This window comes from Uranotaenia lowii, chromosome 3, assembly GCF_029784155.1.
Source record: "Uranotaenia lowii strain MFRU-FL chromosome 3, ASM2978415v1, whole genome shotgun sequence".
In the NCBI taxonomy this organism is placed as follows: domain Eukaryota; kingdom Metazoa; phylum Arthropoda; class Insecta; order Diptera; family Culicidae; genus Uranotaenia; species Uranotaenia lowii.
This window is the reverse complement of record NC_073693.1, coordinates 208,173,651-208,245,739: the sequence shown is the minus strand read 5'-3', so window position 1 is coordinate 208,245,739 and position 72,089 is coordinate 208,173,651. Positions and strand designations below refer to the sequence as shown.

General features: G+C 37.4%; 1 protein-coding gene and 2 long non-coding RNA genes across 3 annotated transcripts; 1 reads left to right on the top strand and 2 right to left on the bottom strand.

The window, feature by feature from the left end:
- Window positions 1-40,481: 40,481 nt before the first annotated feature.
- LOC129758578 (uncharacterized) lies at window positions 40,482-41,760 on the bottom strand. The gene is made up of 3 exons (XR_008740016.1): window positions 41,122-41,760; window positions 40,979-41,056; window positions 40,482-40,916 (listed from the first exon to the last, which is right to left on the bottom strand). It is a non-coding gene; the product is annotated as an uncharacterized LOC129758578 (long non-coding RNA).
- Window positions 41,761-43,163: 1,403 nt separating this feature from the next.
- On the bottom strand, window positions 43,164-43,744 carry LOC129757181 (uncharacterized). Its single transcript, XR_008739638.1, has 3 exons — window positions 43,509-43,744; window positions 43,301-43,414; window positions 43,164-43,207 (listed from the first exon to the last, which is right to left on the bottom strand). It is a non-coding gene; the product is annotated as an uncharacterized LOC129757181 (long non-coding RNA).
- An 8,689-nt stretch (window positions 43,745-52,433) lies between these two features.
- Window positions 52,434-59,397, top strand: LOC129755567 (uncharacterized). The gene is made up of 3 exons (XM_055752123.1): window positions 52,434-52,626; window positions 58,024-58,153; window positions 59,212-59,397. The coding sequence occupies exons 1-3, from the start codon at window positions 52,495-52,497 to the stop codon at window positions 59,256-59,258; spliced, it is 309 nt and encodes a 102-aa protein (XP_055608098.1). The 5' UTR covers window positions 52,434-52,494; the 3' UTR covers window positions 59,259-59,397.
- The last annotated feature ends 12,692 nt before the right edge of the window (window positions 59,398-72,089 follow it).

The following is a 72,089-nucleotide window of genomic DNA, read 5'->3' as shown; positions in this document are numbered from 1 at the left end:
TTTTTGTGCTCAACGACAATTGCTTCGGCCAAAAAAGTAAACTCATGCTTGATTTATCCGTTGATCAATCCAAAACTAATTTTGATGATTTTCAATCATTCATATTGTACAAGCAAAACACATAGTGGTAATATTCTTGATTCGCTCACTGTATAACCTTGATTAGAGATGCAGCACTTACGAATAAAAACGGGAAAATATCCTCAAATTTATAGTATTATTTGTTTTAGGTCATTTTTGGCAAAATCGTTGGATGTATGTGATAAATATTTTGGTAGATTACCCTATAGCTTTTATCAGATTGTTCTAAGTCGCTAAGTTGTTAAGTAGTAACATATTAGTACTTCTGGTAAGATATTGCAAATAAGAAACGCTCAACATTTTTAAGGTTCTCTTTCCCATCAATAAGTCGTGAGTTGGTAAAAGTACCTATTTATCAGTATGGAACATAGATAACTTTTTAGAATATAGATGTAGCTAGAATTTTGCGCCTATTAAAAAATTATATTTACGTTTATTTTTGTTATCCGCTCCGGGATTACCAACTACAAAACACAGGTCAACAAAATTCACATTTTCCGAGGTGCAAAGAATTTAAGAGCTGATTTTGAATACAAACATGCATTTTTTTCAATAAGGTCTTGCTTTCGAAATAACTTTTGAAAATTGAATTGAAATGTTAAAATTCATCAAAAAACAATTTAAGCACATTTGGGAAGAACTTTAGACAAGGATTCTGAAAAAAATCAATGGTTAACTTTTACTAAGACCGTGAATAATTTCGAATTCTGAAGAAAAAGTTAAAGGTTCCCAATTCTGCATGATACGGTCATTATGGGCAAAATATTAAAGAAAATTTAATCAAAATGGAATCTTTGATATTTTCTTAGGCATTATTCCAATTGTTTTGCAGTCTTTTATAAAGTTGTTGATTGAGTTGAAATTCTCAATACATATTTAACACTCAAATAGTTTCTCGAACGATGCACGAAAAAGTTGTAATCTTATCTATTAAAATGTCAAACTTTTGAAGAATTGTGCTTCTGAAACTTGAGTATACCAGCGAGATCTGAATCCTGGATTGAATGAGAATAATGAAAATTTTTCATGTAGGTCAATAGATTATCAGTTATCAAGGTTCGATTTCACTCATAACTGTTTATTTCTAAAACTTCCACACGTCAGATCACCAAAAAAAATGGGTGATAAACAAAATCTGACGAAGGATTTGAATTCAAGGCCAACATCTTCCATTAATCATTCATAAAAAAAACATAGGCACCAAAAATGCTGTTCCTTTGTGAAATTTATGTGATTGGAATTATTCTCAAACTATTAAGCATTTTACCCTTTGAGACTGAAAACGAATTTGAAAAAAATGAGATTGTAGTTCAATGAACAAGATTTAAATAAATCGTTGTAGCATAAAAAAATCGCTTTGTTTCAAAACAAGGAATTGAATGATCTTAGTTGAAAAAAAATATTACAATTACTGTCCGAAAAAACTTTTTAACGTTACATTACTAAACTGTTAGTTTTATAGACGGCGTAAGCTTAGTATTTATGAAATACAAACCGGAAAACTTTTGAGTCGTTCTTCAGAAATTTCTCCAAGGATTGGAAAATCTCAAAATTGATTAACATTTTTGTAGAAAGATTCCAACAATGGGTTTAGGACGATCATAATAAGTACAAGAATAAAACAAGCACAAGAGCATGTCATAGTATTTTCGATGTTGAAGAATGTTAACGGAGATCTGCCAAAAACCTAGAAGTTGTTTCGTGTAAAATTTAACGAATGCTGTCTTCTAGCTGTTAGAAAACAAATTATGGCCACGATCAAAATTGCAAAACAAATTTAAAAGTGGCTGCAGAGAGCATTTTTAAAATATAATATATCATTTGTCGTCTTTTCGGGTTGTGATTTTTTTTTTCAAATAAACATCACAGAGATATTGTATCGATTGCGCTTTCGAAGGAACATATCTCTACATGGAGAAAAGAAATTAAAAAACAAATCTTCGAAAACTACCAATAGGAAGCTAGGCAAAGTCATAAAAAGTTTTTGAACGATCACACATTTCAGGTTATCGAAAAAACATTGTGCCGAATTTTGTTTTCTTAAAATTTCTACAATAACAGATTTATTTGATTTCGCCAATGCTATCAAGTGTTGCTTTTTACTTAGATTATCGTTTATTCCAGATGTTCTGAAAATATCCGGGGTTGCCAAGAAATTAAATAAAGAATTTCAGATAAATCAAATCTGGTCAGTATGCCGAAATATTGGCAAAATCTTTAAGAATTTTACCCAGGTTGTGTCATTGCATTTTTTTGTCGAATTAAATAAAACAAAACTCAAATTACTCTTCAACAAGTTTTTCAAGGATAGTTTAAAAATGTACATTTTTGTAATCATTGCATATCATTGCAAATGTGCTTCGTAGAATTCAAAATTTCAAATGTCCCTGACTTCACTGGAACCCATGCTCTTTTTTGATAAACGCTGCGACTATTCATCTGATGCCTTTCAGTTATTGGTAGTGTAGAAGTTTAAAAATCATCCGACCATTGAGTCGCTTAGTTTGTGAAATGAAATTAAACTCTTGAAATCTTGGAGAAACGACAGACTACTTGATTGAAGAAGATCTTATGCATTATAAAGTCTGTTTCACATAGAATCTGGTCGCATGTTTTCATTTACTGCAGCGCCCCTAGTTGTCACATCGCGAATCTATTGACAGTGTTTTGATCCGGATGGTTTGTTTACTTAGTAATGAAAATTTCATCAAGATTGAATCAGTCAGTCAAAAGTTATCGACGATGGAACGCGAAAGGCGAAAGATAATTCTGCACACTCGCGTAGAAAAACCGACGTGGTCAGGGGTAAAGATCGCGAAATTCCTTAAATGTCCAAAATCGACTGTAAATTCGGTGCTGCAACATTGCCGGGAGACCCTTACGGTGGATCGAGCAAAACAAACCAGGCTTAAAAGAGGAACATATGACCGGACGCTGCGAGCAAAGGTAATTCGATCAGTTCACAATAATCTTGGAATCTCCTTGCGTGATTTGGCGAAAAAGTTCAAGACGAACCGCAGTACAGCTCGACGAATTTGTTTGCGAGAAGGCTTGCGGTCGTATCATGCAAGCAAACACCCCAACAGGAAGCTGAAACAAAACCTGGTTGCCAAAACCAGGGCAAGGAAGTTGTACGAGAAAGTGTTGACCAAGTACAACGGATGCATTTTGATGGACGACGAAACTTACGTCAAAATGGATTTTGGACAAATACCCGGTAACAAATTTTACCTTGCGAAGCGTAAAGGGAATGTTGCGGGTAGATTCAAGTTTGTTTTTGCAGATAAATTTGCTCGTAAGTTGATGATTTGGCAAGGGATCTGTAGTTGTGGGAAGAAGACAAAGATTTTCATCACTGCCCAAGCAACCAAAAGTCTCATATCTACTTAAACTCGTTCCTCCAAAGTTCGAATTTCGCTGAATAAAGGTTCCAAAGGGAATTGGTACCGAATTTTCTCGAATGTGAGCATGAAAATTACAAAAGTTTCCTCAAATAGCCTTCTATGGACTTGAAGTTCCAAAAAGTTCCTCAAATAGCTTTTTTGTGACATGTCAATCGCATCTACACAGTATAAAAGTTACAAATTAGGTCTCAAATAGCCTTCTGTGGACTTCAAGTTCCAAGAAGTTTCTCAATTACCCTATTTTGTGACATGTCAATCGCATCCACACAGTATAAAAGTTACAAATTAGGTCTCAAAAAGCCTTCTGCGAACTTCAAGTTCTAAAAAGTTCCTCAAATAGCCTTCTGTGAACTTCAAGTTCCAAGAAGTTCCACAAATAGCCTTTTCTGTGACATGCCAATCGCATCATTCAGAATAAAAGTTACAAATTGGGTCTCAAATAGCTGGAGAGGGTGGACTGTATGCTTACTGTGAGCGCTTGGCAAAACTACCACTGGTGTGGCAAATTTGTCCGCCCCCCTCGTGGGATTGGACCTCAAAGGGACAACCACGCATGGTTGTCCCACCAGTGGAGACAGGTTGTCACAACGCTGCCTGGGGGCCAAGGCTCGGGGGGATCTCGGTCGCCTAGTTGACCGAGATCCAAACTCTTTCGAACGTGGGCTCTGAAAAGAGCCGATTGATTGTGGAATCAGAGCAAGAGCAGGAGCGAAGCAAAAGAGAACTAATTTACTGCTGTTCCATTGTTTATTTTCTCTTGGTAGCTATTCACACTAATTCACACTATTATTATTGTTGTTGTATGCGACGAGCAACGCTGACTTCTGCTTCCTTCTGGTGGCCTTGATGCAGCCCACTGCTGGCTGGCTCTCTTTCTGAGCCGCTCTCGGCTCTCTCGGGACGATGTTGCTCGCGCGACGGTCGGATCAAAACTCACCTCGCGGGGACGCGACCGCTTGCTTTTATAGCTCTCGCTACTCGGGCGTCGCGCATTCGGTTTTCTCGTTTCTCGCTGTTTCTCCGGTTCTTCAGTCCGCTTGGTGGACTGAACAAATAGCCTTCTATGGACTCGAAGTTCCAAAAAGTTCCTCAAATAGCCTTTTTTGAGACATGTCCGCCATTTCATGAATATGTAATGTGAACGAACATCACAAAAGGGCATATAATAATTGAATCATTTTTTGGAGCTTGGAAATTGTTGAAATGTATAATTTATATTGAAACTTCAACTCAGAACAAAAAAAATGATTGTTTTTTAAAAGAGTAAATTCTTTGACTTTATAAAATTTCGTCTAACTGTATTTACTTATCACGAATTTATCACACATTGAAAGTTAGTTGAAGCAATTCATTGATTAAATATCAAGATAAAATCAGAAATTTGTATAATTTTATGCTTAACAGTTATAAACTTGGAATTTCATTTTTTTTAAACCGATATTATTTTAACGGATGATTGATTTATACGCCTTTTCGTAATGTTTCTTAGCAATAATCAACATGCGTCTTTGCTGTTGGCCGCTGGCTGCCCTTGCGGGTATTCTAGGAAGCTTATAACCACTTCGAATTCTAGCTGCCAGTAAGGCAACATCTAGGCGTGGCGTCGTGGCAGCGTGTTCGGCTATCATCTCAGAGGATGGGGTTCAAATCTGGTACCAGGACTAATTTTTTCCATTAGGTTGTTTGATTGCTTGAGTAAGCGAATCGAATAATTGTGTAGCAGAACTGACGTGCGTGCTGGCATGTTTCGAACAAAGTTAAAAACAAAACAATTAAGTAAGATCAATTGAGAGAGGTGATGGGAGGTATAAAGATGGATGCCGAGAAACTAGCAGCACCAAAGTAAGAGAGGAGAGGAAAATTATTTTTTTGTTTTCGCTGATTAAACGTTTACTTTTGGGCTGAATAGAAGGCAGTTCAAATCTGTAATGGAACTTTAAAGTTTCAATAAGAACTTAAATTTTGGGCTGAATAAAAGGAACTTCAGCACATTGATTATGCTGATTAAGCTATGTTCGACCTTTTTAACGAGACTTTTGGTTGCTTGGGTGGGGACACAATAAATGGAAATGTTTACAAAGAAGAATGTCTCCAGAAGAGGGTTTTGCCATTCATTCGGTCCCACAAAGGTCCGGTGAAGTTCTGGCCGGACCTGGAAAGCTGCCACTACAGCCGGGATGTCGTTAAGTGGTATTTATAAGGAGAACAAGATCGATTTTGTTGAAAAATGTATCAATCCACCAAACTGTCCGGATTTTCGTCCTATCGAGAAATATTGGGCATAGTTAATGGCAAACTGAAGAAATGTGGGAGAACCATGAAAAAACCCACTCAATGGAAAAGTGGTGGAACAAGATGGCGAATGAGGTTATTAGCAGTACTGTGCAGAAAATGATGGGTTGTATCACAAAAAAGTTCGAAAATTCATCCGAAAAGCTAACGAATGATTTTTTATGTATTTTTTTCCTTAAAGTGCAATAAAAACCCTACAAAATGACATTTTTACTTTTGTTGCATGTTATTTCTTTACGGAGAAATGTTCTATTTTATCCGACCAGATTCTATGTGAAACAGACTTTATACGTTCCCTTTTTGAGATCCACTACACTCCCCCAGATCACTACATTTTTGCTCACGACTTAAAAGCATATTTTCGATGGGTTTATGATATGTCAACCATAAAATTTTTATGTATGTTTCTTTTTAAATGTTGGTATAAAATTAAAAGAAAAAAGCAATAACTAGCTTATTGATGTGGTTAGGATGTCCGTTCATCCTCTAATTCTTCGAAAATATCGCAAAGCAAAGTTTTTACCAGAAAAATACCTCGAGAATCTTGCACAGTGGAGTCAAGACATACCAAACACAATTTCCAGACCTGCGTCTCATACAAAATCGTTGCCCTTCATGGGCCAGAAATGGCCTCACAAATATCATTTGAGCATCGAAATGTTGACCATTTTAAATACTTTCTTTTTTTCTAATTTTGATCAAGTCATTGTTCTGGACCTCCGAATACCGTTTCGGATAATTTTTCATTTCATAATTTCTTTGAATGAAGCAGAAAATAGAAGGAAAAAAAGAAAAAAAAGGAGAAGGAAGAAGGAAGAAGGAAGAAGGAAGAAGGAAGAAGGAAGAAGGAAGAAGGAAGAAGGAAGAAGGAAGAAGGAAGGAGGAAGAAGGAAGAAGGAAGAAGGAAGAAGGAAGAAGGAAGAAGGAAGAAGGAAGAAGGAAGAAGGAAGAAGGAAGAAGGAAGAAAGAAGAAAAAACATAACGTTATAAGAAAATATATCAAATGGAGAAAAAAGTTTAGAACTTTTCAAGAGCAGAAGCACATTCGATTAGCTGCCAACCTTTTTTCATCGATTTAAGAGACCCCGTATTAAGTTTTCCTCTTTAGAAGCGCCATCAGGTGGAAAACTCTGATTCAACAACGTTAGCTCATGGGATGGGTAGAAGCTATATTTCTTCGCACATTTAAGTAAATCTTGACTCAGCTTCTCGGCAGACTTTTCCCAGCAGACAGCATCTAAGCACAAACACATCTATTCACCGCATCGCCCCTACAGAGCGCCCAAAACGAAAAACTATATAGTCTAAACTCGGGAAAACATTTGCTACAACTTCACTCGGAAAACCGACGATGATAATAAATTTTGCACAAATTTCGACTTAATGTTACAGTTTTGTTCCCAAGAATGATTTCATGCTTCACGTAGCGTGTTAGATTAACAACTTATAACTTTACGAATGTGCTGCAGCAACCCCCCTCTTGAAATATGTCGCCAGAACTGATCCGTTTTTACTCCCTCCTTGAGAGTTTGCCGAAGGTTTGCTAAAAAGGTAAAAGGCTCCAATTGTTGGCGGCAGACCCCACAACAAGTCTGTTTAGAAGGCTTTAGTTCTTGACTTTGTTGTTTTGTTTCGCAGCGCGCTTCAGGAACTCCAGCATCCCAGCATCCCTGACCCCGGATCTTCTCATCTTCTCCCTCCTGCGAAGACGGTTATTGTTATACCTTGTCGAGAATAAGGAACGAATGAATGTTCCGAAAGTTTTCGAATGCGACAACAAGGACGGCTGACGGTGAGCTACACAATTCAATATGGAATAAGCATTGAGAAAGTTCTGCTATAGCCAGGAAAATTTCGCCCATATTTGTTGCCCCGGCTCGATGCTTCCCGGAACCATTTCTCCGTCTTCCGGGGCAACTATACAAAAACACGGCCACATTCTTGCCTAGGAAGGGGATTCCGCTTTCCAACTAGCAAAGGTTTTCCGGCAGCGATTGTTTGGCGGAAGTACGATTTTGTGAACAGTTGTAATCAGAAATAAGTTTAGGTCCCCAAATGAATCTGGCCGGGATATCTTTGGAGCTCATTGCGGGACAACTATTTCATTCGGAAATCCATTCTGAGCTAAGTATTCAAATAAACGTTCTTGTGACCCGATTATGTGTTTGAGGTGGGGTTCTTGTTTTGCTAGTTTTTTTTTTTTTGTAATTTTCATTGTACCAACCGAAAAACCAATTAGGGGACATGAGGGCATAACGAGCACCCAGGGCATAATGAGCACTCCTTTTTTCTACATAAGTACGTATTTTCTTAAACAAATTTTCATAAGGACTTGTTTCGTACTACACATAGTATTAATTTTTCACCATAAAAGAAATGTCCTTTTCATCTTCACAGAAATATTTAATAATAACCAGCTAGGTTCTCAAGTGACGAAAATATTATAATTTTTAAGCACCACCAAATAAGCTTTTATGACCTTTAAATCATCTTGATCTGAAATGTACGCACTGCAACATGATCTACACATGGTTTCTCAATTTTCAACATCATATTTTTTTTTATTTTTCACTTTAATCAATTTTAAAACGCTTTTTTACTTTAATTTGTTCACTAGAGGCGAACAGAGCACTATCAATGAAGGCATAATGAGCATTTTCTGCCAGGGAATCTAGCACCAAATTCAACTCGATGAAGTCAACTGAATAATAGAGCTACAGCTTGGCTGGTTTCGTCTGTCGATTTGGCCTATTAGTAAGGTGTCGGAGAGGTAATCAGTAGACTCGAGTTCGATTCCTGTTCGAGGGGATTTTTTTTGCACATACCATTCATGACTGATTTTTTTTATTGTTACATTATACGGCTAATAGCATTAAAGCATCATCCGTCAAACAATAACGAACAATAACAAAGACGATACAAGTCAAGCTGTAGCTCTATTACACAGTTGCCTTCATCGAGTCGAATTTGCTGCTAGAATCCCCGGCAGAAAACGCTCATTATGCCTTCATTAATAGTGCTCATACTGCCTCGGGGGGTTTCTCATCATGCCTCTACAGTGACTGGTTTTCAGCTTTCGGCAAACATTTTTAAAATGCATTTTTAAACGTTTTTATCTATTTTTTCAAGTTTCATCCAATTAGGCAATAGACAATTTGAGTGTCTGAACACGAAACAATGATGTAATTCACATATTACTGCTGTTCTCTATGGTTAAATAAGCGTTTTCCTTAAGGTGGCCATTATGCCCCCATCTCCTCTAATATTTGTATTCAAAGAAACAAATATTCGTAAATAAAGAATAGGCGATCACACATATTAGAAAGCAACGTAGTTGATGCGTGTTTCTTTAAAGAAAATTCACGGAATAAAACATTTCCAAAAAATGATCAAAAGAATTTTACCAAGACGCTCCCGGACAAAACGCAGAAACCCCATTTCGGTCATAAAAAATAATGGGGCATCATCATCTGGAACAGTGTACCTAGTAGGAACCTAAAGCGAATTTATTCGACAGAAAGATCAAAAGGCGTGAACCGTTTATTCTTTCCCTGCAGCAGATGATTGTTTTGATGCTCCTTAACCGATAATGGAAAATTGACTTGAAGCGGTATCGAGTTATGGTAGATCCCATTACCGAAACCAATCAGAAGCTGTTATTGTGTGCAAAGTTGCCAAAAAAATCTGTACCTATTTGCGGGAAAAATATTTTGACTTTCTGTTATGCTATTCCAATTATTTTCATTGAAAAGTCATGAAACGAGTTATAGCTTTGCTTAGATTGATTGACTCATTACTCACAGATTACTCACATCCTCCTGCAAAAAAATATCAGATTTAGGTATTTAAGCTAAGTAGGGAAAAACGTTCCTAAATTGGTCTATCGGGTTGAATGCGCTTACCACCGTTTGACGAAATGGCTAGGGATGAATCATCCGCACAGGATGAAAATCCCAGAAAAAGAAAAAGAAGAAGAATGGCTCAAATTTAGGCTCCAATAAACATCTTAAGAGAGAATTGAAGATCTCAAAACAGATTTGATAAAGTTTTTCGTATGGATGAACTGCCTCCATAAAATGGCAACCCTATCTTTTGTTTTGTTCTATAAAATAATAAAAGAAACCGATTCTTATAAAACTTCAGTTTTTTCGTATGAAAGTTATTTCAGCAATTTTGACAACAGTTATAATAAAATCGATTTCTTAAAATTCTCTAGAAGATTTTATCAAGGATTAATCACTGTAATTTATGTTTCTTACTTTTAATTTATCGGCCTTATCTATGAAAAGTGATGTCATTTTTAGTAGGGACATCTAAGGATACATTACGGTGATTAAGAAGACTATACATCGATAGCTTCTGAGTTAAAAGGAGCTTATCTGAGCGATCACATATCATCTAGTCGTATTCTTAGTCAAAGATTCAAGACCAATACTCTCGGCAACTCATCACACTAAACTCTTCACAAAATGTGATGAGTTGACCGAGTATTCTGCTTATCTCCAGATGACTCTTTAGGCCGCTTCAAGGGAAAGAGGTGTTATTCCCAACACTGTCTGTAAACGAATGACTGGTTGGCGAAACTACGTCTGCTTTTATACCTTTTTATGCTTTTTATGCTCGGATTTTACTTTTTTGACGCTCGGTGTAAACGATGCCCAACCGATTATACACCCAAAAAAATTAAAGTTTGTATAATTTACCATTCAGTTTTTTTTTAGATTTTTTTCTTCGTGAACTTAACTTTTCTGAATTTTACAATTTATCTTATTTTATTATCCATACTACAGGACGAACCGCGCTTGGCCTACTAAACTCTATCTGTATCTACCGCTTCATAGTATTATGCCCGTGAGAAACAAAAATTTGATATGTGATGATATGCTTCTAAATAAATTCTACCCGCTCATTTTCAACATCTTTCATTTCATCTAACCTTCTATCCACCTATATAAAAAAAATTATAATTTTTAGATGTCCCTACTTAAAAGGACATCACTTTTCACCGCTAGGCCGATAAATTAAATCTACAGTTATAAATTAAAATGATGGGATAATTGCTTAAAATTGAAAATATTTGTGGTATCCATTATAGAAGAAGGAGAAAACCAGACTAAATGTATTCATAAATGTGTGCTTTTTGCGCTTTTCTGCTTTTAACATTTTCTAGTTTAGAATTATCATCTTTTTTAAAAGTACAACTCTATTTCTGCCAGGCAATATAGCTCATGTCTAGCAAATCTTAAGAGTCTCGAAGTTCAGTGAGAATTTCCTATGATAAAGGAGTTAGTTCATCTTGAATATTTGAAGATCTACCATTTATGAAGGGTCGAGAGCTGTGGTGTTGCGTAAGGCACGTTTTTCGAAGAATAATTCCTCCTTGGTCGAGGTTTCTTTGAATATCACTTTAATTGATACGAAGGGGATCCATTTTAATTATGTTAGAACTAATCTACAAGCAAAATTCAATCTGGTTTTCAAGAAGGTTAGTACCATGGTTATTAGATCACAAGGTTCTCTCACTTTATCAGTAAGTAGGCGAGGAGAGCGCGGTGAGGTTCAGTGAGTTTGTTTGTAAACATCGTAAATCATTTTTTTTTATTTATTTAAAATTAAAAAAAAATAAGAAGCGTTTGTCAAATGTTCTCCTAAATGTGAAAAAAGTTAAATTGAAAAACAATGATTCAGAATTGAAATATAATTTTCCAGACACAGAATCAATTTGGAATAAGATGAGATTGATAATATTGAAATATTTATGTTTTTTCGTGTTTCGCTTAATAACATTTTTAATTGAACTATGAGAGCGTTTTTTTTGATAATGATAATTTGAGAATTGTCATTTTAAGAATGATATGCTGAATTCAGGATATTTCCTTTAGGGCTGTCCCAACGGTAGATGCAAAACACGATTTTCGACCACGCTAAAATAGTCCGGCTGGCACCGGTGGCGTAAATTGCTGTTTTAGCACAGTTATCGATTTCAAAATTCCCAACAGTTATACGCCTTTGTTCCAAATTCATGCAAATTTGGAACAGGATTTCAAAATATACGACGTATACGACAGACCGATTTAGACGTTTGGGGTTCACGGTGAGAAAATTTTAGCCAATGATGATTACTTTCACACATGTTTGGGTAGCATTGGGTGTAATAATTGTTTCTTTTTGAGAAATTATTTGAATGTTTTTTCCCGCCAAAACCTGTCAATACGTAACACAAATTGAGAAAACATGTTAACAAAAAACCATATCAAGTATAAAAAAATTATGTCACACTATTCTTGACTTTATATTTAAATAATTAGCTTTTGGTCTCGACGAATTAGTGAGCCCAGTCAGCGTTTCTCGAGTTCAAACATTATAAGAATAAGAAAAGGAAAATAACAGAAGCATCCTAATGAAATTAACGCAAAACAACAATAAACTCTAAACAATTTTTAAAAATTTGAATATCAGTGTGATGACCGATTTTTGTCAAAAGTTGTTAACAATATTTATAATCTACACGAACAAATATCATATTTTTAACATAAAAACCGTGAAATATGATATATTGTTCGATAACATTGACTAAACTGACATGATTCTTAGAAAAGAATTCAAGTTGAAACTAGTCAAAACCGATCCAGCTCGACAGGGGGTTTCGTTACGGCCTGGAAGAAATCGGTCGAAGTCAATTGGAAAAAGAAAGGTATTTAATCGTCAATCCATTTCAACTTGTTTCGAACAAACTTCATTTAAAAAGACTTTAAGGTTATGAAATCCTGGTAGAATAATGACGGTGTAAAACTCAAAACTTAGCAATTTTTCAATTAAAATGAGTTTTTTCTTCTCAATTATTGAGCGTCTGCAATAACAGTGTACCCGTTTTAAATTTGCTATCACACCGGTGGGGACCGCGTGTTTTAGCTGATTCCAAAATTTCAAATTTTGCTTAAACTGGTATACCTAAAACCAATATTTAGACCTGAACCGTTGCAGGTGCTCTTAATAGAGGATAGTTTAAAAAAATGTCCATCAAATCCAAAAGTATGAAGAATGGGCTTAATCAGTTTGGAAAGTTTCAAATGAAGTTTCAAATCTTAGATCCATATTGGAATAAAAATTCAATAAACTATAGTTAAATTTTTTCAAGAATAAATTGGGTGTATACGTATAGTGTACAAATCAACGCATATTTCAATAATGATCGAAAAACCAGGATAAATTTTTCATTATTCATACTCATACTTATGCTTACAAAGTGGGCATTCCAGATTTCCTGGTTTAATTAATTTTATTCCCAACAAAGCCCGAGAAAATTAACGATTTAAAAGGATTTTGAATGTTTTTTTTCACATTTTTAAATTTCTGCATTTTTTTAAACGAAAACTGATGATTGCTGTTTCTTTTTTAATTTTGACAAACCATAGAAAAAGTAAATCTATAATAAAAGTCGTTACAATTTTTTTCAATGTGGAGAAATAAGTACCTCATAATAAAATAAAGCTTTATTCGCGGCAATACTCTGATTTTTTTTTTGTTTCGATTATAGTCGTTTTACCATTTTTATGGCATTCACGACTTTATCAACGTTGCAGTTGGCGGATCGCCATTGAAAAACTAATCCGGTACAACTGTGTTCGATGTTTACTCTTGGGCTCGAACTCGCGGACATCGGCTCAGGAGACAACAGACTTGCCACCTGAGCTATATCACAAGCCCAGCTCTGAAATATTTTCTATCTAATATATAAAGATGAGTTGGACTATATATGTTTGTTTGTTTGTATGCACCTTATACAAATCCACACCGCTTAACCGATCAGCCTGAAATTTGGCACAGAGATGTAGTTGAACCAGGGTAAGGTTTTAGTAATAGTTCTGAGCCCCTCCCACTTAATAAAAGGGACCCTCCCATACAACCTTCGGTTTTATTGACACGAATCAAAAGTCATGGCACCCATTTTGTCATCCGATTTTTTTTCCTTTGGCGGGGTTATTTTCACCATCACCATGGGCCGGGCATTAGAAACGACCATCCAGAGTTCACGTGTACTGAAAGCAAATCAAAGCTTGCTAAGCATTAAATACTTGAATGGGGAAATTTTGGCGGGTGTTTTTATTCTTTCTTCTGTTCAAATCACGTGGTACTGGTAGGTACGAGATATTCGGATGCAATAATCAGCCAACATTTTGGATTGAAAAATACAACTTGCCTGTTACTAATATTTTGACAAGAATTGTAGAACTATTCAAAGTGCTCCGTACCGCCCTGGGGGCAGCTTTGAGAGTCTTCAATCATATATAGTGAACAGTGAATTTACTTTTTTAGCTGAATAACTATTTGGACTGAGTTCTGAAAACTAATCAAACGATTTTCATAAATTCTAGCTTTTTAGAACCAACCATTTTGATATTCCTGGAGTTTCCATAGAAAAAGAAAAGTTACGTTTTTAGATTTAGAGATATAAGGCTACGATTTCAACGCATTGATAACCATCTGGGAAATCAATCGGGAGATTAGTAAATTTATTAGATAACTAAATCAGAGGGTTTTTAGTTTTTTACAATTCAAATTCATTGGCCAATCTATAACATTTGAGTTATTATTCGTCATCAATGTGTTCAATTCTACCATCCAATTCTAATAATTTCACCTTTCCCTCTCCCCCCCCCCCCCCCCCACCCTCGAAATTTCCAAAATAACCCGAAGGGGAAATATATAAAGTTTGAAGTATTTTAAGTTAATTTAAAAAAAAAACAAATATCCTAAAGATTACAACACCAAAAAAGAATGGAAAGACTGACTGGAGTTATTTCACCTTTTTAATTCTTGATTCATAGGATTTGTGCAATGACAAATTACAAAATTTTGTTGCATACAAGCTTCCGTGCAATTTATTCCAATTTATTTGTTTTTGGCATTATGTTTTAATATGCGCCCCCCCTTGCGATGATCCAACTCCGAGTGACAAAAGAAGGATTTGAAATTTGATGCGGCCTAATTGTGTCCAAAAAAAGAAAAAATTCAATAGAACTCAAATACAACCTTTATCATAATATTATAAAATGGGCGATATTGGTTCCGAGATGATTTGTTCTCGATTACTTAAAAAACTATTAGTAGGAATTTCAACATTCAAGAAAAACTTATCATAAAACAGTGTGAAATAAAATAGCGAAAAAAACACACATACAATTGAAAACATGCCAAGTGAGCCTTCGAAGTTCGGAAGTTTATTTTTATAGAAGTTTCTAAGTAAATAAAACTCAAATAAACCACTTAACAGGGAGATCATCCATGTTGAAAAGCGAGATTTTCATTAGATGGGGGATAGGAAAGATAAAAAAAAACCAGTTTTCTCATTTAAAAATAAAAAAAATATATTGTCATATCTATTGAAGTATCCTAAAAATGGTGGATAAATAATGTTTTTCCTGATAGAATTGATAGCATACAAGAGAAATTATTTAAAAAGTTTTTTAAAGAAAACCTCATAACTATAAGTCTTTTAATAATATGAAATCGATAAACACAGTAGATAGTCTCAATCAAAACTTAAAAAAAAATAAAACTTACAAAAATGAATATAAAGCTTTCAAAATTTCAAAAAGTCAAACGACTCATTTTGATTTATATTTTGATGAACCCGAGCAAGGCCGGGTAAAATCAGCTAGTATACAATAAAGAAGAGAAAGTGATGTAATATTTATTGTAGGGTATGCATTACAGATTCTCCGAATTTATTCGGACATTCGAGTGTTTCAAAGTAAAGTGGACAAATAAAGCAAATTAAGTTCAAATTGTTTTTTTTTGTGAGTTTGAAAAAAGATTTGAACGATGCTGACGTGTTTCGATAAAAAAAAAATGAAAATTTGTGGGGCTTTTATTCCCTTTTTTTTCTTCGAATTATCATCGATTTCTGCTATGATTTGTACGAGTTTTATGTTGAATAATTCGAGATCAAATGCTCTGATATAGGCAGGTATTGTAAAACTTTGTTCAGCCAAAACTTGCGGGAACATTTTTAATGCATACTCTAGGGGCCCCCTTAAAGTCTGCTTCATTTAATATTGGAACACAAACAATTGCGTGTAGTTCAGTCATTTATTAATGAATTCATAATTTGTTGTTCATACAAATGTAGCATTTTCTTTACTCTTTCATTAAAAAAAATTAAAAAAAATATTCATTGCTGTTTCGAAGAAATTCTCGTACTTTTCCCGTAATACGGCACATTAGGCGGCGCACACCCTTTTCGTCCACCGTTTTGGCGATTTGATTCCACCAGTTCTTCATTTGAGTCATGTTCCTAACAAGTTTTCCCTTTGCCTTAAGCCTCCGCTTCGTGATTGCCCAGTATTTCTCTATCGGCCGGAACTGGGGGCAGTTTGGGGGGTTGAGGTCCTTCGGTATTACGCTGACCCCGTTCGTTGCGTACCATTCCATAACCGTTTTGCTGTAATGGCAGCTTGCGAGGTCCGGCCAAAACATTACTGGACGGTCGTGGGCACGAATAAACGGCAGAATCCGTTTCTGTAGGCACTCTTTTTTGTAGACTTCTGATGTCATTGTCTTGTCAGTGAGAAAGACTTTGGTTTTCTGTCCACAACGGCATATCCCCTACCGAATCATGTACTTGCGGGCGAATTTATCCGCAAACACGAACTTAAATTTTGCAGGTACATCCCCCCGAGCCGTCGCCAAATAAAATTTTTGACCTGGGATTTGCCCAAAGTCCGCCTTCACGTAGGTCTCATCGTCCATCAGAATACATCCGTCGAACTTGGTCAGCACTTGGTCGTACAGCTTTCGAGCACGGATTCTGGCCACATTGTTCTGCTTCAGCGTCCGATTTGGCTGTTTGCTGGCTCGGAATGACCTTATTCCTTCCCGGAGACGAATTCGTCGCACCGTACTGTGAGCGGCCTGGAACTTATTGGCCAAATCGCGGTCTGAAAGATTGGGATTCCTCTTGACGGCCTTGATGACTTTCCCACGCAGTTTCCGGTCGACAGTTTCACTCCGACGCTTCGAATGCGGCTTCCGAGCCGTCGTCAATGTTTCCTTGTACTGCTTGATAACACGCCATACGGTATTTCTGGGCATTTTAAGCTGTTTAGCTAGCTTCGATGCCGACAACAATGGATTTTCAAGAAAACTGTGCACAATTTGATCTCTCCGTTCGGCTTCCATGGCGGTTGTTTACAAAATGCTATCGTTTGGTGTTATGACATAAATACATGGTGAAAGGTAATGAATTTCCCGACACGTGGGTGAAAAAAAGTTTCCAAATCCGTCCACTAGGAGCGCCACAATGAGCAAAAGAATTTGTTCCAATATTAAATGAAGCAGACTTTAGCTTTTTTAGACTAGGCAATTACTTTCAGAAAAAAAGCGGGACATTTTTCAATTACACATAACACAAAAACTAATAATGCAAATGGAACCAAATTTGACATGGGAGGGTATTTGGATACGAAAAATATTTCTACGATTATCTGGGACCCCTCCCTCTTTCCAGTAGGTAGATATAAAGGGGGTAGGGGGCCTTTTTTATAATTTTTTACATAACTCAATAAGCAAATGGAACCAAATTTGGCATGGAACGATATTTGGGTACGAGAAATGCATCTATGAATATTTGGTATCCCTCACTCCTTCAAAGAGGTGGATGAAAAGGGGAAGGAATGTCTCCCTTACAATTTTCAGTATAACTTGGAGAGTTGATCGATCAAATTGAACCATATTTGGCATGTGAGAGTATTTGGATACGAGAAATGTTTCTATTATAAATTGAGGCCCCATCTGTTTTAGCGGAAAGATATAAAGGGGGAAAGGGGGCTCTCATACAATTTTTTTGCATAACTCGAGAATTAATCGAGCAAATGAAACCAAATTTGGCATCAAAAATCAAAATACTTTTTTATATGTGAAACAATTCCTTTCTTGCAGTAGCATGATAGAATTGGGAATATAGGAAGGGAAAAGGATGCTTACATTTAACATTTTTTTTAACAAAATCCGAGAAATGGACAAAACTTAACATGGAAAATCATTTTGGTATGATTCTATGATCATCTGACACATTTTCAGTGAGTAGGTACAAAGGAGAAGGGAGGTGAGCCCAATACAATTTTGTTAGTTAAGTTTTCAATTTATGATAACGAAGCCAACAAATGGAAACAAAAATGCCATGGAAAAGTACTTGGTCACGAGATATGTTTCTACGATTGTTATAGACCCTTACGCTTTACAGTGTAGAGAGGGGAAGAAAGGAGGAGGCTCCATATACATTTTGTTGTAAAACTTAAAAACTTATCAACCAATGGAACTATATTTGATATAAAAGGATTTTTGGGAACGAAAAAAATTGGCATGATAATTAAAGATCACGACCTCCATTCAGCAGAAGGTAAAGGGAAGGACAGGGGAGGGGGCTCTCTTATCAGTTTTTTAGCATAAATCCAGAACATATCAAGCAAAAGCAACCATTTTTTATAAGTTAGATTGTTTGCGTACGATTAATTTGAGACCCTCCAGACAGATTAACATTATCAGATCTTTAACACAAATTTATTGATCAAGATTCAGAAAATTAGTTTAAATCATATTTATGTTGCAATTCAAAACTCCAGCTGCAGCTCTCATTTTATAGCGGTTGCTTATGAATTATGTTATAATTTGATTTAAAATAATGCCAACATACAAATAAAAATTTGAATTATTTTTGAAAATATAATTTGATTTTGAAAGGTGTAGCAAAGCACACCGGGTCAGCTAGTAAAATATAAAAAAAAAATGTCAAGGAGACATTTGCTTTTTTTGGTTTATGTGCACGCCTAGATATATCAAGAAAATTTGGGATAAACGATAATCAAAGTATAAAGCTATCTACAGTGAAAAATTCACGGATACATCTAAAATGTTTAACTGAAACCAGAAGTTTTTGATGATTTTTAAGCTTTTTCAACATTTCTTTTGGATACCCAGACAACCAGAAGTCGTATTTTCTTTTACAGATTACATCGTATAGAATGTTATTTATACTCATTTTCGTATATCTGCACCTACAATGTGCGGTTCATGCATATTCTTTATCGTATTTAAAAGCATTGCATGATTTTATTACGACAAGAAGAGAGACTCGTATTTATGTACATATGAACTCGACCTTTGTGTACGACAATTCGCAAAAAATCCGTGAAACGACCGATATACGGTGATCAGCCGTGACTGAGAGATTTTGTCGTGCTATGCATAAAATAATTCGAAATAAAAAACGTATATAACTGCATTGATTCGTAATAATGTGCATGCAATCGTATACCTTTGCAAATTAATTCGCATGTCTGATTTTCGTAAAACGTATTTGCTGGCAATCGTAAAAGAATACAAAAACGTTCAATAAAATCGTTTATGATAATGGGACATCGATGATTGGAATCGAATAAAAGGTGGCTTCAAAATGTTGGTCTAGTTTTAGATCATCGATGACGTGTTCTACGATTTAAAAGATTTAAGGTATAGAAATATACGATTTGCTTTTGGTTTAATGCCTTTGAAGCAAATCCCCTTGAATTTATATATCCCAGATAGCTTCGAGGAACCATCATGAGCTGCAGATCGTATGGTCAGGGGATCAAGTCCAGGTACTAACAATAAAATCAGCAATCTGGCAAATAATAAACTTGTTCGATATAAACTTAAATTTGGCAGCAAAAAATGCATTTCTTTGAAATAATCTCATTTTTATAATTTCTATGGATGAATAAACTGATTGGTTTTAAGTATAAAAAAAAATAATAATCTTATTTTTATTCAACTGACGGAAAATGAGAGCCCTGCACTCAAGTCGCAAAAGACGACCAAATAAGTCGTCAAACTTTCCATATTGTTACGAAAAATGTCGTATATTACAACCCCAATCATCTATATGATGATGTAAATTGTCATAGTATATTCCAGAAAGAATCAGGGTAGTCGTAAATGATGCGCATGACAAGTCGTGCAAATCGTAATTTAATACAATCCAAATCAAGAATATGTTTGCTAATGTACCTATATGGCCTCCAAAATAATACGTATATACTGGTTTTGCTACATTATATACGATATGATTACAGGTATATTTGCATGTATATTTGCGTTGCAAATTCGAAATACCCACCAATTGGTTGTCTGGGTATTTAAAAAAAATTCAACATCAGTTGACAAAATTGACAAGTTTGTTCTTGTATTAATTTAAAAATAAATATTCGGCCTATTCGGTCTATACCTAGCCGAATACCGAGCTCAACTATTCGGTAAGCCGAATATTCGGCTAAACGGTTTTTTGGCGGTACATCTCTAGTTAAAATCAACCAAATTTTGCACACTTTCTCATTGATGTGTATTGTTTACATGTTTACATGCAGTCAAACTCTAAGTCGTGTTTTTCGATTCAACGAAAATGGAGGTAAACCAACGCGAGTCGAGAGAAAAAATTCTTTCAAAACACCTGGAATTTCCTGACCTGGCACCGGCAGTTGGGAAAAATGTTGAATATTCTACGTCTCCAGAGTGTTGAAGCGGTCCCAGGAGCGGTTAACGTTGGACCACGGCAAAGGAGCTGAAAGAAAACCGGGACCGGAGAACAAGAAGACGGAGGGAAAGGTGAAACGGATGATTAAAGCAAATCCCGACGGCTCAAGCCGTGATTTGGCTAAAAAGATCGAAAGAAGAGAGCTGGACTACATACATACAAGGTACAGAACTTCCCAAACCACGATGAGCGACAACAATCGACGGCTAAAACTCGGACTCGGAAGCTCTACGAGAAGATGCTGACAAAATATGGCTGCTGTGTGATGGACGATGAAACGTATACAAAGGCCTATTTTAAGCAAATTCCGGGGTTGAAGTTTTTCACCGGCAAGAGCAAGTTCGATGTGGATGACAAATTTAAGAATAAGAAAATGTCGAAGATCGCCTTCAAATTTCTCATTTGGCAAGCCATCTGCACTTGCGGACTGAGGAGTGAGCCTTTAGAGACAAAGGGCACAGTAATTGGCGAGATCCACAAATCTGAGTGCCTCGAAAAGCGCCTTTATCCGTTCATGCTGCAAGACATGAACTCTCCAAACTGTCCGGAGCTGAGCCCGGTGGAGCAGTACTGGGCAATAATGAAGCGGGAACTTCGGAAGAGCAAGAAGACAGTCAAAGACGAGAGGGACATGTAAAGAAAATGAAAAAAAAAAACTGAGAAACTGGTCCCGGATGACACTGTAAAGACTTTGATGGAGGACATCAAGCGAAAAGGCGTTCAATTTTACACTCAATTCTCCATCGATTGAATATTCTTTTGATTTTTGAAGTAAATATTTGTATAAAACTACTCTAAAATTTTGGTTTGATTCTAAACATAATAAATAAATTGGCATGACATTTTCGGTGTCGCAAATCACAGTAATAAAGCCTAAAGCAAAACGTTAGAAGGCGATGGATGTATATAAACAAGCAGTTCTAATTGTATGATCAAGAGGCAACCTTGACAGATCAAATCAATATTAATTAATTGTGTGTTTTGCAGGAATAATATGTTTTCAAGGTTTGTTCAAAAATTAACGTAATTTATATAAAAGCACTAGCTGATTTTACCCGGCCTTGCTCGATCATTATTAATCAAAATGAGCCGTTTGATTTTTCGAAATATTGGAAGCTTTATATTCATCATTTTAAGAAATTGGGCTCATGTTTGGCCACGTAAGTTTTGTAAGTCTTTTAAAAGTTTTTATTGAGATTATTCACTGGGTTTATCGATTTCCTTTTTTAAGAAGAAGCTAATAGTTTTAAGGATTATGAATTGAATTCCCAAATAATTTCACAACAATAATCACAAAAAACTTTAATCTCTTTTGAAGGCTATCCCACTTTTCAAGATGGATGATCTCCCTGTACAATGGTATATTTAAGTTTTATTTAATTAAAAGTTTCTAAAAACACTTCCGAACCTTGTTGAACCATGTTTAAGACTCATTTGGCATGTTTTCAATTGTATGTTATGTTTGCTTTTTTCGCTTTTTTAATTTAACACTGTTTTTCTTGAATGTTGAATTGCACTAAAAGTTTCTTGGAGTTATCGAAAAGAAATCATCTCTGAACCGAAAAACCATTGAAATGTTATGGAAATGGTCTTATTTGAGTTCCATTAATTATTTTGTAGAGTGATCAATGTTAAAATTCTTTGAAATCATTTGTTTGAACTCGCAGTACCAAACGTTTTTTTTTTTCAAAATTGGATGGTAGAATTGAACACATTGATGACCAAAAATAAATCAAAAAGTATAAATAAATTGGCCAATGAAATAGGATTGTATAAAACTAAAAACCTCAGATTGTTTTATCTAATCAATTTTCTAATCCCCCATTTAGATTTCCCGGCGGGTATCAAAGCGTTGAAATTGCAGCCTTCAACATATATGTAACTCTGAATCTAATGATTTTTTCTTTCTCTATAAGGAATCCTAAAAATTTGAAAATGGTTGGTTAAAAGCTGGAGTTTATGAAAATCGGTTCATTAGTTTTTCAGCATTCAGTCCAAATAGTTATTCAGCTGAAGAAGCCAATTCACTGTTGACTGTTCAGTTCACTGTATATCCTTGTAAACTCTCAAAGCCCCCCAGCGGGGCGGTAGGCAGCACATTGAAAATCACTACAAATTCAGTCAATATATTCTTTACAGGATAGTTGTATTTTTCAATACAAAATGTAGGCATCCAAATATCTCGTACCGGTACCACGTGTTTTGAACAGTAGAAGGAAAAAACACCCGCCAAAATTTTCCCTTTCAAATCTTTGATGCTCAGCAAGCTTTGATTTGCTTTCCAGTCCACGTGAACTCTTGATGGTCGTTTCTAATGCCCAACCCATGGTGATGGTAAAAACAACCCCGCCAAAGGGAAAAGTTGGTTCTGAAAAATGGGTGCCATGACTTTTGGTTTGTGGGAAAAAAACGAAAGTTCTATGGGAGTGTCCTTTTTCTCAGGTGGGAGGGGCTCGAAACTATTACTAAAACCTTCCCATAATCCAAACACATAACTGTACCAAATTTCAGGCTGATCGGTTAAGCGGTGTGTATTTGTATAAGGTGCATACAAACATATATAGTCCAACTCATCTTTATATATTAGATTAAATAAAGTCACCCATTTCATTTGCATAATATCGATTTTTTTCAAAATGTAGGTTCAGCATTTCATTAGAGATCTAGGTGTGACAAAATAAGTATTTATCATTCGTACTCACAGTTTAACTAATCACGCACTTTAGACTAAACATAAACGTTGCACACAGTCACCTGTTGGAATTCTGAATGAAAAATTTTCACCAAGTGATTTATTATCAAGAAAATTATTTTTTTAAGACACAGGTAGGTAAGTTTAAGCTGTAATATTTACTCTCTATCCTTATTTTCAAATTGGAAACAGCTTTTCCTGTTATCAAGTATTTGCTATGTAATGTCTAGCATAAAATTGAATATATCGAAAATACCAACAGAAAGTAGCATCAGTTCTAATGAATCATTAATTAAATCCACCACTGAACGGTATCAATGTCCTGCCGATGAAGGACTCTATTAATATAAAGTAGGTACCTACATGCAAATAACACCGCCACACACCTGATGCTGAAATGAAACGAGCAGGTCGTATGTAGCTCTGAACTAAACCTTCTAACCCGATAAAATAATTTCGATTAAGGTGACCGTGATTCAATTCATCATCATTCGGTATGCTCAAAGAATGTGTATGTGAAGTGTAACGAAGCACGTGTATGTTTCGTCCCCGAATAGAGAATCGTTCTATCTCTACTCTTTTGCTTGGGAATAGGACTCAGATTGCTGTTTTGACACTAACAATCCACTTGGTCACCTGTCCAGCAACAGCAGCAGCAGCAGCAAGCAGATCGAACTGTGTCCCAGAGTCCAATCCTCTGACCTAATGGAAGTGCACACGTACAGAGGCACACACTCGTAAAACACACACACACTCAAACAAACTCCCTCTGACCGTGTCCAATCAAGCACACAGAGCATAACGAGCCAAAGGCAAAACAGATTTATCTATCGGACGCAAGGTTGCCGAAATCACAGAAAAATCTGTAATTTCATAGAATTTTGAGCCAATTTTCATCACAGAATCTGTGTCACAGAACACAGAATTTTGAAATATTCACAGATTTCACGGAATTTTTGATTTTTGAATGGATTTCCAAAAATATATTTTTTTTATCAATTGAAAATTTATATTTCTTGCCATGAATTAGAAAAGTATGATAAAATTTGTAATGTTAATTGATTTTTTCCAACTAAAATGCTAAAAAATCAATTTTGTCATGAATTTTCAATGAAATTAAAAGAAAAAGCATCACAGAAAACCATCACAGAATTTTCGGGTAAAATCACAGAAAGTCAGAAATTTTTTTCTCAAAAACACAGATTTTTTTTGGCAACCTTGATCGGACGTCCATTGAACTGGTCTCTGGGAGTTGAATGGGTGGAAGTTGGGAGGCATTGCTGGTGGAAAGTAATCCATCCATTCAAGAACGTCCATAACCTCCTCACATACTACACACAGAATAGCACAGCAGATGCATGGCTCTCACAATGTGTGCTCTCGGTAAATCTACTTGGGAAACTGCAAACATGCAATTGCTTAAGTGTCGCAGATGCACTTCATCAAATAGTGAATGCGATGAATTGATTCGATTCTCGGACCATTGGACGCTCAATCGGATGTTGTGGATGGACGACGAAGGATTTCACCGAAAGTGCATTGATGATTGCCGGCAATATAAAGACAATGCATATTGTTCATTTTACGGGTTCGGTGTTGTTGTTTGTTGTTTGATTGCCAGTTGAGTGACAACAAAGTCATTCAGGGTAAAAATGAGATTTCTGAATAAAACTTAAGACCACTTCTAGAAAAACGCAGCTTAACTTTTTTTGGAGTAACTCTTTTTGAAATCTAAACTTTTTCATCGGGTTCCCTGATGGTTTTTATTAGTCAACTCAATCTTTTTGTTACAGAAGTTATATTAGATTCTTCACCCAAAGAAGAGTGTTCTGGAACGAATGAGCTGCGTTGAACTCCCCTAATACCAAAAAAGGCTTAGAAGCAGTATCGTCAAACTGCTAGCATTAGTGGTTGGTGTTGCGCACCAAAATATCATCGGTTTTCTCGAGCACGAAGAAATTTTCAAAACGGTCAAGCCCAAGTCAACCCAAAGTTCGGCCTCTTTTCCCATCCAACCATCATCGGAGCGAGTAAGGTTCATCGGAGGCCATGGGGCCACAGTCAAAGGCCTAATTGGCCAAGTTAGAGGTCCACAGAGACCATTTTGTCTGAAATCAGAAGCCAAAGTGGCCAAAGCCAGTTAATTTGTCGGAAATCATTTAATGAAATGTCGTGAAGTGAAGTTTTATGTCGTAATTCAATATACAGTCCACTGAAGAAGTTTGTTAATGTTTGAAGAATGAATAGGTGCGTTGTTATTTAATCTTGGAATATCTGATGCTATCGATCCATGCCATTAGGGGCAATCCTGAACAAAAAGGTTGAAAAATTTCAATGTCGCTCGGCACTGACTCTATGCCAAAAAAGCGTTGACACATGCATTCAACCAAAGATGATATGATTGGAATAGCACTACTAGCATAAGATAAAGGTTCATAACTATATTGTGCCTTACGTAAAGAAGGAATTGCGGTACTTCTTGCCGTGTATCACATGCTAAATTTACAATAAGTTGATTTCTTAATACAATTTATCAAGATCAGCAGTTGTCAACAAGGTTGTCAACATACTGTTTTATTTGATAGTTGCTATTCTGGGCTTACTCCAATTGAATCAGGTTCCACACTTTTCATTAACGATCTTCCTGCTGTTTTATGTACGGTAAAGGGTGATACGGTCAAAATTTGGTAAATATCAACTTGACGTATTTCTTTCAATTGTGCATTTGAAAAACCTGAATACCCCTCATTTTGAAGGTGTGTGTGTGTGTGTTGAATGTTGCTTCTATTTTGATTTTGGAATTCACTCTTCAGTTGTCAAAATGCCGTCCAAGGAAGAAGAGCAGCGTATCAAAATTTTGCTCGCACATCGCCGAAATCCGAGCTACTCACACGCAAAGCTGGTAAAATCGCTAAAAGTTGCCAAATCAACCGTTACAAATGTAATTAAAGTGTTTGGGGAACGTTTGTCGACACTCAGGAAGTCTGGATCGGGGAGAAATCGAAAACCGGAAGCCGCTGAGACGACAAAGAGAGTTGCCGGTAGTGCCAAGCGAAACCCTAACCTCTCTCTCCGAGATGCCGCAAATAAGCTGGGTGTATCGTCTACAACCGTGCATCGAGCCAAAAAACGAGCCGGACTATCGACTTACAAAAAGGTTGTGACTCCAAATCGCGATGATAAACAAAATACGACGGACAAAGCGCGATCCCGGAGGCTGTACACGACGATGCTGACGAAGTTTGACTGCGTGGTAATGGACGACGAAACCTACGTCAAAGCCGACTACAAGCAGCTCCTGGGACAGGAGTTTTATACGGCAAAAGGAAGGGGAAAGGTAGCAGATATTTTCAAGCACATGAAACTTTCAAAGTTCGCGAAGAAATATCTGGTTTGGCAAGTCATCTGTACCTGTGGCTTGAAAAGCAGCATTTTCATAGCTTCCGGGACTGTCAACCAAGAAATTTACGTGAAGGAGTGTTTCAATAAACGTCTGCTGCCTTTCCTGAAGAAACACGGTTGTTCCGTACTGTTTTGGCCGGCATCTTGCCATTACGGTAAAAAGGCCATGGAGTGGTACGCCGCCAACAACGTGCAGGTGGTTCCCATGGACAAGAACCCTCCCAACACGCCAGAGCTCCGCCCAATTGAGAAATACTGGCTATTGTCAAGCGGAACCTAAAGAAGACCAAAAAAACTGCTAAGGACGAGCAGCAGTTCAAGCAAACTGGCTTTCTGCGGCGAAGAAGGTGGACAAGGTGGCTGTACAAAATCTGATGGCAGGGGTTAAGCGTAAGGCCCGGCAATTCGGATTTGGAAAAGCGAAAGCCTAACTGAATATTTTTCTAGAATTTTATACTTATTAAACTTGAAAAAGAAATTTAATTTGATTTTTTAAATAAACGATTTCACCGTTTTACATGCGTTTTCCCTTGACCAAATTTTGACCGTATCACCCTTCAAGTTTAAGTTAACTTTGTGTAGCAATTTGAAACTCAAGCTGCAGCTCTCATTTTATAGCGGTTGCCTATGAATTATGATATAATTTAATTTAAAATAATGCCAATAAAACAACAAAAATTTGAATAAGTTTTGAAAATATCATTTGATTTTGAAAGGTGTAGCAAAGCACTCCGGGTCAGCTAGTAAATAATATTGTGGAACACCACTTTTCTAGGAATGAACAAACAAATGATTTCAGTACATATCAGAATTCCGAATAATTCTGCGTCCTGTAATCTGATTTTGTTTATGAAACCTTTTCTGGTAATCTACTACACACTACCAAAAAAATCTGTAAAATTACATCACATATGATGTAAATAAAAAGAAGCATCATATATGACGGAATATTCAGTGCTAGTTGGAAATTACACGCCAGTAAAATTTTGCAACGTGTAAAATAAAAAATGATGTAAAATTTAGCAACGTGTAAAATAAAAATGATGTAATTTATAAAATCACTGAATGTTGAAAGAAAAACTTTCCAATTGGAATTTGTTTTGTTTTATTAATTGTCAATATGATTCAATACTGGAATTTTCACGTCTCTTAATAAAAATAAAACTCATCTATAATTAATATGATTCATTTTATTAAGCGGCAAAATTTTTTTTAACACACATTATTTTTTATTTCTTTTATTTTTTCCGCGAAGTACCGGATCCAATGTTGAACACCGTGGATCCGCTTCCAGAACCGCATCCCTGCTTTTCGGATATCTCCGGGAACCATCAACACCGATTAACTTACTCGCGCGCGTGGAAAATATTTTGGCGCACGACTTGACTTAACAGTTTTTGTCACATTTGTCTGGTCTTGTTCTTCACAGTTTATAATTTTACATTACACAGAAAAAAAAATGTAATGTTACGTTGCACGGAACTTTGCATTTTTGAACTCGAAAATTAAAATCGCTCGCAAAGACATGTAAAAAACACAAACAAATATTTCCAATTTCGAAAATCCATGTAACCTCACATGTAAGAGCATGGGTAGAAAGGAATAGGGTATTTTCATGTAATTTTTAAGCTCGTTTCATGTAAACCTCCGTTCACATTTTATTTTATTGTGTATTGTAAATTCACAGATAAAAAACATGTAATATTACGTACGTGAGTTTTTGAAATCGAACATAAAATCTCTTGAAAATCCATGTAACCCTACATGTAAGAACATGGGTAGAAAGGAATCGGGTGTTTTCAAGTAATTATGTAACTTGTTTCATGTGAAACGGTTCAAACAAAACATGTAAATTGCCAATGCATGCAAACTCATTTACATGTCAAAGCTAGTGAGCTTAGGTTTTCAAAAAGGTCAGCCATTTGTAATTGAACCAAGTCGCGAACAGTTCGTCAAGATGAATTTAAACTGAAATGAGTGTTTAAAATTGAATCTGTGCACATTTTTATTGTCTGAACAGTTGAAGTTGAATTCAGTTGCGAATATTGTGTCTCAGCTAGTTCGAATTGAAATGATTGTCGGAGGATAATGTTCTTGTGTGATTGCAGCTTTGGTACTTAATCTTTATTACCCGAATTAATATTTTTCAAATGAACAAAGTTTATCAAACAATTTTAAACCGCAATTTGGATCATAATTGGAGTTGCAGCGTTTAATTCAGTAAACACAACATAGTAAGGTAATTGAAGGTAAACAAATCTCCTTTAATAAATCAATGTGATTATTTTTTAGTTTAACGGTCACCAATTAAAAACCTAATGGATTAAAATGAAACGGATGCTTACTAAATGATTGCGGAAGTTACGAAATTGTTATGAACGTCCTACACAACAGTTCGTTCTCTGTGGTTCAAGGAAGCCGTCTACAGTGAATATTATTTAAATGATAATGAAGACGGTGAGTATAACCACAGATGAAGTATAAATGGTGAAATTGTGAGAGTCAGTGTCGGTTGAGAAAACAATTGCTCAGAAAAAAAATTCGAAATTTTCAAATCTAGCCACTTTCAGAATAAAAGCGATACTTTTAATGTGAAGAACTCAGTAAAAATTGATTTCAGATTTGATTTTGGAATGATGCGTCTTAAATAGCCATAGTCCAATTGTTTGATGGTGCAATTATCAGTTTCACAAGGTTTGTTATTGAACAGATAAACAATGGATTTTTCAAGTTTTAACATTTCCTTTTTCAGAAAATTCGTAAGTTTTGAAAAATATATTTTTCCTAAATCACCGATGGAGAGTGGGAAGGCTTAAACTGGTTACCGAACAACGTTCAACATAGAAGATAAATTATCCTTTTGAAGTACAAGTAAGTAAACATTAACATATTCAACTTTTATGTTATTTACACTATAAGTTACGGTATGCATTCTTGGTGATCTTGTCAAGTTTGTGGGTCATACAGGCTTTTAATTCAAGTTACTCACCGTTCAATTTAACGTAATTGGTAGTTTTTTATAACTTTCCTTGTCGTTGTCCTCATTTTGAAAATTTTTCTTTTTTTGTTGTAATATTTCGCGTTTCAGTCATACATTTATTTTTTACGATCTTCTGCCCTACAGCCTGCTTATTGAGAAAAGGGTAGATTTTCATCAACATCCTTACGATAGATTTAATCTGAAATGAATTCGTCGATAATCCATTTAACATGGGCTTTTAATTGACATATAAAAATTTCTTACCTCAATTTTCCGGCTTCACCTTATCGTGAACATAACAGTATCTAGTTGATTCTTTATCTTTATTCCTTCTTTACAAGAATTCAGAAACGAGAATTATTCAATAAAAATTAAATTTATTCAGAATGGAATAATAATAACGAGCCCACAGTGTACACACATTTAGGTAGTTCATTTGGCTCAATAAGCATGTATTAGAAAAGAGATAAAAATAATTTCCAAAAATGGAAATGAAGAATTTTGTTTTTAGCTCAATCGATAAAAGGCTCCATTTAAAAATACGTAATTGAAGATATTTTTCATTTATTTGAGTTGTATCAGCATAAACTTTGAATAATTCTTTAACTAACATTATTGAATAATGACTTTGTGAAAAAATTAGCTTCTGATCATCTAAATGAGCAAAAGGAAATAATTCTATAAGTCTGTGGTTATGCCATACCTGAAGCGCCACATACTTTGCGCCTAGTTCTCTTTTTATGCCTTTCGTTTCTGTCGAACCGAAACAACAGTTTTCAAAAGGTCGTTTGTGATTCTGCAGCCTGTATGAATTTTCAGTTTATATTCGACAAACGATATACGAGGCCCAACTAAAATAATTACTTTTAAATGGTTTAAATTCATTGGCTAAATGGACCTTATTGGTTTAAGCCCCATTGAAAAATACATCTATCAAAAACAAATCGTTCATTCCATCTCCATCTCTGATACCTTCCAAATCAACTGAAAAATGTTTTTATATACCTAAGTTTTTTTTGGTATTTTGTTATGTACTTCGTAACGCCTTATAGTTGTAATATATAGTTAAGAATTTTAAATTGGTGAGTAAATCAGGATTTTTATCCTTACGTGCTATTCGGTTGACATTCCATTATTATACCCACAGTGAAATTTCGAGTAGAGCCAAACAAATCAGCACCATGGTTGACGCCGTTCTCGCCAAGGAATGCCGGCTTTTCCAAAACCACGATCCCGGAGTCAGTATCTATGCTCTCAATGCCGAGGCCTTGTCTGGGTTCGCTGATGTGTGCCCACAACCCTTGCGGTCGCTTGCCGGGGGGAGGTCAAGTACAACAAAATCCAGGCCAAAAAGTGGATCACCCTGTCCGGACTAGAGAGAATTTTGAGTCCGGAAACTTGCGAAGGATAACCCGAATCGGACAAGTGTTTTATGGGCGCAAACGTATTAGATTCCATCAAAGAGATGTAGGATGGCATTTCTAAGCTCAACAATTTCGAGCAGTCGCTGTGACTCAAACCATCAAAGGGAGCATTTATCAAACATTATGAAAGGTATTGCATCTTATATTCTGTTTATTGTGTTAAATTACAAATATAAAAACAAATGTTATACTTAGTCAGACTTAGACAATATTTAGTGCGATGTGGCAGTTCCTTATTTTCTAATATTGGCTGAAAGCAATGTTTGGAAAATTTCAGATCAACAATTGCTATTATTTTGCTATTGTAAAAATGTTAATTGATTAAGAATACTTTGTAAGGTCATGAAAATTTTTCTGTATTACAGTTTTAAATTATATCAGTCACGACCCATCCGCTAGTTGATTTGTAATTGACTAGTTATTTTTCTAACAGTGAGGCTACAACATTTAAACTACGTATTATTTAGTTTATTTTTCAACAAACTTCATCCTTTCAAAATTGATTTGAAAGATCTTTTCTTCCTAAGTTACCGCTGATTCGACTTGAGTTTTAACGCCTTTGGCCTTTAAATTATTGAAAATAAATTTTCAAACTAGTTTTCTTTAAATACATTTATTATACGAATATTTCATTTTCGCGTAGTAATTTGAATTAAAATTGATTTCTTATTTTTCAGATGTGTAAGGAAATTGCCTCATTTTCAATGTTTTTGACTGTGGTACAAAAAATACGGTTCATCGATGAACGAGTGACAAGAATGAAGGTTATATTAAATTTTTACCATTGTAAATAATAAATCGAAAAAAAACGAATGAGAACGAAACTGATTGAGAAACTATACAGCTGTTAATATAAAAGAAATGATTGGAAATGTTGGTGTCAATATTATTTGAAAGAAGTATTTTGTAAATAACTTCTCTACAATAAGTTTCCGGTATAGGTAAAATAAATTCCAATGTTATCCTCTGATGTCTACTTAGTTTCTTAATTGATGAAAAATTCCTAGTTCAACAATTAATATTCAAGTTAGAATTGTTTCTTCCAATGCTACACAATAATTAATTTTTAGACCACCTTCAATATCACTCGATTTCTTTGAATTTGATGTTGTAGGCGATATAGTTATCTCATATTGAAGATTCACTCAGTTTCTGGTCATTGCAGTTTATGCAAAATGGTAAAAAACTCGCTATCTCTTGCAAAACTGGTTTTACTCCTACGGGTTCATTTCATTATACTGCCTATTGATTTGTTCTTACTTTGATCGATACAGAAAACGAGACAGAAAATGTAGATTTACTGTAAACAAAAGTACATGTAAATCTACTTTTCATTCAATATAAAGCTTCGGATGTATTTGTACAATTCAAGTAAGATTACATAAAATGATCCGTATTACCTATGCAGTTGCATGTAATGTTCCAAGGGTTTTTCAAGAAGAATTACATGAAATGACGTGTTTTATCACATGTAAATAGCCGATTCCCTTCTACCCATGCAGTTTCATGTAATCTCACAAGGATTTTTCTAAGTGTGTACATTATCACGTTCAGTGTATTGTAATATTTCATGTCGTGTAATTTTGAGAAATTTCCAATTCAGTGTTGTTGAGAATTTCGTGTGACCAAAAAAAAATTGTAAAATTCCATCACAAATGATGTAACGAAAAAGAAGCATCACATATGATGGAATTTTCAGTGCGAGTTCAATATTACACGTCTGCAATCTTCAACAGACGTGTAAAATTTGAAAGACATGTAAAATATTAAGACGTGTAATATTTAATTCGCACTGAAAATTCCGTCGTATGTGATGCTTCTTTTTATTTGCATCATATGTGATGTAAATTTACATCAAATAAACGCGTTCCGTGTCAAGTAATATTTGTGTCATTAGAATTCAGTGCTGTTAAGGATTCAACAGTTTTTATTTTGTAAATTTACATCAATAAATCGCGTTCCATGTCATGTAATAATAAAGGTTGTCAATTTCAGTGTCGTTAAGGAATCAGATTTTTTTTCTGTGTAGCTCAGAATCGAATTTTGAACTGTGAATATCATCGAAACATATTGAACACGTGGATTGTCTCGCTATTTAGTAGTAAATCTTTTGTAGCTCGGGCTTTTCCGGCAATTGTTCATAACGTGGATAACAAATACCGATCAAATCGATTCAAATCAACCTCCGATTCGCTTCCGAAAACAAAAACTATTGTCTGTCACAATTTCAAAACACAGCACAGTTCATCCAGAATTGGATTCCAGATTGTAGGTAGTTTGAGTGGTTTGGTGGGCTTTATCTTGATCATTGACATGTTGGGATCCTGCAATCGAATAAATTGGATTGCAATGTTTTTTTTTATTCGCCCTCCCTCTCCTTTCCAGTTCTAGCCTATTTTTTTATATTATTCCTTCAGTAGCACCGAGTGCAACGAGATTGAACCAAAACGAGCAACGTTGAATGATGGCGAATGACCTAGGTCTCCGGATTGTTTGATAGCAGAAGGAAGCCCGATTTATTTTATGGAGAGATTCCTGCTTCTGCATCGGATGTGCATATTGGTCCACATTCACTTTCGTTTGGAGGAAAATGTTGTTTGTGGTTCGAAATTCATTTTTCTCAATAGAAAGAATTATATTTTCTAATAATTTAAAACTAATTTTTGAAAAAAAAAATTGATTTCGTAATTGAAGTTTCAAAATATTAGGAACAGAAAGAAATAGATGCATGAAAAATTCAAAACAAGTTACATTAAATGCATAACATTTTTCCATTTTGTAAGAACTAAAAAGTTCCAGCTAAAATAAATATTAAATTTTTAGAACGAATCAAAAAGATGCATTTCCGGTGAAGCGGTGCTATTTCAATAAAAATAAATATAAAAAAACTCCTGAAAGTTCATCCATTCGAGAGACCATGCAATCCAGTTTCAACATCGTTTAACCATCTGGTTGAGTAGAACATTCTTGTCAATCACGGACGAAGAAGAAGTAAACAATTTCTTCAACAATTTATTTCAATCCATTGGTACATTTTTTAATATTTTTAGAGATTTCTGTTTAAGATGTTTAAAAATGTCTTGTTCAAAAAAGCTGTTTTAAAAATAACTAAAGATTATTGTTCTCCGCTGCTTATTCATATTCAATTTTTTTTTTTAAATAAAATATTGTATGTTTTATTAGATATTGTTCTGCGTTGCTTATGCATATTCTAATTTTTTTTTTAATAAAATATTGTTTGTTTTACCAATTTAATAAAAAAAAACCTTCAAATCTTGTAGCTTACACTAGTTCGAAGTACATCAAGGACTCATAATTAATATTGATATGATTCATAAATCACATTTTTGCTGTCCACTTTTGATGCGTAACAAATAGTTTTTGTTTCAGTGTCATCATGCTAAAACAAAAAAATATGGAAGCTGACCCCCAGTGAGAAACGAGCCTACAATACCGCAGCTGGGATTCTGCGAAACGCATGTTTTTATGCAGCGTTTCCTATTTCGAACCGTACGTATGTTCGATAGTGTTTGTGTTTACATCCAGCCGGAGTAGAGAGAAAAGACGACCAAAAAAAAAAAGGGAAACCAAATGTGTGGTAACATAAATAACAAAATACGCTTGTAATAACCTTTGGATACATGAACAATTCCGATACGACCGGGATAAGCTGAATGAATCGAACACGGTGGAACTATCAGTTTATCAAGCTGGTGGATATTCGCAAAAAATGGAAGCGTGAACCTAACAAGATCTAAAGTCTGCTTCATTTAATATTGGAACAAATTCTTTTGCTCATTGTGGCGCTCCTAGTGGATGGATTTGGAAACTTTTTTCACCCACGTGTTGGGAAATTCATTACCTTTCACCATGTATTTATGTCATAACACCAAACGATAGCATTTTGTAAACCATGGAAGCCATGGAAGCCGAGCGGAGAGATCAAATTGTGCACAGTTTTCTTGAAAATCCATTGTTGTCGGCATCGAAGCTAGCTAAACAGCTTAAAATGCCCAGAAATACCGTATGGCGTGTTATCAAGCAGTACAAGGAAACATTGACGACGGCTCGGAAGCCGCATTCGAAGCGTCGGAGTGGAACTGTCGACCGGAAACTGCGTGGGAAAGTCATCAAGGCCGTCAAGAGGAATCCCAATCTTTCAGACCGCGATTTGGCCAATAAGTTCCAGGCCGCTCACAGTACGGTGCGACGAATTCGTCTCCGGGAAGGAATAAGGTCATTCCGAGCCAGCAAACAGCCAAATCGGACGCTGAAGCAGAACAATGTGGCCAGAATCCGTGCTCGAAAGCTGTACGACCAAGTGCTGACCAAGTTCGACGGATGTATTCTGATGGACGATGAGACCTACGTGAAGGCGGACTTTGGGCAAATCCCAGGTCAAAAATTTTATTTGGCGACGGCTCGGGGGGATGTACCTGCAAAATTTAAGTTCGTGTTTGCGGATAAATTCGCCCGCAAGTACATGATTTGGCAGGGGATATGCAGTTGTGGACAGAAAACCAAAGTATTTCTCACTGACAAGACAATGACATCAGAAGTCTACAAAAAAGAGTGCCTACAGAAACGGATTCTGCCGTTTATTCGTGCCCACGACCGTCCAGTAATGTTTTGGCCGGACCTCGCAAGCTGCCATTACAGCAAAACGGTTATGGAATGGTACGCAACGAACGGGGTCAGCGTAATACCGAAGGACCTCAACCCCCCAAACTGCCCCCAGTTCCGGCCGATAGAGAAATACTGGGTAATCACGAAGCGGAGGCTTAAGGCAAAGGGAAAACTTGTTAGGAACATGACTCAAATGAAGAACTGGTGGAATCAAAACGCCAAAACGGTAGACGAAAAGGGTGTGCGCCGCCTAATGTGCCGTATTACGGGAAAAGTACGAGAATTTCTTCGAAACAGCAATGAATAATTTTTTTAATTTTTTTTTATGAAAGAGTAAAGAAAATGCTACATTTGTATGAAAAACAAATTATGAATTCGTTAATAAATGACTGAACTACACGCAATTGTTTGTGTTCCAATATTAAATGAAGCAGACTTTAAAGGCAGAAACACAATACAGCGTCGGTCGTCGCGTCACGTCAGCGGTCAACGCTGTCGATAAGTACTAAAACGCGGATGCGACGCACCCGACGATTTTTGCATCACAATTCAGCGTCAAGAGACATCTTAGATGTCTCTTGACGCTGAATTGTGATGCAAAAATCGTCGGATGCGTCGCGTCCGCGTTTTAGTACTTATTGACAGCGTTGACCGCTGACGTGACGCGACGACCGACGCTGTATTGTGTTTCTGCCTTAACTGTTAGCTTGTAAGGTTTTTCTAGTATGAACTTTAAAAATAAATATAAATAAAAAGCTATTTATTTTGTTGCTCGACATTCAAAACAAATCCCCAACTTCAACCTGACCAATTGAACTGGAATCTTCCCTTTTCGGCTTACTTCTTTATGTGCCCGCGCCAATCCTTTGGTGCACAGGGCCGTGGTAAAGCATGAATCATCTTAAATCTGGACGCACTGTTTATTATACCAGCTATGTAGCTCCTAGTTGTCGAATCTGGAATGTTTTGACTATCAGTGTTTCCTCTATCAGTGCAGAAAATTTCATTACGATTCGTTTTGTTTCAAAAAAGTTACACGTGATGGAAGTCGCGAGACGAAAATTAATTTTGGACACCCACGTCAAAAACTCGACGTGATTAGGTTCAAAATTAGCGAAACGATAAAAAATGGGACCGCGTGCAGCGTTCTCAAACGTTTCCGTGAGATTATAACGAGAGGCCTCAACCCACTTCCTGTTTCTAGCGGACGGCTTAAGCGCCACTTCCTGATGGAAGACCATCCACTCTTTCTTGTCTTGCCCAGCTGATGAGACTCAGTCGTGAGTTCCTTTTCGGTTCCCTATTTGGGAAAGAAGTGGAGAGGTATCTGGAAAGGATTTCGTACTTCGACTCTTGCGAGTCGCCCCGAGAATGTGAAATACCAAGCGATTCGCGGAAGAGGAGTTGACCGTTGTTCGATGCTAAGTGAACCAGGGGTCCAAAATCGTCGGGCGAGCTCCCACCTTTTTACGGTAGGAACGAGAAAGATCGTGATTGGATTCACGGCCAATCTCCGCAGTAGAAACGATCGAAAGCGAATACTTGAAACCACAGGTGGTAAATCCCGGTTTACGGATTGTATTACAAGGCACGGCGAGCCAACGCGTCCCCCCAGTTTGCTACTCTGGGTCCATGGTTACAATGGGAAGACTCATGATATACCCCGACATCTACTCGCAATGACTCGAGATTCCCACACAAACCTCTCCTCTTCGCGACTTGAGGCCTGATCTCTCCTCTAACGACTCGAGATCCGACCCCTCTTCGCATCGACTCGAGGTTTACCTCCCCTCTGCACGAATCATGGCCCGATCTCTCCTCTAACGACATGAGATCTGACCTCTCCTCGTAATGACTCGAGGTGACCACTTGTACCCCTCCTCTTTTTGATTTTGGGCCTGGTCCCTTCTCTTACGACTCGAGACCTGACCCCATATCATAAAGAATCGGAGTTGATCACACAAAGCTCTCCGCCTGGAGGTTCGAGGCCTGGCCTCTCCTCTAACTCTGTTTGTACGTGTATGGAGGTTAGACTAGTTCACTTTTCGGCTTTTTTCGCTGATCACAACGCCACTTACAGGGTTTGATCCTCATTCATTTTCAAGAACTCTGGCCGAATTTGAGCTCATTTGAGTAAGTTTCCAGCGTGCGCTAGAAGTTTTATTGAAAAAAGTCCATTTTTCTGGAAAATTTTCGTAGGTGTGTTCTAGCAAGCTGTTGTTAATATAAAATGATAATTTTATAGTGCTCGGTGATTGGTATGACAACCATTCGTATGGACCTGTTTTAGATAATTGACTAAATCAAACCGAAAAAATTTAAAAATTCATAAACTACCAACTTTTACAGAAAATTTACTAACAAGTTAAGAGCTTAAAATCAGTAGTAAATAGAAAAACAATATTTTCGATATAAACTTTTCATAAAAAGATAGCCTTATTTAGGGCTGTCCCAACGGTAGATGCAAAACACGGTTTTCGACCACGCTAAAACATTTCGGCTGGCACCGGTGGCGTATATTGCTGTTTTACACCCAAAATAATCTGCACGTAGCGGCTACGTGAAAAACTACATAATTTTTATCCAATTGATTTTCACGTAAATTCTACAGATAAAATAAGTAAACGCTCCCCTAATTAGAATTGGTGTATAATGAACATCAGCTACAACTTACGTGAATTATTAGTGAGTTCAACGCCATTTCAACGATGGAAGTTATTGTTAGTTTACTTGAATCTTAATGGTTTTGGAATAAATTTGAAATGATTGCCTAATAAAAATAATTCGATGTTTGGTTGATTTTATCGTTTCTTTAATTTCTCTTTTATTATTACAAATAAACCACTTTTCATTAACCACTATTTTCACTCGCCAAAACATGCAAACAATGGATTCCATGAATCATCCGACGGCCGTTGGAAAGCGCAAATTGGTTTTCGAAATTCTGTAGGGATCGAAAAAAAAAAGGAATTAATAAGCATTATATAGAAACATAAAATATTTTAATGAGGAGTGATATGGTGTTTACCTGATCTACATCTACAGAGAACTTGTTTCCTGGAGTATGTGGAGAGCTAAGAAACTGTCCCTTTGAAATGCGAAATAGATTTGCATATAAACGTCAAACACTATTTGATAGCCCCTTGTTAGTCGACAAATCCTTCCTCTCCTTTCCCACTCTTCCGTCGCATTCGCGCAAGCATTCGACAGTCCGCAGTCGGCGACCAAAAGGACGCGCAGTGCGTAGTGATTGAGGTCCTGCAGAATTCCTGCTAGAATTCCCAGGAGGTAAGAACATAAACAGAAACGGAACAATTCACCCTTTCTCTGGAAGCAGAACCCACAATTGGCGATCCTGCCGGATAATACATACATCGTGTTAAAATAAAATACTGAGAACTTTGGAAATTTGATGGAGAAAGGGTGAATATTCCGTCAACTTGAAGGCAGCCATTTTGAATTTTCGGTGCGATAGCGATTTCTAATAAATCATTTAATGGCGCGATGCGGACTTCCGCCAAGCTTTACTAGAAAGTTATATTTATAAATTAACGCGATGAGTGCTTCTTTGAAAAAAATTGATGTGATCAATCGAATTTTCTTAATCAGATTAGAGGAAAGTGGACTTTAACTAGCTGAACTGAATTTTTTTTTCTTAAATATGTGACGAAATGCTGGCTCCCGTCAGTGAAGTAAATTTTTATTTCTATGAAATCAGTGTAGCCTGGCGCGATGTGGACTTCCGCCTTTGAATGTTTAAAAAAATTGACCATCGAGATTGTGCAGGAGCGATGGAGACTTCAGCCGAAGAATAGAAAGTAGTTTGGTGCGATGTGGTGTCCACCAGATCGAATTTATTATTTCCGAATATCTGACGCGATGCAGACTTCCGTCAGAGGAATTAATTTTTAAAGGCAAATGTTTAAGATTGGCGCGATGAAGACTTCCGCCTGAGAATGTTGAATAATATGAATATGTTGGCGCGATGAAGACTTCCGCCGAAAAAAAAAAACATGAATGGAATGGAATACAGGTGCGATGTGGACTTCCACCTGATTGATTGAATTATTTCCAAACATCTGGCGCGATGCAGACTTCCGTCAGGGAAATAAGTGTTGAAAAATGAACGCATGTAGTTTGGCGCGATGAAGACTTCCGCCTGAGATTTTAGAAAAGAGTATATCTGCAGGCGCGATGAAGACTTCCGCCGGGAACACTGATGGGTGTCAACTGTCAATTTCCAAACATCTGACGCGATGCAGACTTCCGTCAGGGAAATAAATCTTGCAAAGTAAGTGGTTGTACATTGGCGCGATGAAGACTTCCGCCTTAAGAATGCAAATTGGAAGTTTTATGGACTGGACGTCAACTGACCATTTCTTAATAACTGGCGCGATGCAGGCTTCCGTAAGGGAAATTGTTAAATTTTGCATGTAAAAATGACAAGATGTCCTAAAGACTGCTATAGAAAAAATATCTGGAAGAATGAGAGCGTAAAGTGAAATCTACAACTTAAGATTCAGAAAAAGAACCTTTAGGAAGAGCCTCATTATTGATTTGGCTTACATGCGAGGCGTTTTATTTAGTGATTAATGAATATATATTGATTGAAAAAAAAAGTCGGAACTTAGCATTTTGAACCTTGCGCGTAGCATTTATCTTGAAGATTTTTTAACTCGGAACGATATGCGTTGAGATCTCGACAGATTAAAAATAAACAACGAATTTAAATTGCAAATTGGTTTCGAAAAAGAAACCCTTATCGATCAATTGATATCGCGGTGCATGTTAAATCATGAAGATATAGTAGAGCTTTAGTTGGGCTTATGTGGACAAGATTCTAAGTCAAGTTAACTATATAAAGTTATTTAGAAATGAATAATCAATGATTAGCTAACCCACAAAGAAAGTTTGAAAAAAACTTAGTTATAGCCCAAAGAAAATCTTTAATTAGTATCTTACACTTAGTATCTTAGACTAAATTAACTAGTCCTACAAACAGCAGCCGTTGATTGGGTATGAATAAACTCAGTCGTTATACAGCACCATGGTTGACTGAAAATCTCCACTTGATTCGGCAGATTGAGGAAACCCAGCGGATTATTTGGCCAACTTGAAACGATAAAATATGGGCATTTTCTTCATTCAATTCAAAGTCTCGTTGTGGTCAAAGTGCATCAGAAGCGTTCTGCAAAACCGGACGATACCTTAATCGACACATAAAAAAAGCAACAAAGTTTTTATTCCGCTTGGCACTTCCGTTGAGGGCTCGTTTGAATTGATGTTTTTTCTAGAGCAGTATTTTGTAATTGAACCAGCCAGGTTTATTATAGTGATACTAGCAGTCCGTGATATTTAAGTCCTATTCCAGCAGAACATTGTACCGTAAGCCTCAAGTTTGAAAGACAGATGATTAGAGTTTGAAAGAAGTTTACCATTATTCTCTCTGCAAATAAATATTCTCTTATGAAAAACGTAAGTCGTGTTAGAAGATTCTTTACATCGTACTCAACCAAGATTTCTGCATTTAGCTTCTGCGTGTGTATGTCCAAGGGCTGCTTAAGATGGCCTGGAGACCCAGACGAACTATTCAACGACGAAAATGGCATAGAACTAGTTATGACAAGTGGCAGGAATCTGATGAAGCTTACCAGTGAATGCTGATTCTGCATCAGAACCCATTGCGGATGATTTTACTAGCCTCTTTAGTCTTACTGAAACTGATAGCGATACTCTAAATACTGAATCCAGACCATCAATTGATGGTGCTACAAATGTCGTGCGTGCCTTATATTTTCAATGTTAATTTGCAATTGTTCATTAGTTTATCCAGTAGAGGAAGGTGGTGGAGGTGTTTTATTTTGCCTCGTAATACACGGCATCTGATTCTGGCTGATGTTGCGGACTGGTGCCGTTTGCGAACAACATCTCCCGAAACAATCTTCGTGAACGGTTTTGGTTCGCCTTCCATTTCCGAAGGATCAGCATCTTCATTTACGTTTGCTGTCATCGGAAGGTCCGTTGCAACCTAAGCTTTTAGCAGTTTAATGTTTACTCCTCATGTACGACTGCATGATTTCGAGAGGCACTGAGAGGAAATCAGTTCAGCTCATCTTTTTTCGCTTATCGATAAAAAGAGATGGGATAATTTTCGAAGTTCAACCGTTGCATCGAAGGGTATAATTGTAGCACGTTCATAGTTTCCCCATGCATCCCGCGTTCTACTCCAGCAGGGGTTTGAATCGTTCATCTTTCCTAGATGCTCGTCGCAAATAAATATGCTGCATAATTTCATCTGAAAAAGCTTTGTATAGATTAGTAAAAACCTGTCCCCTAATCGTGCGCTAAACCGTCGTGGACTTCAATACGGTTTTGGGGACCCATGAAAAGTTAAGGAAGATACAAAGGTGGTCTTACCGGCAGGCCGGTGCAGGCAAGCGTCATATGTGAGATAAACATGTTCTGCGTGATGCTATGCAAAACATCGGGATCGGATGCGGTGGTTCTACTTGTGAGTGTTATGCAGTTGATGAATCAGAATCTGCACCAGAACTTTCCGTTTATGATTCTTCTGAGCCTGCAGATGATTTAAAAATACTTTCTGCATCATTACTCACGGATCACTGTTGATAATGCTGCTGAGATATATTGAATTCGGCACCAGAACTGCCCGTGGATAATTCTTCTGGTGCTTCGCCGCAGTTGGACGAGCCAATCGACTGCTGCTGAGGGATGAGTCGACTAGGAGGCACCGTCTCGCCACTGGTGCTTGGAGATATCAATTTTCCGCTTGGCGATGTATTGCTCTGATAAGCGGCAGCCGTAGAAGATTCTGCTGGAGTGCTGAAGAATTTTCGGTGGTGGATAAAGTCGCTATTCGGCACTGAATCTCTTTCGCTGATGACTCTGTTATCGTTATTCCCCGCTGGGTGGAAGATTTCGAAGACTTCATGTTTGTTTATATTCTGAATTACACTCTTATCGAAGAACATCGAAATGACATAAAATTTAAACCGATTATAGCTAAAAGTGTACATCGGGCTGAATGAAGTGAACGAAAATTTCAAGACTCACTTTAGAAGATGACCTAAACGAATTATTTGTGCTCGGCCGGTGCCTAAATTTTAATTTTAATTGATGCTCGATCAAAAGGATTGGGAACGGAAACTGTTTTGGTGTATTTGATGATATCCATTTTATTTTGTTCTAGTTAGTTCTAGATGTTGGCAAACCACATTTTGGGTGGGTGCAAAATACATACATTTAAATACTGCCTTAAAATTATCAGCACTTGTTTGATTATGTTTAAAATTCCAGTTTTTCAAAGGATGATTTGGATTTAAGCTATGAAATTCGAGAGTGTTTACCCAAATTAAAAAAAAATATTTTGTTTTTTTTAGAGTAGGAGGAGGATGTGGAGAGCTAAGAAACTGTCCCTTTGAAATGCGAAATAGATTTGCATATAAACGTCAAACACTATTTGATAGCCCCTTGTTAGTCGACAAATCCTTCCTCTCCTTTCCCACTCTTCCGTCGCATTCGCGCAAGCATTCGACAGTCCGCAGTCGGCGACCAAACGGACGCGCAGTGCGTAGTGATTGAGGTCCTGCAGAATTCCTGCTAGAATTCCCAGGAGGTAAGAACATAAACAGAAACGGAACAATTCACCCTTTCTCTGGAAGCAGAACCCACAGAGTACTGATGTTGAACTCGACGTTGAACATATTACATGGTTGCCTGAAGTTGAAAATGTAGATTCAATAAAATTTCTTTATAAGCAAATTTGTTGAAGTTTTCGTGTTTAATTAGAAATCGAGATCCTGAACTTACTTCATTTATAAAACAATTTTGGCTACCTTCAGGATCCTCACTACTAGTGCCACTTCGCTCGGCTGGGAATCCGGATGCCCCATCAGCAGCACCATCATGCAGCTTCCCCATTGCCTAAAGTGGTATGAATTATGAATGACAATTTGTTAACCATTATCATTACATTCTGAGTTTCATATTTATTCGAATGTGTGAAAAAAAAACCTACCCTTAGTACTGACGGTGCGTACTTGGATGCCGTTCAGTTTTTAACTTTTTTTTAACTTGATTCCGCTGGTTCCGAGGGAAACAAGAAAACACTTTGTTTTAATTCCAGTGCCGCGCCGCTTATTCAGTCTCATACCCAAGTACGTGGGAGCGGCTGGTAAATCCACGAAACGGAACCGAAAATGACCACCGATACCGGAAAAATAGGGACGTAAATTTGTAGACCGGGACGGGAAGCTACCCAACAAACATTTTTCGCTGAACAACCGCTGAAACACTATTTCGTTATAATTTTAAATCAGCTATCTTGCTGAAAGAAGGCAACCAAAATTCAGGGAGAAGCTGCTGTTCAGCTCTTAAACATCGACATTTGGAGAAATTAATCAGCGAAGTTGCCATGAAACGTCAATTGACGGATCACCAAAAAAAAAAAAACAAAAATAATGATGACCGATGTATGCCCGATGTTTGCCAGCTATTTTTCCCCTCTCTTGTTGTTTTTGCTCCATTGAAACTGGTCTCGAACTCTAAACCTTCGACTTGTTGGTCTCATGCCGCAGAACGCAGAACCAACTATGGATTCTGTGGAGCATAAGAAAAGTGTCGTTCTTAAGCGACCGAAATATATCCCAACCAAGGTCAATTTCACATGAAGAAATTGAAATTGAAATGCTTCGCAAATGAAAAGAAGCTTTCCCGGGGGTCATTTTATCAAGCAAAATGAGAAACTACGAATAATTAGACGATTAAAAAAATTCTTATTTCGATACATTCGCTATCATGCATTGGTTGATCAATGACAACAACAGAAATTTTGATATAGCTGAAAGTCGCTGTCGAAGTTACCCTTGTACAGCTGACGCCTGTCAAATTTGAATGGTGTCAAAAATGGTTGGACAAAGGCTGAACGAGTTATTCTTCAACCAATTTTCCCCTACTTTCTATTGGCTGAAATAAAACTTCCTTACATGCTGAAACAGCGCTGAAGTATTTCGTTCTTCAGCCAGAAAGCTGAAACAGCAATCAGCACCTTAACACAGCATACGATCAGAGAATTGGCGTTTTTAATCAGCAAAAATGTTTGTTGGGTATCAGCTCCTGACTGATTTCCTGAGAAATTTTCTTATGAGAATTTAAAATGTAAACAAAAACACGCTCATGAAAGTTAATTACAAAAGGAGTTTTGGTCATCCACATATATTTTACGTGAAATTTATGAGTCATTTATGTGGAATTAAAGTAACTACTACAAGACGCACGCAGAATCGATGGGATGGAAGAAAAGCTTAGTTTACGTGAAAAATCCCGTAGAATTAATTTCTTTAATTTTTTGGGTGTAGCACAGTTATCGATTTCAAAATTCCCAACAGTTATACGCCTTTGTTCCAAATTCATGCAAATTTGGAACAGGATTTCAAAATATACGACAGACCGATTTAGTTCACGGTGAGAAAATTTTAGCCAACTACGATTTCTTTCACACAAGTTTGGGTAACATTGGGTGTGATAATAGTTTCTTTTTGAGATATTATTTGAATGTTTTTTTTTTCGCTTCAACCACCCTATACGTAACATAAATTGAGAATAGATGTTAATGAAAACCATATCAAGTATAAATAATAGATGTCACATTATTCTCGATTTAATGTAATTAAATAAAAAGCTTTTCATTTGGGCTCGACGAATTAGTGAATCCCGTCAGCGTTCTAAAATTTGAAAAATAACCGAAAAGAAAATTTTAATACTTTTTCGATGAGATAAAATAAATGTTTATTGTTTGTTTTATAATTTTTGTTTTGTTTGAGATATTGAGAGATTTTTAGTTTCGTATGGATTGCTCGCAGTTTTCGTCAATATCAGCATATTTTTCTGTATCCATACATAAATTTACAAATAGAGAAACAAGTTTTTGTCAAACAAAAATGTCGACAAATCAAAGGAAAATTTCCTTTGACTTTGGGATGAACATTTCTCGTTTCCTTTACCAATGTTAGCAATAACTTGAAAAAAAAATTGCTTTTTCATTTCATTTCAACAAAAGCTTATTCCATTGATTCAAAGCAATTTGATTGAATTAATTGAAGAATTGTTTCAATTGACCTTTTTTCCTCGTTGTGTAGTCATTTTTGCTTTTAAATTAATGGAATCCTGGTAGAATAGTTGAAATCATTGTTCTGTCAAAAAGAATATTCGTAGAATTAATTTTAAGACAATTAACCGTGAAACTCAAAACTCATGAAATTTTTCTAATAAAATAGGTTTTTTCTTCTCAATTATTGAGTGTCTGCAATGAAAGTGTTTCCGTTTTAAATTTGCTCCTACACCGGTGGGGAGTGGGTGTTTTAGCCGATTCTAAAATTTCAAATTGAGCTTAAACTGGTATACTTAAAACCAATATTTACGCCTGAACCGTTGCAGGTGCTCTTATAACCTTTAATTTGATGTATAACACTTAATTATCGCAACGGCACAAGCAAAGATATTCAAACATTCACATCACATTCTTTGAATCATAATGTTGTCTCCATTCAAGATTTAGCATCATGCAACCTGCAAAACGTGCCATCTATAGTGCATACTGTCAACCACAGGTTTTTAAAAATCAAGGCTATTTTTGATTACGTTCACTGTTTCCTGAAGCTCGACCTTCAAAATAACTCAAAATTTTGAATTTGGTCGAAGTTATAACAAATTTAACCGATTGTCCTGCTTCGGCACAAAACAAAATATTTGAATTTTTATCACTCCACTACCGTGTTTGCACAATGGCACGATTCCAGCTCCAACTTGAACAGAGTTTAAACTTAGTGGAACCTATTGAAGAGCTTTGCAAAGAAAATGGTCACAGGCAGTTTTATTTGTATTTTAAGCCATTCATCGAGTCAATCGTTATGAAAAACTGAGTAAATAGCAAGTTCCACAGATCGTCTGCCCCCTCAAGTACTAGATATACAATTTTTCAGTTTTTCAGGGAAAAACAAGGGAGACTTTTCAACGATAAAATTCTGGTTAGAAACCTGCCAGGTGACCATTAAAGAGTTGTTCACTACGAAATTTTTAAAAACTATCTCCCTACGAGCAGTCCAAATATTTTGCGCATGATTTTACCACCGTATTTTGTTTATTTTACCGGCTATCAGCTTTTCTACCTTTAATTAATGAAGTCAAGCCTATTTATAAGTCAGCTAGATGAAACAATCAGAAAAAATGACTTTTTTATAACTTCCTAATTCATCCTCTCACTTCATGGAATCAATTTACTATTATTCAAATTTTAGCATACTATTGGATCCCCTAAGACTTCTTAAACGATTAACCCGCTCCTTCCCCCGAGGTTTTTCACGGTTTAAAAATTGAAATATTGATTTACAACAAAAGTTCTAGAACATTCGATAAATTTGGGTTTGAGGTGGATCATATGCTCCATCAGGAAGATAATGTAAGACTAGCCACTAGTCAGTCGGCAGGCGTCCCAGAGATTCCCTAATCAATCCCTAGGGTCGGCAAGCTTACTGATAAAATGCAAAATGCAGAGAATGTCCGGAGGAAGAAACAACTCCACCTTCTAGCTTAAACTTAATTTTATTGGGAAGCACAATCCAAGCTTAATTCCACCACTTTAAATATAACAACAATGGGTCTGACCTGTGTTACAGCTACCACCTGGTACTGGTCCTCGGTTGGTCCGACCCTGGGTTCGGTGAGGTCGAACTCGGTCCAACAGCGTCGACGCGGCGAAGTATCTGGCGGCGTTCTGGGTTAGCGACCAGCGGAAGATGCGGAGCAGTCGACGGGTAAGTCGCAGTGTACCTGGCCCCACCTTGGGTGCTGAACCAGGCACGGAGATTTCGAGAGGCGAGGCTGTCGCAGGGTAAGCTAAGTGTACCTGGCCCCACCTTGGGTGCTGAACCAGGCACGAAGATGTCGGAAGGCGAGGCTGTCGCAGGGTAAGTTGAGCGTACCTGGCCCCACCTTGGGTGCTGAACCAGGCACGGAAGTGTTGTTGGCCGGATCAAGTTCGCAAGGGAAACTCATCCGAACTAACGACGGAATGATGCGGCGAAACCAACGGCTGGTTTAAATCCGGAAGCTATGGGGTTGCCTTTCTTGTAACGGCGAACGTAACCTCCAAAGCGGCAACGGTTTAAGGGCGGATTCTTTTGTGGGTTCGTAATGAATCCGATTGAACGGCGACGACTCAGCGGTGGATTGAAATTTCATCCAAAAACAGCGGGGTCCTAAATATAGCGGCCAAATATTAAATGATGTCGATGGCGAGAGCAAAATGGCGAATTTTTACCTGCTGTCCGAATATGTGATTTCACACAACTTATCACAATATTCTATTTTCTTCTATAGTTCTTTCGCCAACGTTCAAATTTGAAATGACGATGGCCGTTCATATAACGGGCTTTGGACAGCAGGCAATCGTTGCTCTCGCCTCGCGCCTTTTTTGCCTCGTCTAAATTCCATTCGCCTCTTCTACTTCCATTCGCCTTTTCGCTCTGCTGGGTTGCTTGCGGTCTCTGGTGGTGAGTAGTGGAACCGGTGGATGGCTGCGTGCTTTTCGTGGAAGTTTTCGCCTTCCAGAGGAATAGTTCAACCCCCAAAATATTCACTGCATATAAAACTACAAACTACGAACAAAATCGCTGAGACCTCTTTCGAGAGACTAGCAACGCTTACACTCTCCCCCTGCTTGGGAAAAAAATATTTACGAAGTAAATATTTTTTCCTACGAACCACTGCAAATCAGAAACAATTACACCAATAACACATAGCTCTGAACCAGCACTGCACTTGTTTTACTGCGCACGGACTGAATTGATCGAGCTTTACGGTAGCTGATAAAATATTTAAAACCGCACGTACTAGATCCCGATTGACAAAGTTCAGAGGAAAACGTGTATAGTTTCCAAGAGTGTGATTGGAGTATCGGGGTCATAAGTTATCATCATCGGTAAAACCGACTCCTCTCTGTTTCGGGACATATAGTCCTGTACTGACCATCAGCGTCGTTAGACTCCGGTCTCCAGCGATTAAATATCAAGCCCAAGGACTTAATAACTCCCACAACTCAATTCCATTATACAGAAAGCTTGAAAGTAACATTGATTACAAATTCCAAATCTAAAATTAAACAAGTTAAAGCTAAAACAAATATTACAAATTCCAAAACTAAAATAAATAACAAAAATGAAATTGAAATTAAAATGGAGCTACAAAAACGCACAAATTTATCACAGTCATGAGAAGCATAACCAATGAACAGAACTGAATTTATTGTCGGAGTCGGAGTACGGATTTATTCAAACTACTGATACTTTTTTATTCAGTGTAAGTGCTCGAATTTTGGCTGTCAAATGGATTTGTCGGAGTAGTTTGACAGATGCCACAATTGGATGACGGAAATAAGAAAAAGAAAAGGAAGAACATCAGATGCTATCAAAACGAAAGTGAAATCGTCATCGAAGGAACATGTGGCTGAAGGTAAGAAGTTTTATTCCGGCAATTCTCAAGGTGCGCACTGGAGAAAACCATCATGTTTTATTGTTTTTAGGGAACTATTGGCCGATAGTTCCTTACTACATTAAGGTGTGCTGGTTTTCTGGGGTATATCTTGAGAATTGTCGGGTAGAACTTCGGTGATTGCGGGTAAGTAAAAAATTTTCTAACGTGGCTGTGTGACGTCATAACCTTGACCTTGAGTGACCTTTGACCCATATTTGCTTAACACTTTCCCTTTCCGTTCGTTGACCTGTTCAGAAATTTGCTAATGACTGTGTGATGGTATTTTGTTTTGATTTTTAATTTTGACTTTGACGAATAATAATGTTTTTCCACAATTTACTAACTTATAAACTAACTTAACTAACACAATTTGTACAAGAAACGTAATTTATTTATTTTTTTTTTTTATTATTTTCATTTTAGGTGATCAACTTCTGATGCAGCTTTTTACTGACGATAATGACGATGATGATAATGAATGTTGCCCTACATAAACACACCAATTGAACTAGGACAGAAATCACGATTATTATCAAAGAAAGGCGATCAATTGAAAATTGTCCGAAGACAAAATCAAATGGGAATGACGGGTATTTTAAGTAGGGATTCCATCCCCATCGAACGTGCAGGTGAGTGCTCTCGATCGGTTTATAATACTCATTGTTGTTTCCGACCCAGAACTTGGGTTTTTTTTATAGTAAGCAAAAGTCCGTTGTTTTTTAAATCGTTTTGCGAGTTTTTATGCCTTGAGGTCCGCGGCGGAGAAAACCCCAAGTGCTTTACCGTTCATATCCGCGACCGCGTACGAACTTGTGCCCTTTTTTCCTACGATTACGCATGGCACAAACTGTGGCCCTAGTTTTGCGTTAAATTTCTGGCCAGCTGACGACTGCCGGAAGCTGCGCTTAAAAACTCTCTGGCCTACGTTGAAAGTAGGAGAGTATCGTTTGTGGCGAAGATCGTATCGCCTCTTTGTATCTTCATGAGTTTTCTTGAGTTGATCAAAAACCAATTCCTTGATTTTCTTATTTATTCTGCTTAGTTTTTCCACACGATCTTCGTCGCTCAAATCGACGGAAGGTTCTAGCCGGTGTTCAGAGCCTTTGGCTATGATTTCATGACCAAAAACAATACAGTGTGGGCTATATTTGGTCGACGAATGAACTGTATTATTTAAAATATACTCTATTTCAGAGATTTTACTATCCCATAAACTCTGATCCGTTTTGACGTAAGACCTTATCATTGAATTTATGGTACGATTCAGCCGTTCAGCAGGATTAGCTTGACTCCTGTGTCTAGCATTTGTCCAATGCTGAATTTCATATTTCGCTACAAAATTCTGAAATTCTTTGGACAAAAACGTACTTGCGTTGTCCGAAATTATAATTTGAGGAGTAGAGAACCGCCTAATCCACTGCTCTTCCAAAATTTTGCATAGATTAAGATTCGATATCTTTCTCACTGGAACAAGAAGGCAGTACTTGGAGAAGATGTCCATGATGACTAACAAGTGACTGTTACCTTGCTTGCTCCGTGGAAGGGATTGAATGTAATCCATGCAAACTAATTGGAACGGCCTTGTGGCGATTCTCTGCTTCCCCATTTCTGGTGTGCTTGCTACTGTAGAGTGTTTATTTATTTTGCATTCAATGCATCGGGCAATATGCTTGCGTATGTCGCTGCACATACGCGGCCAGTAATAGCGACGTTTTACTTTTTCGACACATTTGTCGTAGCCTATATGAAGATTCTTTTCATGCTCGGTTTCTAGAATTTGAGTTCTCTTAGAGGCTGGAACGCAGAGTTTCCATTCGAAATGGTAATCCATAGTATCGGCTTTCGCTGCCACGAATTTGAAGAGCTTACCATCGCGTATTTTAAAGTCTACGTATTTTTCAGGTTCCTTCTGAACCTCTGAAAGCAGATTATTGTACCAACTGTCTTCTGTCTCAGCCTCTATTGCTTCTATTGAGCGCGATAGTGCGTCTGGCACAACGTTTTCTTTTCCTTTTCTGTGGCGGATTTCTAAATCATACTGTTGCAACGTGATCGACCACCGGCTCAATCGGGAGGATGACCGCCACTTCGCACGCATGATGAAAGTTAGGGCAGAAGAATCGGTTACCAAAATAAATTTGGTTCCCTCAATATATCCCCTAAACTTCTCAATACTACGAAGCGCGGCCAGAGCCTCCTTCTCGGCCGCGTGGTAATTCAATTCAGCTCCTTTGAGCTTCTCTGAATGGAACGCTATTACCTTCTCTTCTCCGTCGTGTACCTGCGTGAGGATACCAGCGATAGCATTATCGCTGGCATCAGTTTGCACGGTGAACGGGAGTGAAAAATTGGGATTGGCCATCACTGGTGCCGATATGAGGCATTCTTTGATGGCACGAAAGGCGTCGTCTGCTGCCATGGTCCATTGCACCCTCTTAGGCTTATTTTTCAATAAGTCGGTAAGAGGTGCTGTGATCTGGCTGAAGTTTTGGATAAACCGTCGGTAATAATTGGCCATACCGAGGAATCGCCTAAGTTGTCTGATTGATTTTGGGACCTGATATCCAACGATCGCTTGTACGCGATCGGGATTAGGCCGCAAACCATCTTGGGACAAAATGTACCCAAGATACGGCAACTCTTGGCAGCAGAACTTTGACTTCTTGACGTTTATACATAAGTTTGCCCTTCTTAAACGTTTGGCCAAATCCTCAAGCCTTTGGATATGCTCCTCAAAAGTTTGGGTAGCAACGACAATATCGTCGAGGTAGACGAAAATTGCCGGTTCGAGTGCACCGTGGTCTAGTATCCTGTCCATACACTTGCTCAAGGTTGCTGGTGAGTTACAAAGTCCCATGACACAGCGAGTCCATTGGAACAGGCCTTTGCCTGGGACGGAAAATGCCGTGTACTTCCGGGAATCCGGATGTAACGGGATCTGAAAAAACGCTTGAGACAAGTCTATGGTAGAAAGAAATTTGACTGGACCAAGGTGACTCAAAATCCGGTTTTGATGTGGCAACGGGTACGCATCCCGTTTCGTACGCTCATTGAGCTTGCGTGCGTCGAGGCAAATTCTTACCTCCGAAGTATCTTTCTTTGCCACTGGTATAACCGGAAGTGCCCAATCAGAACTCGACGGTTCGACAATTCCATCCCTGAGCAAATTATCCAACGCCTGGTGAAGTTTGGCTTGGATAGTCGGACTCCAAGGGTATGGATTTTGTCTCACCGGAGGAGAATCTTTATACTCGTCTTTAAATTCGATAACGTGTTCTAAAACATTTGTTTTTCCGAATTTTCCTGGTTCTGCGTTAATAAACATATTTTTTATCTTTTCTAGGTTGCGTTTCTGATCGTAGGTTAGCTCTTCTTCCAATTCCAAGATGTCGTGGACACCGTCGTCCAAAACCTCCATGGGCTGATCCCGGATCGATGGGGAGATTTCGAATTTTCTCCAAAAGTCATACCCCAAGATGCATCGACGTTTCAGTTTCGGAGCAAATAGCACGTTCAAGATTTTGGTGGCGCCGTTGAAGGAAATTGGAATGTCAGCACACCCTAGTATTTCCAGATCTTCCCCGGAAGCGGTCTTTAAATTGATCGAGGTATGTTCCAGTTTTAAATTTAACGATTTTATTATTCTTTTAGCACCGATGCCCACTACAGTTCGTGCAGCACCACTATCCAGAAGTCCAATCAGTTCTATCCCCATCAATTGGATTTTCGTGAAAGGCCTAGCGTCATTACTAAGTTTGACGAGCAGCGAAGCAATTTCGTCAACTTTAGTCCGATTAACTACCCTAGAATAACCCAATTGCTGGAGATAGACCGTAGGATCTTCAGGAAGTGAAGTAAGAGGTCTTGAAGAAGATAATTGACTGCTCTGCCTCATTGAGCAGTCCTTTTGAAGTTTTTTACTTCACAGTATGGACAGTCGGACGATGTAAAACCAGGAAAACCACAAACGTAGCAGAAGATGTTGAGAGGCTTCCCACAGTTCTTAAAACTATGCCCCTCCTCGTGACAATTGAAACATCCTTTTTTAATCGGGATGTACGCCTTTACAATCCTCTGGATTGCGCTAGTTCCACTTGGACCTGGTGTAGGGTCTCCCCCGGACGGAAATTTTGAATTTTCATAATTCGGGTTTTGATCAATATTCCTATTTCCCCTGCGCTGTTGATGTGGAAAAGCCGTTTTATGAAAATTCGATTTTGGATCTGAAAAATATTGTTTTTTATGATAATTTTCATTTCTTTTATTTTGAACGTTTCTATGTTGATTGTATCTATTTGAATATTTATTGTTTTGATCACTTGACTCCTCGATTTGGGCATTCGATCTCCCCCCAAATCGGGATACCTTCTCGTGATAGTACTTTTGGTCGTCTAACTCTTCGATTTGGGCATTCGATCTCCCCCCAAATCGAGATACTTTATCATATTCATACTTTTGCTTTCCGAAATCTTCGATTTGGGCATTCGGTCTCCCCCCAAATCGTGATACTTCTTCATATTTATAATTTTTGTTTTTTAAATCTTCGATTTGGGCATTCGATCTCCCCCTAAATCGAGATACTTTCTCGTATTGATACCTCAGTGTAGAGAATAGGAACAATGAGAATAAAATTATTAAAAAAAATGACAGCTCAAAATATAATTTTGGGTGGTTTGAGAATAATGAAGTCTAATTAACACAACTAGTATCTACGTTGTCTGTGAACCGACGAGAAGAGATAGTCCGACAAATTTGATCAGGATTTACTACCACTAATGAATCTGCACGATGTGGAGAGGGTGGATTGGTGCAATTCCCAACGGCTTCTCCGAGTGAAAAAAAACGAACGAGCCGAGCCAGTTGATAGAATATTGTTGCGACGGACGGACGTGAAGTAAGTTTCTTCGAAAGACATCCTGAATCGCCCGGACTGACTACGAAGGAAGGAAAAATCCACCGGACACGACAATGGCGCGGTCTACGCTCTCGAGGCGAGTAGTTGATGATGTGAAAAGATCTTTTATCCAAACGAATTAGCTGGAGGTCTGAGTGCTGCTTTTTGTGTTGGAAAGTGAAGTGTGGCGTGATTTGGAGCGGCATCTGAGAGGCCATTTTGAAGTTTTTCAAAAACGGTATGAAGTGTTTTTTTAAGCAAATGAACGAGACTGGATGCTGAATATTGTTTCGACGTGATTGTTCTCAATTCTTTTAACTTTCATGATACCTAGCGATCCTTATTGGCCTCGAGCGGCCCGACTTCGGCTTTGGGTGGCCTATTCACGACTCTGAGTGGTCGTTTACTTGCTCCGAGTGGCAAGTATCAAGAATCTCGAGCGATTCTTGGTTTGGGCGGCTCCAAGTGACCCGCAATTGGCTCTGAGTGGCCTTTTCACGACTTTGAGTGGTCGTTTACTTGCTCCGAGTGGCAAGTATAGAGAATCTCGAGCGATTCTTTGTTGAGGTGGCCTCGAGTGGCCCGACTTTGGCTCTGAGTGGTCTTAGTCTCTGGCTTTGAGTGGCCTTTTCACGACTTTGAGTGGTCGTTTACTTGCTCCGAGTGGCAAGTATAGAGAATCTCGAGCGATTCTTTGTTGTGGTGGCCTCGAGTGGCCCGACTTTGGCTCTGAGTGGTCTTAGTCTCTGGCTTTGAGTGGCCTTTTCACGACTCTGAGTGGTCGTATACTTGCTCCGAGTGGCAAGTATAGAGAATCTCGAGCGATTCTTGGTTTAAGTGGCTTCGAGTGGTCCATATTTGGCTCTGAGTGGCCCCTGGCTCTGAGTGGCCTTTTCACGGCTTGGGGTAATCGTATACTTGTTCTATTTCTAGTATCAAGAATCTAGAGCGATTCTTGGATTAAAGAAAAAGTAAAACTATCACCATGATTGGCTACGAGTGACTTCATTTGTGCTCTGAGTGGCATAAAGTCCAAATTAATTATGAAATATAACAATTCGTAATAAGAGGATTGACAGAAAAATGAAAAAACGATGATAACATTAGAAGATAAGAAAAATAGATGAGAAAAGATGAAAAAGATGAGAAATCAGATGCGAACATAAAACGAAAAAAAAAGACTAGAAAAAAATTTGAAAGGTTATAGCAGTATAAACTAGAAAATTGAAAGATGTATTAATAAAATTATTGAATAAGTTAAGATAATCAGATGCGAAGGAGAAAGAAAAGGTATAAAAAAAAAGATGAGTAGATGATAGATGAATTCTTGTTATAAATAAAATGAGTAAAATGAGGATGATAGAGCAAAAGTTGCGTTGATAAAAAAAAATGCACTTTAGAATGAAAGTATTTTGAGCTAGAAAAAGTATAACAAAAAATAAATAAAAAAGTTATGGAACATCAGATATTTTTGGAGACAAGATAAACATGGAATAAAAAGATGAGAGAATGGGAAAAAAAAGAAAAATAAAATGGGACAGATGAAACAACGAGAATATGAAATGGAAAAGTTTATGAGAAAAGGAGAGTTTGAACCAGAAAAATACAAAAAAAAACAAATCAAACGATTACAAAATAAGATAGATGAGAAAAAAAATAGTAGTGAAAAAGAAAATGATATTCAGGAAAAACCAGACGACTAGAAAATTGAAAGATGTATTAATAAAATTATTGAATAAGTTAAGATAATCAGATGCGAAGGAGAAAGAAAAGGTATAAAAAAAAAAAGATGAGTAGATGATAGATGAATTCTTGTTATAAAAAAAAAGAGTAAAAAGAGGATGATAGAGCAAAAGTTGCGTTGATAAAAAAAATACACTTTAGAATGAAAGTATTTTGAGCTAGAAAAAGTATAACAAAAAATAAATAAAAAAGTTATGGAACATTAGATATTTTTGGAGACAAGATAAACATGGAATCAAAAGATGAGAGAATGGGAAGATAAAAAAAAATGAAAAATAAAATGGGACAGATGAAACAACGAGAATATGAAATGGAAAAGTTTATGAGAAAAGGAGAGTTTGAACCAGAAAAATACAAAAAAAAAACAAATCAAACGATTACAAAATAAGATAGATGAGAAAATAATAAATGAAATGGGTTAGATGAAACAACGAGAATATGAAATGTAAAATTTTATGTGAAAAGAGTTTGGCCCAATAAAAAAAGACAAAAAAAACAAATCAAACGATTACAAAAATAAGATAGATAAAAAAAAAGAATAGTAAAGAAAAAGAAAATGATATACGAGATTTATTATATATTTGAGGAAGAAAAATCTTTTAAGGATAGAGGAGAGTTCTTAACGAGAAAAAAATGTGTTCGTTAGTGTAAATTTTTTTTTGAGAAAATCAAAAGCTGCTGGAAAAATTAATTATAGGCAACTCCGAAGAAGGATCTTTCGGCCACGATAGTAAGAATCTAAGTGATGAGACAAGGGGGAGATTCAAATAACAAGATGAGAGGCTGGCGAGGACAATGGCAGAAATGATTATAAAATAATAAGAAGAGAAAATGAGAAATGAGGGACGAAAGATAAAACGATACAAAAAAGTGACTAGAAACAAATAGACAGAGAGGTTGTAACAGCAGAAACAAAAAAGATAAAAAGATGAGCAGAAACGAAATAATCGGATGAGAAAAAGAAAGAAATGTAGTCAATAATAAGTTGAGAAGATGATGGACGTTTGGGTTAAGAAGCTGAATAGATTAGACGTGAGGAAAATAATAAGATCAGAAATTGATATGGTATTAAATTGCATTATTCGTTGGCTTTGTTAAGGTAATGAAAAAATGAGAAGAGGGAGATTGTAAGATAAGAAAATAAAGAAAAAGTATATAATTTAAAGATATATATAAGAAGAAGAGACGGAAAAAAAGAAGAGTAAACTGATTTGAAGGGGAAATGATAGAGAAGAATTATAAAATCGCGTTTTTCATTGATTCAGTTTTTTTTAAAGTGATAAGAAAAAGTGTACTTAAGGATGAAAGTATTTTGATCTAGTAAATGTTTAAAAAAAAAGGAAAAATAAGGAAAAAGTCTACCAAAAATTGTAATTTGCTAATTGAAAAGTTAAAATAAAAGAAACGAATAATGTTAGCCAATAGGAAAAACCAACTTTAATGTCCTTTAATTTTTATAAGTGCTGTTGAGCAGAAATAGAAGTCACGATTCATAGTGAAAAGGTAAAAAAAAAATAATAATGGTTAAAACAGAAAGACAGAAGTGAAAAACAGAAAGAAAATTATATTAATTGATGACGAATGAATATGACATGATAAATAAAAAATGATGCGATAAACCACAATAGAAAAGACAATGTAACTGATTTTAAAATCGGATATTTACGACTAGATTTTAATTTAAAGGAGTTTCTGATATACATTCAATGTCAATGTTTGAAATAAAATATATATCAAACAATATTTTTTTCTATTTAATTGATTTATGTTTTTTGGCAAAAATTTAGAATGAAGAGTAGGCGAGGAGAGGGATGTAGAGAATAGGAACAATGAGAATAAAATTATTAAAAAAAATGACAGCTCAAAATATAATTTTGGGTGGTTTGAGAATAATGAAGTCTAATTAACACAACTAGTATCTACGTTGTCTGTGAACCGACGAGAAGAGATAGTCCGACAAATTTGATCAGGATTTACTACCACTAATGAATCTGCACGATGTGGAGAGGGTGGATTGGTGCAATTCCCAACGGCTTCTCCGAGTGAAAAAAAACGAACGAGCCGAGCCAGTTGATAGAATATTGTTGCGACGGACGGACGTGAAGTAAGTTTCTTCGAAAGACATCCTGAATCGCCCGGACTGACTACGAAGGAAGGAAAAATCCACCGGACACGACACTCAGATTATCCAACTCCTCGATTTGGGCATTCGATCTCCCCCCAAACCGATTTTGATTTTCGTATTGATACATTTGATCGTCTAACTCCTCGATTTGGGCATTCGGTCTCCCCCCAAATCGGGACTCTTTTCTTGCATAAATTTGCCAGTTTATAGCATCAAATTTCTTACCAAATGTTCTCATTGCAGGTACCGAATCTACGTTTGCGGCGAGCATTGCTGTTTTGCAGTCTTCCCTGGTGTTCCGGAACAGGACTTGGAATTTGCGACTATCATCCCATTGTGTTGACATTCCCCGGAAAATGCGGACCATATCCAGGTAATAATCCTGAAATTTTTCATGACTACCCTGCCTACGCGCGTTAGCTAGTCTTTCGTACTGATAGTCCATGTCGATTGGTAAGAACTCGTTCTTGAGTTCAGTAACGAGGTTCTCCCAAGAGCCTAATTCGTTTGAACCGTTTATCTCCATGAACCATGCTCTAGCTTTTCGGGTGAATAGATGATGCGCAGACGCAAACAGTTCTGCTTCAGAAAATCCTTCTGACTTAGCATTAAATTGAACTTCTTTTAGAAACTCGTTAACTTTTCTCCCATTGTCCATTCCGTCATATCGTATGGACCATTTATGAATGGGTAGGCGATCCTTTTTTACTACCACGTCCGAATCGATTAGACTTGGTAGTGAGCCACCTTTATGCCTAACCCAATCCTCAAAGTTTTTCGGTTTCATTAAATGCTGCTTTTCGCCAGTTTCTGACCTAATAGAGCTACTGTTCTGTTTGATGTTTTTCATAGTTTCAATTTCATTTTTCTCGCGTGCTTTTTCTAAGGCAGCAATACGTTCGAGTAATTGACTAACCGTAGTTTTTAATTGTTCATTTTCTCCCACAAGCTTAATAATCGCCTCGTCTTTTGCGTCTAACATTTCTTCTAATTTTTCCTGATCAACATTGCGATGTTCAGGATCAATACTATAATGTACTTCATTTTCAACCTCGTCATCTAGCTGTTCATTATCAGCATAACCCTCAATGAGAGGCTGAGCACTTTCGTTGATCCTACTGAGCTCTAGCTGCCTAATCTCTTGGATGGGAGACACGATCGAAAAGAACATACTGAGGAGGTTGATGCATTCATTAGCAATGATAGCAATGCTATTGAGATCATCTTCCCCCTGAGTATGTGCTTTAAGACGCTCCATTCTGAATAGAATATGTAGAAGTTTGGTTTTGTGCAATTGATCAGGAACTTTTTTTGCTTTTGAACCTTTTAAAGCGTTTCTTGTTTCTTGTAAATTTAACCCACATGTATTTATTTCGTCAGTCACATTTTTACAAACATTTATATGGTCAACATTTCTATTCTCTTTTTCAGATTTTAGCAGTTCACGCAATCTGCGTTCCTGCTTAGTACGGGATTGATCGGACATGATGACGTCACGCACACGCAATTCGTGGTCAAGTTCAACGCTTGACAAATGAGCAGGGTTTAGCGCGAAATACTGCGCTCTTAGATGTTCTTCCATATTGGCCGGTAAAAGTATTTTTTTTTAATTAACTTAAATGAAAATGACAGAATCCAAAGAACAAACAAAGAAATAACGAAATAAAAAGAACAGAAACGTTATAGTAAATAGTAAAACTAGAAATAAGTAAGAACAGAGATTGAAATAAACTATTACCTTTTCTGGTCTTTTTATTTCCCTTCGAAAACACTACACACTGAGCAAAATGCTCCAAAATCATAAAATTTAATTTTAATATGTTAATATTTATCTCTTCTCCGGTTTACTTTTTAGCTATCTTTGTTCTCCTCATTCCTCTGACAACAGAACCCCTCTGTGTAATTCAAAATAATTTTAAAAACTGTGTAAATCGTATCAATTTGTCCAATTATTGTGCAATAGAACAAAAGCAAGCTCGGATGTTTTCCCAGAGAATTCTGCAACGGATACTGGTGAATCGCCTATGTATTTGCAAAGTAAGGCAGTTTTAGTTGGGCGCCAAAGTGTAAGACTAGCCACTAGTCAGTCGGCAGGCGTCCCAGAGATTCCCTAATCAATCCCTAGGGTCGGCAAGCTTACTGATAAAATGCAAAATGCAGAGAATGTCCGGAGGAAGAAACAACTCCACCTTCTAGCTTAAACTTAATTTTATTGGGAAGCACAATCCAAGCTTAATTCCACCACTTTAAATATAACAACAATGGGTCTGACCTGTGTTACAGCTACCACCTGGTACTGGTCCTCGGTTGGTCCGACCCTGGGTTCGGTGAGGTCGAACTCGGTCCAACAGCGTCGACGCGGCGAAGTATCTGGCGGCGTTCTGGGTTAGCGACCAGCGGAAGATGCGGAGCAGTCGACGGGTAAGTCGCAGTGTACCTGGCCCCACCTTGGGTGCTGAACCAGGCACGGAGATTTCGAGAGGCGAGGCTGTCGCAGGGTAAGCTAAGTGTACCTGGCCCCACCTTGGGTGCTGAACCAGGCACGAAGATGTCGGAAGGCGAGGCTGTCGCAGGGTAAGTTGAGCGTACCTGGCCCCACCTTGGGTGCTGAACCAGGCACGGAAGTGTTGTTGGCCGGATCAAGTTCGCAAGGGAAACTCATCCGAACTAACGACGGAATGATGCGGCGAAACCAACGGCTGGTTTAAATCCGGAAGCTATGGGGTTGCCTTTCTTGTAACGGCGAACGTAACCTCCAAAGCGGCAACGGTTTAAGGGCGGATTCTTTTGTGGGTTCGTAATGAATCCGATTAAACGGCGACGACTCAGCGGTGGATTGAAATTTCATCCAAAAACAGCGGGGTCCTAAATATAGCGGCCAAATATTAAATGATGTCGATGGCGAGAGCAAAATGGCGAATTTTTACCTGCTGTCCGAATATGTGATTTCACACAACTTATCACAATATTCTATTTTCTTCTATAGTTCTTTCGCCAACGTTCAAATTTGAAATGACGATGGCCGTTCATATAACGGGCTTTGGACAGCAGGCAATCGTTGCTCTCGCCTCGCGCCTTTTTTGCCTCGTCTAAATTCCATTCGCCTCTTCTACTTCCATTCGCCTTTTCGCTCTGCTGGGTTGCTTGCGGTCTCTGGTGGTGAGTAGTGGAACCGGTGTATGGCTGCGTGCTTTTCGTGGAAGTTTTCGCCTTCCAGAGGAATAGTTCAACCCCCAAAATATTCACTGCATATAAAACTACAAACTACGAACAAAATCGCTGAGACCTCTTTCGAGAGACTAGCAACGCTTACAATAACAACACATAGAGTGTAAATGAAACACAAGAAATAATGGCAAAAAACATGGAATTTAATCACCTCATTGATCACAAACTAAAACGATCCTATTTGGTAAAAAACTTCATTGGTATACCCATCCTTCGATAGTCTAATTATTGAAGTATAGGTAAAAAGCTTCACATGAAGAAAAGTACGTTTGGTTCCCAGTGTATCACCAGTGATCCACTTTACTCGAAAATTTTTATGTTTTAGTTGAAATCTAAGTAAACCATCATTTGATTCTGCTTTCATAAGCAACCTTTTTCACGTCCATAGCAACCTGTATACATATCTCAGGTGGCGATGGAAATGGGCGATGGGCGCGCTCGCAGTCCCGGTATACGATTTCTCGTGTGTTAAACAGAGAGAGAAACAGCCTTCACTCCAATTTCACTCCGATTAGCTGTCATTCTTATGGAAATCTGTGTAAGAGTAAAGAGCAGGCTTTATTCTTTTTAGCAGGCCCAATCCCAATAACAAGTAGGCCATTTCGTTTAACCTCATTTGAAGGCTCTGTATATGTACACAGCATGCTTACATACCAGCAAAAAAAGTTTTATGAAAATTTGGCAGTTTCATATAGAATAGAAAACAAAATTATTAATTTCTCCGTCGATAGCCATTCAATTCTTTGGAAAAGCGCTTTAGATTAAAAATTGTTTCTTCAGGCTCATCGGAAATTATTTTTTGCATTAGATTTTCGTATCTGAACTATAAATAATGAGCACTGAAAAGAAATTTTCATCGTCGTCCGTCTTTTTTGAGAGCAAGCCATGTAATAGTTTCTTCTGTCCATGTTAAAAATTTAATAAATGATCGAAAATACTTCATATATCTGTGATAAAAAGAAAACTTGTTGAATTTTTATTCAAATCGCACAAAAAAAAGTCCACACAAGGCAAAAATATCACGAATTTTAGTTTTAAAACGAAAAAAGCCCATTGCATATTACTTTTAGCGATGTTCAAATATTGTTCGTTGCATTAAAATGCATCAGTGCATATTTTTCTCATAATTTTAAAGCTTGTCAATTTTGTGAAAAATGTGATTTTCTGATAAATTCCATACATTTTCCAGTTTTTCCAGGGTAAAAGTACGAGTTGGGTAAAAGTACGTTTTGAGATTATCACAAACCGAGAACAATAAAATTAAAAAAATCTGGCATGGGTTGATAGTGATTTGGACTGCCTTAAAATTTTTATTTGGAAAAATTGAAAATACTCCGAATAATGAGGTAAAGCAGCTTTTTTGCCCAAATGATGTAAATAATATTTAAAATAACGGTAAACATGTTTGAGCAATCAAAATTTTGGCTTTCAATGAAAGTCTTAATGTGTCTGTTTAGTTGTTTCCAACCACTAGCAAATGCCGAAGAAAGAATTTAATTAATATGTCTCTGTTGAGCACAATAAACTGTGAATCACAAGAAACCTTGAAGGGGCAAAAGTACGAAAGATATACAGGGTCAACTGAAGTAAATCTGAACGGAAATTTTTAACTTTTTCTAAAATACCCTGGGAACATAAGCGCATATTTTTGTTTTACAAAGACTTGCTTGCGCGGAAAATTGCTCAAATACAATGAGAACTGGGTTTCGTAAACCTGATGAATATGGACAATTAGTGGAGAGCTCCAAATTCGCGCAGGTTGTTCGCTCATGTATAGGATTTGTATCCCAAGCAAACACAGAAGTGACTGCTGTGAGCGGTAATGTGGAGGAGCTGGAGCAACTGCATCGTTCCCAAGAAACACGAAAGTTCTATCAGAAACTCAACGCATCCCGCAAAGGCTCCGTGCCGCAAGCCGAAATGTGCCGGGATAAGGACGGGGGCATCCTGACGGTTAATCGTGAGGTGATCAAAAGGTGGAAGCAGCACTTCGATGAACACCTGAACGGCGCACATGCAGGAGATCAAGACGGTAGGGGAAGTTACATCGCCGTCGTAGCTAACGACGTAGAGGAGCCACTCCCAACGATGAGTGAAGTTAAGGAAGCCATTCGCCAGCTGAATAGAAACAAGTCGGCTGGGAAGGATGGTATCGCAGCTGAACTCATCAAAATGGGCCCGGACAATATCCGGTTGATAGTCCGGATCTGGGACATAGAACAGCTACCGGAGGAGTGGAAGGAGGGGGTAATATGCCCCATCTACAAAAGGGCGACAAATTGGACTGTGAGAACTACCGAGCTCAATGCCGCCTACAAAGTGTTGTCCCGAATCCTACTCCGCCGCCTAACGACACAAGCTAACAGATTCGTGGGAAGTCATCAGGCCGGCTTCAAGGAGGGACGGTCTACGACGGACCAGATATTCACAATACGGCAAATCCTACAAAAATGCCGTGAACACCAAGTCCCTACGCACCATCTATTCATCGACTTCAAAGCCGCATACGACACGATCGACCGTAACGAGCTATGGAAAATCATGGACGAGAACGGCTTTTCCGGGAAGCTGATCAGACTGATCAAGGCGACGATGGATGGAACGCGGATTTCGGGTGAATTGTCGAGTTCATTCGAATCGCGCAGGGGGCTTCGACAAGGTGATGGTCTATCCTGCATGATGTTCAACGTGGCGCTAGAAGGTGTTATTCGACGAGCGGTGGGCGAAATGCGGAGCACGATTTTCAACAGATCCAGTCAACTTATCTGCTTTGCCGATGACATTGATAAAGTCGGCAGATCATCTGCGGCGGTGGAAGACATCTACCGCAAACTGAAACGCGAAGCAGGAAGGATTGGGTTGATGATCAATACATCCAAGAAGTACATGCTGGCCTGCGGATCCGAGACCGACCGAACCCGCTTGTCCAATAATAACGAGGTCACGATCGACGGCGACGAGCTGGAGATAGTCGAAGACTTTGTCTATCTCGGCTCACTGGTGACCGCAGACAATGACACCAGCCGTGAGATCCGGAGGCGAATTATCAGCGGAAGTCGTGCCTACTATGGACTCCACAAGCAACTGCGGTCGAGAAGACCTGCGTACACTCGGAGTATTCGAGCGACGAGTGTTAAGAACCATCTTTGGCGGCGTACAGGAGGACGGAGTGTGGAGGCGAAGGATGAACCACGAGCTCGCGCGACTCTACGGCGAACCCAGTATCCAGAAGGTGGTGAAAGCTGGCCGGATACGCTGGGCGGGACATGTTGCGAGAATGCCGGACGACTGTCCCACAAAACAGGTGTTCGCTACGAATCCGGTAGGAACAAGACGAGCGGGGGCGCAACGAGCGAGGTGGTTAGACCAAGTGGAGCGTGATCTGGGGAACGTGGGGTGCCCGAGAAATTGGAGAACGGCTGCCATGGACCGAATGAGTTTTAGGAATTATGTTCGTCAAGTTATGTCGTGAGACGGTAAATAAAAATAAAAGAGTGCTGTAAGCAAAGATTGATATAAAATAATTTTCCTCTTGACTTCATGCAGAATTGTGTAATTCTGAATGGTCGTACTTTTACCCCACATTATTCGAACTTTGGCCCCAGAGGTGGGGTAAGAGTAGGTACGTTTCGATAGCAGTCACAATACCTAACTATTTTTCGGGGCCTCTTACCAATACGTTGAAAAAGAGCGGAATAGCCTACCTTGTATATTTCAAAGTACTATGCTGCAAGTAAGCATTTTTATTTGAGGGAAATTATAAAAACTTGTCAAGTATATGAACAACAAATGACGACTTGATTTAAATTCAAAAAAAAATCCGGCTTTTTTGCAGCTTTTAATCTGCCTAGCCAAACCTAGCGGATCGATTTTCTTTGAATTTCGTGCAATGTTTCTACACTCTTTCGGTGAGAAAATAGTGCTGATCCAAAGTGCCCAGTTCAAAAGCGAGCTGTGCAAAGTTGTTGATCACCTGTGCTGCCATGGGAAGGAAAGGGTTAACCATGTGAACTTTGGTCGAATAGTTGATTTCCAGCTGTTTTTGGGTCCGGCCCAAAAAAATTTGTCAATGAACTTCAGTATTGGAGGCAATCTCAAAAACCACTTGACTGCACGTTTTCATTACATTACTAGGTAGCTTCACTGAAAATTTGATCAATTTCCATCCATGCATTCAAAAGTTATTCACGAAAAATGTGTTGTATTTTTTTCTTTCGAATACACTCCTTATCAATATATTCTGGTTATAGAGGTTCCCATATAATATTTTAATGCGTTGCACTAAATCAGTACTGGATGAATTGCTTCAAAAATGTGCAGAGAATTTTTTGGCTGTAATAACAACCAACAAAAATTAAAGGAGTAGAATAAATTTATAATTTTTAAAATTCTCCTTACAAAGCGGTCTCAATGCCCACTCTCTCCTATCATTTGAGAAGTCTTGTGGAATACTCATTGTTTCCCACGTAAATTTCCGCCAATAAGTTTGAAACTTAATTCAATCAGCCCAACCGTGATCTCTTCGGGTGGTCAACAAAAAGCGTGAACCCTCCCCGATTGAGTAAGAGTACAAAATCCGTTGTTGTCCATGTGTTTGCATGAATTTCTCCTCCGTACCCACGTGTGTAGGCAAGTGAATGAAAACCAGCAAGTTGTGGAGGGAGTGTGTGATTGAGGGGACAACTGGTTTACATGCGAGCATCAGGCCAAGCCAAGGTTTCATCCGATTGGAATGCAATCAACAAAAGCTATTTCGATTGAACCGCATTTTTGTCGAGATTTGGATAGGGTCAATATTTCGATTTCTGGGTAAATGGTAACCTATCTGGCCGGACTCGAACCAGGTCTTACCCCGAAGGGTGAGCTATCGGATGGGGACGGCTTCGGGAACTTTTGGCTGTGAGGTTTTGTCCGGTTCGGGTGCGATAAGTTCGTTGTCCTGTCGAGAATTATTTTATTCATATATATTTGGAGCTGGATGTTTTTTTTTTTGCTGCACCTATCATTCTGGCAATGATTCAATCGAAATTGGAATGCGAGCTGCCTCTGAAGAGCAGTTGTGCAGCTTATTTGTGCGTTTGGTAGAAAACGAGGGGAGAAAAAAAATGAAAATCTGCAAATGTATCGTATCAAGCTCACTTCATTGATCCGATCGAATTCATCTGTGGGTGATAATGGAATAAATTTGATTGAGAAGAATTCAATGCGGGCCAGCGCTCGAATAAATTTGTATGATACTACAATGCGGTGGCCGTGAAAAGATGGATTACATACCTAGGGCTAGGTGGGGTAATTATGAACAAAATTTCTTCATTTGGCACACTTACAGCCACTATACGTTAATTTCTTATCACAAACTTTGAAAAGCTACCATCAATGAATGTTTCCGTGCTCTTCATCATTCTGTAGAACAACTTTTGTTTTTTGACCGCAACCTCTGTCCTTGGGACGTCTGTTCATAATTACCCCGTCTGTTCATATTTACCCCACTCTCTAGGGGGTAATTATGAACACGGATTACGAACTTGGTATAAATTTTTTTAAAAGTAACAGTAGTTATACGTTACATTTATCCATAGTAAGCAGTGTATGGTGATTTTTTACTTAAAAAATTATGTTCATAATTACCCCAAACTCTGTTCATATTTACCCCGAGACTTGTCAAATATGAGTTATATGGTGTCAGAAAATCTCAATTCAACACCAAATAATGAAAATAATTAGCAGTAACAAGAAAATGGGTTGTTTTATAAAAACTTAATCCGATTCATGTATAAAAGATGTAAAACAATAGAAAAATAGCTATTTAGTGTTCTTTTTAATTGATATTTTTCTATCTATTGTTTCGAAAGTTTAATTTCTTTGTTACATCTTTTACGTTTTGGTTGGTTTCTTTTTTCCGTTTCTTTACGTCTTTACACAACATTTTATTTGATAGGACCTCTCCATACGTGTGAAATTTTAGACGAGTTAGGCTACTCGATAGTTTTTACATCCGTTTAAAATGTCCTGCGCAGCAAACATCAAATCTTCACCAAAATGTCGTGGGATAGGCTTTTACAGGCTGTACAGGAAATTCGAAAATATTTTAAAAGGATTGATTTACAAAAACACTTATTAAAATCTTCTTGGATCAGTGAACAGTCTTTTTTACAATTCTTGTCAGTTCTATATGATCGAAAGTTTTGAAAAATATTTACACTTATAAATTTTTTTATCAACTATCTGAAAGTTCACATAAGTAGTTCTATTCTTTCAAAAAAATAAATTGAAGTACTACCGAAGTTTTCCTCAACAAACTTAAAGAGAAAATCTTCAACCAAAAGATGTTCATTTTGCACCAAATTAAAAAAAAATATTCGAACAAATTAACATTGAAAAAAGTATCTATCAGGTATCAGAAAAGGGGTAGGCTTAAATTAATATTGAAAAAAGTATCTAAGTAAAAAATTAGAATGCAAGAAAATAGATTTTTCCGGATTTAACACATAAAAAATTATTTTTTTGCTGTAATTCTAATGTTCTGAGTAGCAGCACGTTGTCCAAACATTCAGGAAAATTGATCTTTGCTTTGTGGACTTATTCACCAATTGAATTTATCAAAGTTTTTCATATATTTTACTGTTGCAACAGAGATTTAAGGTTCATAGTAATGTTAAATTTAACACAGTTATGAATAAAAGCTCGATCAGCAAACCTTTTGTAAACAAAGGGGAATTTAATTTTAAGTCGAATTAAACAGTTCTGGTTTATAACCTTATTGCTTATCAATTACCAAAAAACCTGGTTTTGAAAGCACGTAAAACCTGTTCTCGGTATAAGAGAACTATTCCTGAGATACAGGTTTTCGGTTTTGGTATTACCGGTAAAACTATTGACTGCCTTTTTTATCAACGAAAATCGAGTTTTCATCACTATTTATTTAAACAAAATTAAGACTTGTTTAAATTTGGTTGCAGATTGAGCTTTTTTCAAAATTTCTGTTCTATTCACTTTTTTCCACTTTTGAAACTTTATTTTCAGTTTAAAAAAAATGGGGTTCAAAAGTTTTTGCAAAGACTGAAAAGAACTGATAGAGCTTTTTTTTCTAAATCCGAATCTCAATTTTGGAAAAAAATAAATCAAGTTCTCAAAAAATTCAAAACTTAACACATTGTAGACCTAATTTAATTATGAAATTTATTGAAATTGGTCCAGTGGATTCTGGGGTAAAAATGCCGAGTTTTGATGTTTCCCGGCTAAGATTTCTTCACGGTCGTTAATATGTTGAGATGTTATAGAAAGTAAGGGGGGGGTAGTTTTTTTAAGAAATTTCTTACAAGGGGAGGAGGGGGAAAGGGGTCTGGAAATGCTTGGATAATTAGGGAATGGCCCCCTAAGTTGATGAATAAATCATTTGACCATGAAAAAGCATTAGAAATGTCAGGAAATGCATAAGAAGATGTGTTCATAATTACCCCATAGGACGGAAACTATGGGGTAAATATGAACACTCATCTGTGAACCAGTGCGAATAAAATTTTTCAAAATTTCTTCAAAATCCAGACAAAGCATCATAAACTGCATGTAAAACAGTGGATAACAATATTCTAGCAGGATTTCCTATGATCTTATATTCAAAACATTGAACACTGTCCGAAACGATTTCCGTTTCACGAGGTAATGGTTTTTTAAAACATCTGAAATGATATCATTATGATTTGAAAACAGATCGGAAACACCTTACAGCTATCAATCGGATGTTAAACTACCACTTTTGGAACTTTTGGTGTTCATTCATCCCCCACAGCAGCGCGTATGGCACTTGTTCGGAATTACCCCGTGTTCATAATTACCCCACTTGACCCTACGTCAAAGAGATACGTTTCATACTGTGAAAGGCTAACGATATTTGTTCTCGATAATAGGTTTTAATGAAATTTTCTTCCAAATATCTGAATGGAACAGCCAATTTATTATGCAAAACTTACAGAAGTTCAAAAATCACTTTGCTTCCTTCAATCGTCAATTGAACGCACTCTGAATCAAACATTTGACTTTTAGCCTTTTTCGTTAGACACAGGCTTTTTCCGGATTTTTAAACAACTAAGGCTTATTTACTCTCAGAAGACACTGAGGCTTCCAGAAAACAGCTATTATATGCAGTTTTGTGACTTATACTCACTTCCCGGCAATGTTATACAAACCGTATGGAGCACATCTCTCAGATTTCCCCTCAGATTTCCCCTTTTTTGACAGATTTAAGCTTTTTTCTTCAGATTTGAACTTTCATCTCCTATGCTCTCAAGGCAAAAAAAGCTTAAATCTGAGGAAAAAAAGCTTAAAACGAGATTCACCAACACTTAGTTAAAAGATGTTGGTCACACGATACATAGACAAATCCTGTATCGTTGCCGGGACCTGCTTATACTACAGTGAGGGAATAGTTTTAATTTTACCCCAAGGGAAAAATTACTTTAAAAAAAACCATTTCCTTATATCGATATTCCATACTCCAAAGCAGTACAATTCAATAATTCTTTTCGACCTCGACTCGCTAAATAACTGTCTCCTTTAAATAAACTTAAAGATTTTTTCAGGACGATGTTTGTTTTTGAGTATACATGAGAAAATTCAAAGCACAACTGCCAAACCCCTCACTAACACCAAAATCAAGAGAAAAAATACCGATTAGTTCCAACGGTTTAAACAAGTTTAATGCAACTTCCCATGCACGCCATTCGCCGTTCTGGGACCGATTCGGGCGGGAGCTAAGTCGAAAGTCCCGTTCCTTTTCCGGTCGGATTCTCGGTATCGGTAAGCAGGAACAAGCAGAAGCAAACCTTAGAACGACGACGACGTCAGAGTGCGGTTAAGCTTCCTTTTGCATGTACACGGTTCATGTGGCACACTTATCCTTTTCCACCCGGTGCTTCAAATCATTATTATACGTCTTTGAGGAAGCATATCCTCGAAACCGCCACACCGCCACGCCAAAGCCATTGCTCGTCTTCGCGTTACAGTTCCACTTCAAAATAGATAGTTCTCAGTAGCAATCCGGAAACAGGAGACAAGTTTCGAAATGACTATTCAATCATCCAAAGGAAATTTTTCTCTCCAACTCTCCATTTTAAAATAGCAGAAAGTGTTTCATCAGTATTTGGGTGAATTTTGGCATGGTTAAGGCTCTTGAAAATATAACTTTCAAGGTTGCTGGGCTGAATGGGCTTACAAACCGATGATAAGACAAAAGGTTGAATCGACATAAGTACGCCCTTAGAAGAGGTTGCAAAAATCTAACGTTTTTTTTGCCTAAAGGGTGTTCCGATCAAAAAAAGGTCAGACTAAATCGCGTGTAAATCGAGTATTTATTCATTGAAAAAAAAAACAAAGTATCCTTCATTTTAAAGTTCAATATGTATAAAAGACGGAAAAATGCTCAGAAAGATTCCGGCTGAACTAGTCCAAATAAGGTAGCCTTTCGTTTGACGCCCGCCATCAGGTTTTGTACAGTCACCTTATCCACGATCTTTGCCGCAGAACGCCAGTTTGCTTTGAACTGATTCTCGCTGCTAATAATTTTTTGGGTCTTCTTAAGGGTCTGTTTAACTATCTCTTATCCTTGGGCACAACCTGAATGTTGTTAGCGGCATACCACTCCATGGCCTTTTTTCATAATGGCAGGATGCATAATCCGGCCAAAACAGCACAGACCAATCATGTTTCTCCAGGAACGGCAGCAAACACTTTTGAAGACACTCTTTCACGTAAATTTCCCGGTTGAAGGTCCCGGTTGCTTGAAAATTCTGCCACCTTTCCCCTTCTGGTTGCTGTAAAATACTCGTGTCCGGAAGCTGTCTGAAGTCTGCCTTGGTGTAGGTTTCGTCTTCCATTACAATGCAGTTAAACCTCATCAACAATGTCGTATACAGCTTCCGAGAGCTTGTTTTGCCGTAAGGTTTTGCTTTTCATTGCGATTAGCATTCACTAGGGTGAGTGCTCCTACTTTGGACCTAGAGGTAACTTTAGTACTAAAAAGCCGAAAATTGTAAATAATTCATTTTGTGAGCTTAGGGTAAAAATAATCCTATGCACAAAATTAACTATTATTCTTCCTGAATCCTACCATACCGCTTTTTGCCATAAAAAGTCTTTCTGATAAAATTTACAATGTTTCTTAAAATATACCTTCTCATCAGTGGGAAATCAGACAGCTCAATTAGTGGGGCGTCTTTTGAGAAATAAGAATGAATAAGGAAAAATAACATTTTTTCAACTGTCCAAGCCAAAAATAATTGAGAAATTATTTTCACTGTGAAAAACCCGGAAAATTTGTAATGAGTTTAAAAAAAGAAGACTTTTGACTTTTTTTTGATGTACCATTTTTAGAGCTGACATCACCAAAACTTTGTTTCAATACCAACAAATGAACAAAAGTGCGATTTTTGGATTGGGGTGTATAATTCAGAACCAAAATTGAACATTTCCTATATTTTTGTCAGCTTTACGCAAAAAACTACAAGTAAGTAAAAACGAAAAAAAATCAGCTACTGTTCTGCTGATAGAGCATACGGGGAGTGAAAGTGCTTGAGATATTCATAAAGAAATTCAAGTGTTTTTAATCGTTCAAAAGCTGTAATACTTTTTTATAATATTGGACAAAAGATAACATATTGAATGAACTTAGTTATATATTTTCGGAAAACCATACTTTTCATATGAATTTGTGTTCTAGGTCCAATGGAAGTACCAACATAGGAACAGCAGGTTCGAAGATTGAAATTTTCATCATTTGATACAGGGTTGTTGACGATATTCCCAACTTATTGCGACATGCGAAGAGATTGGAGTTTAGCTTGAAAGTGCTAGCCACTCTTCTGTTCATATCTCAGCTCCCGGATTTAGATTTCCTCCAGATTCCGGCTTCCTAGTTGTCGAAATACGTTCCCCGAACACTTTTATTACTTTGGTGACGGTTGATTTCGCACATTCAACGATTTTTCTATTTTTGCGTGTAGTTGGGATTTTCACGACGCATGTACAAAATTCTGATTCGTAGCTCCTCTTGCTTGAGTGCCATTTCAAAAACTGAAGACCTTATT

Excerpts from the sequence above, each read along its gene's own strand:
- LOC129755567 (XM_055752123.1), top strand. The coding sequence starts at position 52,495 with ATGCATCGACGTTTCAGTTTCGGAGCAAATAGCACGTTCAAGATTTTG. Across the intron at positions 52,627-58,023 it reads CGGTCTTTAAATTGATCGAG|GTACCGAATCTACGTTTGCG; the intron begins GTATGTTCCAGT and ends TTCTCATTGCAG. Across the intron at positions 58,154-59,211 it reads AAAATGCGGACCATATCCAG|ATTTTAGCAGTTCACGCAAT; the intron begins GTAATAATCCTG and ends TCTCTTTTTCAG.